General features: G+C 43.9%; 3 protein-coding genes across 3 annotated transcripts; 1 reads left to right on the forward strand and 2 right to left on the reverse strand.

Moving 5' to 3' along the window:
• Positions 1 to 31659: 31659 nt before the first annotated feature.
• LOC110538479 (transcription factor JunB) lies at positions 31660 to 33732 on the forward strand. The gene has a single exon (XM_021625329.3). The coding sequence runs from the start codon at positions 32240 to 32242 to the stop codon at positions 33218 to 33220; it is 981 nt and encodes a 326-aa protein (XP_021481004.1). The 5' UTR covers positions 31660 to 32239; the 3' UTR covers positions 33221 to 33732.
• A 3564-nt stretch (positions 33733 to 37296) lies between these two features.
• On the reverse strand, positions 37297 to 44044 carry LOC110539174 (peroxiredoxin-like). The gene is made up of 4 exons (XM_090193639.1): positions 43930 to 44044; positions 41811 to 41933; positions 38093 to 38249; positions 37297 to 37836 (listed from the first exon to the last, which is right to left on the reverse strand). Exons 3-4 carry the CDS (start codon positions 38238 to 38240, stop codon positions 37751 to 37753), a joined length of 234 nt encoding a protein of 77 aa, XP_090049765.1. The 5' UTR covers positions 38241 to 38249; positions 41811 to 41933; positions 43930 to 44044; the 3' UTR covers positions 37297 to 37750.
• An 8435-nt stretch (positions 44045 to 52479) lies between these two features.
• On the reverse strand, positions 52480 to 60663 carry LOC110538481 (riboflavin-binding protein). The gene is made up of 6 exons (XM_021625330.3): positions 60346 to 60663; positions 59375 to 59582; positions 59117 to 59210; positions 58783 to 58911; positions 58557 to 58653; positions 52480 to 54131 (listed from the first exon to the last, which is right to left on the reverse strand). Exons 2-6 carry the CDS (start codon positions 59535 to 59537, stop codon positions 53760 to 53762), a joined length of 855 nt encoding a protein of 284 aa, XP_021481005.3. The 5' UTR covers positions 59538 to 59582; positions 60346 to 60663; the 3' UTR covers positions 52480 to 53759.
• Positions 60664 to 70609: the final 9946 nt, after the last annotated feature.

Here is a 70609-nt window from a genome sequence, read left to right on the forward strand (position 1 = left end):
AAAGTGGTAGTCAAAGAAGACTACAAAGAGGTAGTCAAAGAAGACACAAAGAGGTAGTCAAAGAAGACTGCATAGAGGTAGTCAAAGAAGACTGCATAGAGGTAGTCAAAGAATAATACTGTACAAAGTGGTAGTCAAAGAAGACTACAAAGAGGTAGTCAAAGAAGACACAAAGAGGTAGTCAAAGAAGACTGCATAGAGGTAGTCAAAGAAGACTGCATAGAGGTAGTCAAAGAATAATACTGTACAAAGTGGTAGTCAAAGAAGACTACAAAGAGGTAGTCAAAGAAGACTGCATAGAGGTAGTCAAAGAAGACTACAAAGAGGTAGTCAAAGAAGACTGCATAGAGGTAGTCAAAGAAGACTACAAAGAGGTAGTCAAAGAAGACTGCATAGAGGTAGTCAAAGAAGACTACAAAGAGGTAGTCAAAGAAGACACAGAGGTAATCAAAGAAGACTGCATAGGGGTAGTCAAAGAAGACTGCATAGAGGTAGTCAAAGAAGAATACTGTACAAAGTGGTAGTCAAAGAAGACTACAAAGAGGTAGTCAAAGAAGACTGCATAGAGGTAGTCAAAGAAGACTACAAAGAGGTAGTCAAAGAAGACTGCATAGAGGTAGTCAAAGAAGACTACAAAGAGGTAGTCAAAGAAGACTACATAGAGGTAGTCAAAGAAGAATACTGTACGAAGTGGTAGTCAAAGAAGACTACAAAGAGGTAGTCAAAGAAGACTGCATAGAGGTAGTCAAAGAAGAATACTGTACAAAGTGGTAGTCAAAGAAGACTACAAAGAGGTAGTCAAAGAAGACTGCATAGAGGTAGTCAAAGAAGAATACAAAGAGGTAGTCAAGTAAAATAAGGATAGGAGAGTGCAGTACAGCTGAGTGAGCAGGTACACTCTGGAGGTGTTAGGTTGGTGTTAGGATTAGAGCTTTGTTGAAAGCATGACCCCTGTGAACTTTCAACCTTTAATTCTCTGCAGGGCAGAGAAAAGCACACCTAATCTCAGGCAGCTCAACCTCACTACTCCACCACTCCCTATCACAATGCATTGCTTTTGTTATCTGTGGGGTGGGCCCTGGCCTTCAGTGTTCACTGATAAACAATACTTTGGTGTGTAAACTGCAGCCTATAGTAGGCTACTGTACCTAGGCCCAATGTAATGGAATCTAATAACGCACAGATATCTCTTATGTGCATTTATTGGTTTAACATTGACTTGAAGAGTCAGCATGCCTATATACTGTATTAGTATCTCATAGGCATCCGTATACATTTCTGTGATAAATAAATGTGTTATAAATGCCCATTGTCATCCATTGACATATCCCATCCAGACTCTCTCACCACTCACACAATGGAGAGGAAAAGTCCCCCAAATTCACAGTAGCTCTGGAAATGCCTGTTTAATTATGCCTGTTTTAAGAAAAAAAAATGTAGGGCAACTGGACAGAATCGAATTAACCAAAAGCTAATTAACTTAAAACTTCTTATTAATGGTTATATGAACCAGTATAACCAGTATAATAACATAACCCTTTTTAAAAAGGTGGTAAATTAAGTTTTGGCAGTTGGTGAGCCCAGCTAAAGAAAAGCCAATGCTCTGGTTTTGGGTCCAAAACAAAAAGATATCTGTCTAACAAGCCTTCCTTCCCCCGCACTGTTAACAAACTTTCAAATGGCCACGTCCACAATCCACAATTCGCCTGAAGGAAAGATTAAACAGCCACACAGACAAACATTAACCCAGAGCCTGACCCCACAGCCTGTCAAAAAAAGATAAATGCCTGGGACTGGGAGAAAAAAAAGGAAACAACATTCCTGTTCCCGTAAATCGTGAAGGGGGAGGGGGATTTTGGGAAGTTCGGTGAGTCATCACTTTTTCTTTTCTATCGGCGGTCCCCTCGGCGTTGGTCCACAGACTCTGAATACCTCCACTACAGTTTTCCCTGTCATGCTTTGCAGCAGACCGTATCGAATTTTGACAAGCGACTCACACAGTGCTCGTCCTGCGTTTGCAGCTGCCTGGCCGGCTGTGACTGCTGGCGGGAGCTCTTTGAAGTGTAGAACAGAGCAAGTAGCCTAGCAATCAACACTGAAACTTGGTTGGATAACAAGAATGACCTCCAGCAGCTAGAGTGACCTGAAAAGGCCCCTAACTGCTACTGAACTATCATTTATTGTCACTCCAACCATTGAATGTGGTAAGTGTGTGCCAAGTGCTTGTCTAGACGGGGTCAAGAGGATATTTAAAACATGGTGGAGGTAAAACATGGTAGAGGTAAAACATGGTAGAGGTAAAACATGGTGGAGGTAAAACATGGTGGAGGTAAAACATGGTAGAGGTAAAAACATGGTAGAGTTAAAACATGGTAGAGGTAAATCATGGTAGAGGTAAAACATGGTAGAGGTAAAACATGGTAGAGGTAAAACATGGTGGAGGTCAAACATGGTAGAGGTAAATCATGGTAGAGGTAAAACATGGTAGAGGTAAAACATGGTAGAGGTAAAACATGGTGGAGGTAAAACATGGTAGAGGTAAAACATGGTGGAGGTAAAACATGGTAGAGGTAAAACATGGGAGAACCACACAATGGTAAGTATTTATATATCTCATGTAGAGAACCACATATTTTATTGCCATTATTTCCTCTATTTCTGGACAGCCTTTCTGTTTGACCATTCATCCACCCTCAAATTGGTTCATTTCACAAATGGCCTGACATCATTCTGCGGTTAGGTTTTTTTTCTCCCACGAGGACCCCTGGCCCCCTGCAACCACACAACACCCTCACCCTCCAATTAGAGAACGTTTAGCCTGCAAACCAAGCACCTCTCCCCCCTCTTCAATATATGGGATATTTATCACTCTTTAATGACAGACTCCGCAAGGGATGACGTCACCGCCCGCAACACACCAACATACAACAAAAGGGCCCCTTCTGCTTCACCACAGTGACCTCACATGATTGATCGGCTTCAGTCTCACTGGACTCTTTGTGCCACTGTAACCGCTGTGGTATGTGGCCCATGAGGCCACACTGCTGCTGCCACTGATGAGCAACACTGAGCAATAATAACAACTGGAAAGAAAAAGCCCCACTTCACAGCCACGGTTGTTAGGCTACCATGAAAGTGTCATCAGGTAGTTGATATAAAACAGAGATACTTCTAGGCTATGTTAAGTGCATTGTCTTCATTCGGCTGGCTGCGCTGTTTATTAGTGGTGGGAGTAAAGGCCTGTGTTTGTCAGTTGTGTTGTTGTGATGTGGGCCCATGCTCTCTCTGTGTCGCCTGCCTGTCAGGCTCCATTCGGAGGGTTGCCATTTGCTGTCGCGCGCCGTTTGTTCGTCATCAGTCACAAATGCACATTGTGTTCAAAACAATAGCTGTCATGTCCATGCAAACCCTCCCTCCCCCTCTGTTGCTTTCACTTAGGAAGACAGGCGTAAAGTCACTTCCACACACTAATGCATGAGCTGCTCTTGCAGCGCTATTTGTTATAACACTCACCCTTTTCTGATTAAGATTAAGATTAAAAACACACGCACACACATACACCATCATCAATATGTTTTCGTTAAACCACAATACACATCTCACAGCAATTACACACATAACTCCTTTTCAGTTTCCAGGGAGACTAAATCGTTTTTAGTAGCGTTTCTGTTAAAGTGGTCCCCGGTGTAAACACACTGACACATACAGTATTTCAGTCAAGCACACAACTACAAAGACCTTCCGTTTGAAACAGAAAAAAATAAACAACCTCAGCAGTGATTTATGAAAAACAAGCTGCTTTACTTCTCCAAACCCCTGGTGTGGTTTTCCTTCAAAAGCGGCCTAGCGGGCTGACTCATTGACTGAAGTGCAGCGGATTTCCACATCCATTTAGTCCCGTTCCACTGAAATAATGCAGAAAAACAGGGAGCATAACAGAGGGAGGAAGAGATTGGCTGGATCTGGAAGTCATTAGCAGCTGGCAGCTGTGGCCCGGTGCGGCTGAATCACGGAGAGAAAGAATGAGAGATAGAGGGAGGGATCGGCACATGATTGCCATTATGATTTTAATATCATTCTGTGTGTGTGGATCGTTAGATCGTTATTTGCAGACTGGTTATTTTGCAGCAAGGGGGGGAAGGACGGGAGGTGAAGAATGTAACTGTCTGGGACTAATCGCCTTTCTTTTTCAACTCTCGCTGTCTTGCCCACATTTCCACTGTCGAGTAATAAAGCCTTATCTGTCTGCATATCTGTTGTCTCGGTTCCGTTATCGCTCTCTTTCACGCTTCCTTCCTCTAAGCGTGCAGCTACTACCGCACCCCTCTCTGCCACCAGTACACTCTGATGGCACTTCTAGAATAATCTTCAAGAGAAACATAATTGCTTTGAGACACATTTGGGCACAGGTCCAACACTGAATTGTAGTTTTTTGTTAGGGCTTGCTCTGTAGTAAGTTTAGACTGAGTGAATGGATCTAACACTGGGCAGCCACAGACAGATTCCCCAGGAGCGAGTCCTGCTATCGTGGGTCTGGCCTCTGGTCTAGCCGTCACGCCCATGAAGAGGCACCCAGCACGAGGTGGTGGCTAGAGTGGGATGGGATTTTACTCATGACTCAGCCACACGAATCACAAGGGATGCTCAGTGTCCGACTCACCAAGAACCAAAAGCCACAGACAAACATCCACGCAAACCACACACACGTACATAGATATTAACGCACACACACACACACACACAGACACACACACACACACACACACACACACACACACACACACACACACACACACACACACACACACACACACACACACACACACACACACACACACACCCTGTGTGATGTGATTGACAGCAGCATTTGAAAACCATGCCAGTTATGTGGTGTGATTGACAGCCGTGCAAGGAGGACAGTATTCCTTCCCCTGGCGCTGCTGCTCTGTGTCAGACTCCATGGGGAAATGTTATGTTCTGCTCTTATTCACGCCCACACACCTACAGACAGAGAGACACTGTAGGAGCAGTCTAGTTTTGGGTGAGAATGTGAGATCTCGAAGCAGAAATAGGGACAACCCCATCCAATCAGGTATTTTTTTTTCTATCAGGTGGTTTACTCTCAGGAGAAGAACCATACTCTACAAGAGAGTGAGAATCAGTTACTTCATCAGTAATGTTCTACCAACACTTTCTGTACAAGTGCATTGATGGAAGTACATTGCATCATTCATCTAACAGTTTGAGGTGATTACAGATGTAGGATCTTAATTTGAGCCAGTTTGCTACCGCAGGAAAATAATCCTGCTGCAACAGGAAATGTGAATTGTAATTCTTAGTTTTTTTGTAAGGTTTGACACATTTTTCGTTAGGGCAAATCAAGTCTGAAATGTTAAAGTGGAGGTATTTTTAAACATGGAATACACTAGGACGTTAGGAAAAAGTCCTGGAACAACAGGTTGATCAAATTAAGATATGGAATCTGTATAAATGTTTTTCATCCACACTCTAATACAGCACACCTTGTAAACTGTTACGACTTGATTGCTAATATTTCCATTGTGCAACTGTGATGGCCTCTCAGTCTAGATGCAGTGTAATCAATAACTTGATACTGGTCTGATTCCAACCACCCACAGGATACTGGGCTTATTTTCCGATTGGTCTGGTCTGGTTCCTCATGTGAAAGAGATATGTGTTGGACTACAGCAGAGTTGTAGTGTGGGTGGTTTTGGCCCAGCGTCTCCTCTCCCTCGTCCCCTGTGGTCTGACACACCTGTAGTCCATCAGGTCAATAAGGAGAATATGGGCATCACAGAGGGATTTCACCTTGAGATGAGTAACTCTCTTCTGCCTGCGTGGAAAGATCCCATTTCCGTCTGCCTCTGTGTGAGGCCCTCCTAACTGTCACAATGGCATTAGTGGTTATTAATCACCAGCTTGGCTGTTTGTTAAGACAAAAAGGACGAGGTGGGTGGGTGGGGGGGAGATATCAAGCATGTATGATGGCCTGGCTTAGAGAGTGACCATGGAATATAAAAAAAGAAAAGGTTTTACACAACACTTCCTTTCAAAGTATTATCATTAGCCCCTTGGTCATGGAACGTAAGCAGAAATGTGTAGTGTTCCACCCGTGTAGGATAAGCTTTGAGGTGTAAGATGGGATGATTGGAGATGACTTTTTGAGTTCAAGATACTGATGCTCAACACTATAATACACACGCCACTGTTTTTTTTTATTTTTATCACAGATGAACTTCATATGTTATCACCCTGAGGTCAGAGAGATGTCATACACTTTAAACGGATACTGGTCATTTGCAACAGACTTGCTTTTTTCTCAAAGAAGATTTATTGTTGTCTGGTCACAGAGGGTGAGGACTGTGTTTGTTTTCTGAGTGACACAAGGAACACTACAAAGGGAAATACCCCAAGTTATTAACAGGAAGTTATAACACCTTTGCTTCCATGTTAAAGTTAAGCAATATTGGTATTTCCTGTAGATATCACATACCGTACCATAACCATAAAGTACAATATAAGCCTACTGGATTCGCTCAAGTACATCTAAATACAAACACATATGGTTTGAAGCCATAAAGCCCATTATTGAATGAATGGAATGACATGGCTGGCAAAGACACTGACCACTTCACATGACTAACACCATCTGGCTCTTCCCTCCTCTCAACTCCTTAATGGAAATTTTGTGTCTGAGTGGAATGTTTTTAGCCTCCTAATATGTATCGTTAAGCCATTTCCCCTTGCTAATTCAAACAAATCTGAATGGTGAGGTCACAGCTTCCTTGCCTTGTGGTTTGGGAGGCGATTGAGCAACGTTTCTCACTGACGTACAACTTGTACTTAATGACTCGATTTGCTCAAAACTCCTGGCCTCCTGTGTGTACGTGTCTGGCTGTAAGTCTCTTGTAGAAGCACATTCAAATTGCTAGTATCACAGGATGCATCACCTTTACACCCCAAACAGACAGAGACATGACAATATATTTGTGATTTAAATGAATTCACACAGTTTAGAAGACGCAGCAACAGGTTTGGGCTGAAAGCACTGCAAGCATGTAACCTCCTGGGCATCCTGCCACAGCTGCTGTTCCAGAACCTGTCTGGTAAATTCACTATGACTGGAAGAGGCTCTGACCAGGATAGGCTGAGAGAAAATGAGTCTGGATGGATGCCCTTTGACAGGTGGAGAAATACAATGACAGGAAGAGGAAAATACAATGACATTGTGTGGGAAAGTCCACACACTGTAGGCCAATGGGCACATTTCTCATTGGAGGCTTTGCATTCTGATTTCACCCCAAGGCAACAGACACAGATACACCCATGTGTTAGCCATCTATCTGACACTTTTTTAATACACAGTTATTATATTTCAATGCAATGATTGGAAGGTGATATCTGATATGGTTGTGTGATGGTTAGATGAACTATGATATGTATCAATTAATTGTATTTTCTGATTCCAAGCATTCCTTGTTCTCTCTTTCGCTCTGCGTGTGTGTGTGTGCGTGCGCGTGTGTGTGTGTGTGTGTGTGTTCAAACTAAGTGTGTGGGTGGGGCTGGATAGATTCACACATGTTTTTCCAGGCACAGGATCAAAGTCAGTCAGGTGACCTGACTCTAGCTAGCTTGGGGGTTTATATGTCATTTTTAAGGAAATAGAGAATGGAAAGAAGACCAGGCGAACACACAGGTCCCTTTCATGTTGGTCCACAAAACAGTTAACAGACTGCACACTCATGAATAACATTTGACCAACGAGTCATGTCAAAGCCTGAGACTCCAGTTTTCTCGACACTATAAATTATATACAGTAGACACACACTCAACAAAAATATAAAATGCAAGATGCAACCATTTCAAATATTTTACTGAGTTACAGTTCATATAATTCATTAGTCCCTAATCTATGGATTTCACATGACTGGGAATACAGATATGCGTGGATCAGAAAACAAGTCAGTATCTGGTGTGACCACCATGCAGTGCGACACATCTCCTTTGCATAGAGTTGATCAGGCTGTTGATTGTGTCCTGTGGAATGTTCTCCCACTCCTCTTCAATGGCTGTGTGAAGTTTCTGGATATTGACAGAAACTGTAACACTCAGTGAAATATGGCAATCCAGAGCATCCCAAACATGCTCAATGGGTGACATGTCTGGTATGCAGGCCATGGAAGAACTGAGACACGATGGCATTTTTATTTTTATTTTACCATTATTTAACTAGGCAAGTCAGTTAAGAACAAATTCTTATTTTCAATGGCGGCCTAGAAACAGTGGAGTTAACTGCCTTGTTCAGGGGCAGAACGACAGATTTGAACCTTGTCAGCTTGGGGATTCAATCTTGCAACCTTCGGTTACTAGTCCAACACTCTAACCACTAGGCTACCTGCTGCCATCTGCCTGGTACAGTTGAAACCGGGATTCCTCTCTAAAGAGCACACTTCTCCAGCATGCCAGTGGCCATCAAAGGTGAGCATTTTCCCACGGAGGTTGGTTACAACACCAAACTGCAGTCAGGTCAAGACCTTGATGAGGACGATGAGTACGCAGATGAGCATCCCTGAGACGGTTTCTGACAGTTTGTGCAGACATTCTTCAGTTGTGCCAACCCGCAGTTTCATCAGCTGTCCGGGTGACTGGTCTCAGACAGTCCCGCAGGTGAAGAAGCCAGATGTGGAGGTCCTGCGCTGGCATGGTTACAAGGGGTCTGTGATTGTGAGCCTGTTGGAAGTACTGCCAAATTCTCTAAAACGACGTTGGAGGTGGCTTATGGTATAGTATTTAACATTAAATTATCTGGCAACAGCTTTAATGAACATTCCTGTAGTCAGCATGACAATTGCATGCTCCCTCACAACTTGAGACATCTGTGGCATTGTGTTATGTGACAAAGCTGCACATTTTAGAGTGGCCTTTTATTGTCCCCGGCGCAAGGTGCACCTGTGTAATGATAATGCCATTTAATCAGCTTCTTGATATGCCACACCTGTCAGTTGGATGGATTATCTTGGCAAAGGAGAAATGCTCACTAACAGGGATGAAATACACATTTGAGAACAACATTTGAAAGAAATCTTTTTTTTATATTTGGAACATTTCTGGGACCTTTTATTTCAGCCCATGAAACGTAGGAACAACACTTTACATGTTGTGTTTATGATTTTGCTCAGTGTACATACATATATTATGCAGTCCAATCTGTCAATGTACATAGATAACACTTTTGATAAAACCCAGTATTTAAGACTGCTATTCTCAGTGACAGAATCTGATTATATGATGTTCCATATGCAACCATTTCATGCCAAGAGAGCAAGAGAAGTGAAAGGGATGGTGGGAGAGAGTGAGAGGAGGACTGGGGGGTGTAAGAGGAGGAGCAGGAGGAGAGAGAGCAGGGTTGCCAGGTCTCTAAAGCCGGTCTGTAATGGCTTGCGTCAGTCAAGCTATTCTCAGGCACAGATGCACGCAGGTACATGCGCACATGGGTATGAACACACACACACGCGCACACACACACACACACACACACACACACACACACACACACACACACACACACACACACACACACACACACACACACACACACACACACACACACACACACACACACACACACACACACATACACAGCTGTGCATGGGGGAAATATCCCTCTATATCCCTATCAAAATCAAATTAGATTCCACCACCACTGTGGTCTTTTTTCCTCCCTCCATTTTAACAGTCTTTTTTCCCTCCTTCCTTACCTAACATCTCTCCCACGCCACTCTACAGACCCTTGGGGTGTTGCCCTGGCAACAGCTGCTTCCTGTTTGTCTGTCTGTCTGTCTTTCCACAGGGGAGGGAGTGGACATTGATCATTAATGACCATGGGTGGGGAAAAGGCCTGGGGTATACCATTAACCCCTCCAACCTGTGATGTAACATGTCCACTATCTCCTTTTAGGGTTTTAAACTTAGTCTGTTATTCCTTAAGCTACCCTGGGTCACATATTTCATTACCATAGTGGGCATTAGCTGCTGTTTTTTTTTGTGGCCATCTGATGAAGCCAGTTAATGAGGGCTGTGATCCCTGACCTCTGTAAATACTGTTAATGTGAGTTCTACTGACCTGTGATCACTGCTGCTCTCTTTGCCTGATTACTGTGAAGAAGGTCAATCAAGCCAGCCATGCATAATGAGGCCTCAGAGCTAAGAGCAAAGGCAATTTATCTAATTGCCTCCACTGGTTCCCTTTACGTTATGTTAAAAAACACTAGGAGATTGATAATAAAGCCATACTTTATGAAGCTTGATGTACGCTCTACTCAAGAGACAGTATTTCAGTCAGGGTCGTAGTCCATTCCATATAAATCCTAACCAATTAATATTAATTAATTCCCTTCATTAAAATATAAGGGAATACATCTAATAAATCCTCATGGTGCATTATGGGCAATTTTTCACTCATGAATTGACTGGAGCTGAAGTGGAATTGACTTTAACTCCTCTTGTCTCTGCAATTTAAAACAGACTTGAACAGGAACTAACTACAGCAAATTGTTGCACCACCATCAAAGCAGTGTTGCTGACAAGACTGTGCTTTAGAACAAGGCAAGTTTCTATGGGTTTGCATCTTCCTGACAGCTGGTGAGCTCTTAAAGTGGCAGCACACGGCGAAGGCTCCGTGCAGGATTTTCTCCACACTACAATGAGATGCTTTGTGAGTGGAGGATGTCAAGTCAAAAAGATAAATGTACTTTAGCGGCAGATGAAAGAGCTTTGAAGTAATTGTCTCTGCAGTGAAAAATCCTAAAATGACACCCGCTGTATTTGATTAAGCTTACCAGGCGTAGTTCAAGACTTCGACCCTCATAACAGTGTTTGATAAATGCTTGGAATGACATCAAAACACTTCTCCCAAGGCTTTCGTATCAAAAGAAGCCAGTCAGTTAAAATCCCAGTGTTTGGTGACAGGAGGTGTGTAACCATTCCTTGACCAAACAATAGTTTCTTCTTGAGAAATGTCTCAAATTCATAACACGAGGGGAACAGCGTATGTAGGACAAGTATCCAATTTCATCCCTGTTTGTTTTTTTCTCCCTCACAAACTACCAGAAGATATAAAAGTAGAAAAATAGAGATAAAGAGAGCGAAAAGAGGGAGACTTCAAAGTGGGAGAAGAATTTCTTTAAACAGAGTTCTCCAAAGACCACATCAAACAAGGGAAGCCGAATGGGGGGAGGGAAAGTGTGTGTGAGGGGGCTGGCATCATAACATTGCACAACCTTGCAGAGCTGCATCTAGGCTACGCTAGTCCCTGCCGAGCAAGCAGACAAATAGAGCTCGTCAATTCTGATAAAGCGTTTAGTGTGTGTCTTTTCTTTCTTGTTCTGGGAGGCCTCTCAAACACCCAGAGTGCACTTCACCACAGCGGCTGCCAAGGAGACGATCAGAGGGTGGCCTTGCAGCCCACACACACACTCACGCACACTCACCTACCCCATTAGGGCTCCATTGTACGCACATGCACACACACTCACACACACAAGCAGCACACACTCACTTCAAACCAATGCTCTCTTATCTTGTTTAAAACAGTGATGGTATTGATCGTTGCACACAGATATTTACAACACATTCTATTCCAAGGGTTCAGTACACGCCCACACACTCTGTCCCACTGAAGTACACACATACACACCACCCCTCAAACCAAACACACACACACTACCCCTCACACCAAACACACATACACACCACCCCTCAAACCAAACACACACACACACCACCCCTCACACCGAACACAAACACACACCACCCTTCACACCCTTACACACACACACACCACACACCACACACCACCCCTCACACCAAACACACACACACACACACACACCACCCCTCACACCAAACACACACACACCACCCCTCAGACCAAACACACACACACACCACCCCTCACACCAAACACATACACACCACTCCTCACACCAAACACACACACACCAAACACACACACCCCCCCCCTCACACCAAACACACACAACACACACACACACACACCACTCCTCACACACACCACTCCTCACACACAACACACACACACACACCACCCCTCAAACCAAGCACACACACACACCACCCCTCACACCAAACACACACACACCAAACACACACACCCCCCCTCACACCAAACACACACAACACACACACACACACCACTCCTCACACACACCACTCCTCACACACAACACACACACACACCACCCCTCACACCAAACACAAACACACACCACCCTTCACACCCTTACACACACACACCACCCCTCACACCAAACACACACACACACACACCACACACCACCCCTCACACCAAACACACACACACCACCCATCAGACCAAACACACACACACACCACCCCTCACACCAAACACATACACACCACTCCTCACACCAAACACACACACACCAAACACACACACCCCCCCTCACACCAAACACACACAACACACACACACACACCACTCCTCACACACACCACTCCTCACACACAACACACACACACACACACACACCACTCCTCACACCAAACACATACACTATGTAAAAACAACATTATTTTTTTTCTCTTCCCCCCCAATATTTTCTACTGCTACTTACATCTATTTAGCTCACATGTACGCTACATGTAGTTAGATAATTATACGTACAGTATATTCCTAATTTCCTCTTTCTCCAAGAGCTAGATTTTCACCTGCAGCAGCAAATCTTGACATTTCATGGGAACCCACTAATATCGTCCATGGCCAATACCCTAGAATCAGCTCTAATACGAAGACCCATTGTTGAACAGGACCAAGCCTACCAGGGAGATTCAGCATGGGATTTTCAGTCTGGTTCTGTGAAAATGGCAATGGAAAAAGGCCATTCAAATTAAACTGGTCTGAATAGAATACCATGTCAACCCACGGTCTGTCTGTCAGCCTGTCTGACCCTGTGTCTGCTGTCCTTCCTCCTGGTTTGGTGTCTCCTTGCCCTCTGGCAGAAAACCCATTGTGTGTGTGTGTGTCCCCCCCCTCCTCTCTCTCTCTCTCTCTCTCTGTGTCTGACTATCTGTCTGCCCCTGGGGCTTTTCAGACTTCCTGGTTTCTGGTTATTGTGATGCCTCTCTTCCTTTCTAAGCTATCACAGCATCCGCTGGTGGGAATCACAACCAGAAGCAGGCTAAAGCCCTCCCACAAACTCTGGGTAAAAACCTGGTTAAATACCTTCCAGGAAAATCTGCTTTGTATTTTGTTGATTGCGTTTCCTATATTACCCACACATTCACAGATACACAATATACATTTCCGTGTGTCGCTGTTGGCCACATTTACCCCCCCCCCCCCCCACGCACACACACACACACACACACACACACACACACAAACAGGATATGATTAAATGTGCGCATCCTATTTGACCTCTCCACATCCTGTGTGAGTGCGGCAACACTGCTGCGGCACAGGAAGTGTCCTCTGTAGAGAGTAGGACATGGGGGCTTGCAGGGATATGGTGGGGAATAAGACATTGAGCTGAGTGTACAATACCTGAGAGAGAGTAGTCAGTGATAATGTGATAATGTTTGATAGAGCAGATGACTTGCCGCAGGACATGGCCCCTCTCTGTGATCCTGATTGGATGTGCGGCGGTGTGAGTGGCTTCGGGGGGCTTCATGTTTGCAGGAGGGAGGGCACCTGCGGAGTCCACATGGTTTCCAAGGGCCTGTCTAATTAGCTCCATGCACGCACCAGCTTCATGTGCTGTGAGGCATTGTGGATGTGGTCAGTCTGGGCACACTGTGCCTCTGATGGCTGGACCAGGGCTGTTTCTGGGATGGCAGGGCCAACTGGACCCAGATCAGTGTTTCAAGGAGCCTCATAGGGAGGCCAAGTGCAGGTGCAGGTTGTAAAAGAGAGAGAGGGCGAGAAGGAGAGAGAGTAGAAGAAAGAAATGGGCAGAGAGGGATAGAGAATAAGAGAGAGAATGGAAGAAAGAAAGAAAGAAAGAAAGAAAGAAAGAAAGAAAGAAAGAAAGAAAGAAAGAAAGAAAGAGGGAGGGAGGGAGGGAGGACAGACAGACAGAGAGAGAGAGGGGGAGAAGAGAGTGAGGCCTGTCATTAGAGTGAACTCTGAGTGGGCCGATTACACTCAGGTGCTCTTTAGGGCTCGTTAAGAGGGAGCTATCTGATGTGGCCTGACAGGACAGATGCTCTACGCAATCTGAGCCTCGCGTCTGGAACACAGAAAGACAGGCACGACAGCACACTGTCCTACAGGGACAGAACTCACCTATGAGCTGATGAGCTGATTGGGGGCGGCAGGTAGCCTAGTGGTTGGAGCGTTGGGCCAGTAACCAAAAGGTTGGTGGCTCGAATCCCGGAGCTGGCAAGGTAAAAATCTGTTGTTCTGGCCCTGAACAAGGCAATTTACCACACACACAAACAGGATGTGATTAGAATGTGTGCAACCTATTTGCCCTCTCCACATCCTGTGTGACTGTCCAGGGGTAGAATGACAGATTTTTACCTTGTCAGCTCGGGGATTCGAGCCACCAACCTTTTGGTTACTGGCCCAACGCTCCAACCACTAAGCTACCTGCCGCCCCCAATCAGCTCATCAAGCTCATAAGGGAGTTCTGTCCCTGTAGGACAGTGTGCTGTCGTGTCTGTCTTTCTGTGTTCCAGACGTGAGGCTCAGATTGCGTAGAGCATCTGTCCTGTTCCTAGGCTGTCATTGTAAATAAGAATTAGTTTTTAACTGACTTGCCTAGTTAAGTTAAATAAATACCCTCAAAGCAACACTTCATACTCTCATGTAGGTGCTTAATAACACTCTCACCGGAATACTTGAAGATTTCTTAAATGGCATGTATAAATTAATAAAGAGCACTTCTTGATATTTAGTTTGAGGTCTGAATTCTTCCGTAATTTCTGTCTCTTATGCTATGACCAATACTTAGGTGTAAACATATGTATAGTTTATAGCCTCATAAGATCATTATTTTCTCAAATAAGTGCATAAAGTGCAGCAGTGAGTGAACAGCAGCGTGAGAGTCATCTGAAGAACACCTGTGTGGCTCAATGGAGGCTGCTGAGTATAATGGCTGGAATGGGAAAAAAATGGAATGGTATCAAACACATGAAATCCCCCCCCAAAAAACGTGCCTGATTCCATTCCATTGACTCCCTTCCAGCCATTATTATTAGCCATTGTCCCCTCAGCAGCCTCCACTGGTGAGGAGCCACCTGCATGCAATCATCTACAACATCTGTGCTTGGAACTGAGTCAGCATAAAAAGACTAATCTAATTATCTACTGAAAAGAACTGAATGAGAAAACAGCTTTCCCCATACCGATATACCAGATATATTCACATCAAAGAGATAGATTTAGTATTAGGTATCATACATGGGAATGAGTCACATGTTTTGAATACCATGATTTTGGCAGAAGCTGTAACCAGATAACATCAAATAAACTAAGACTTGGACTGTCATCACACGGGGCATCTGTAAGGCAGTCTGTTACATGAGTAACTGCAATTGTGAGCAGTCAGGTTTTTGGGTGGTGGTGGAAGAAAATGAATGTAACTGTTTAAATGCTGGTTGGAACTAAGCAGAATGTGGTCTCCTTGTCTGAAACTTTCTCTATCCTCCCGTCACTGTTTCGGGGCGTAGCTGTATGTCAGTTGGTGTTATTGAGGTTCTCACTGACAATCCTATCATAACCACACCACCATTTAGTAGACAGTCAATGGACTGGTGCATCACAAAGACGATGTGATGAGAGTACAACTCTCACTATTAGTCATTATTACAGTGGGAAAGTACAAGGATTTAATTAAACTAGTGCTGCTTTGTAAATACTTTAATTGCGTTTTTATTAATGGGCCTGCAGTACAATATTTATTAGCAAATAATTCAGTGCTACTTCTGGTATTTTTATTTATTTATTTTATTTCACCTTTATTTAACCAGGTAGGCCAGTTGAGAACAAGTTCTCATTTAAAACTGCGACCTGGCCAAGATAAAGCAAAGCAGTGTGACAAAAACAACAACACAGAGTTACACATAAACAAACCTACAGTCAATAACACAATAGAAGAAAGAAAAAAGGATTTCAGTATTACTGTACTGAAAGAAATATAAACGCAACATGCAACAATTTCAACATTGTCACAGTTCATATAAGGAAATCAGTGAATTGAAATACATTAATTAGGGCCTAATCTATGGATTTCATATGACTGGGCAGGTGCACAGCCATGGGTGGGCCTGGGAGGGCACAGGCCCACTCATTGGGGAGCCAGGCACAGCCAATCCGAATGAGTTTTTCGACACAGAGGGGCTTTATTACAGACGGAAATACTCCTCAGTTTCATCAAATGTCCGGGTGGCTGGTCTCAGATTATTCCCACAGGTGAAGAAGCCAGATGTGGATGTGGCGTGGTTACACCTGGGCTGGTGTGGATACCTGGTCTGCGGTTGTGAGGTCGGTTGAACGTACTGCCAAATTCTTTAAAAAGGCATTGGAGGCAGATTATGGTAGAGAAAAATTAACATTAAATTTTGGTGTACTTTCCTGCAGTCAGCATGACAATTGCATGCTCCCTCACAACTTGAGACATCTGTGGCATTGTGTTGTGTGACAAAGCTGCACATTTTAGAGTTGCCTTTTATTGTCCTCAACACAAGGTGCACCTCAGCACAAGGTGCACCTGTGTAATGGTAATGTTGTTTAATCAGCTTCTTGATATGCCACACCTGTTGGATGCATTATCTTGGCAAAGGAGAAATGCTCTCTAACAGGGATGTAAACCAATTTCTGCAAAAAAAAATATGAAAAATAAGCTTTTTGTGTTTATGGAACATTTCTGGGATCTTTTCTCTCAGCTCATGAAACATAGGACCAACACTTTACATGTTGCGTTTATATTTTTGTTCAGTATATAAAGAAAAGTTATCGATCTTCAAAGGAATTAAATGTAGAGTCCATGCATCCGGCTCTACAGAAAGCAGAACTCTGGATGTGTGACGCAAGTAACAGTTGTAATTATTATCATCAGTCCCTGAAGTAGGCTATTTTCTCCAACCGGAATCAGAAGAGTACAAACACAGTACAAACATGAATATACACACGGTTCCATAGAGAGACAAAAAAATAGAGCTCATCAAATGCTTTTGGGTAAAAGGATGCAAGAACGATAGTGGTTGATTTATTTCCATATGAGAACAGCAGGAATATAATTTCAGTCACCTTTAAATATGGGGTCATCATTCACTTTCAGCAGAGAGAGAGTGAGAGGAGGAAGACATCTTAGAGAAGGAATCTGAGATGGATTAGAGTTGTATTTTTGTGCTTGTGCTTGCGTGAGAGCGAGAGAACCAATCAGTATTGTGTGTCTTTTAGAGACAGAAAACAAAGAACATGTTGTGGGGCAGCTGTGTGTGCGTATGCAGGAGGATGCTGAGGGAGTTTGGAGACCACCTACACTCCCACCTGCTCAGCCTTTTAGAGGGGCCTCTTCAAACAACATAAGGGTCATTATAGATGTGAGCCTCTAGCCGCCAGGCATTGTTTAGCTATTTCTGTCTGCTCGCCTTACACTGAAAGATCCACCAGAGCCCCATTAAAACTGAGGATAAAAATGAACAGCTAGAGAGACAGCATTACTGTACCAGTACATCTTGTAGGGAAAATGTGAGCTGGCAGTGTTGTACATTACTGAAAGAAAACTGGTTTGCTTTTAGTGTAAACTATTTTGGATCATTCAAATCAGATGTACATCTTATTTGGGTTGAATATAATGACAACCTTAGATACATCAAATATGTCCAGAGGTAAAAAAATAATAATAATGCTTTGATGAATTAGCATGTTATTTTCTATATGTTCCTTAGATGTTTGGAAACCTCTTTATGCAGAATACAGTAGAGAGGGACACACAACAAATAAATTAATGATTAATTGCCAATCACAGCTCACTACCCATGATGACACATAAACACTGTCTGTTTGACAGGCACTGAGAAGATGACTAACTTAACTTTCAGACTGAGGGATGAGTGGAAGTTCTGTCTCTTCTTCAGGGAAACCAAGTTGAGGAGGCTTTTGATGTCGCAGAGACCTTAACAAGCTTTTCCTGTGTGGTAGTTTTTCCTGTGGTGGGAGTTTTTATATTGTGGTAGTTATTCCTGTGGTGATAGTTGTTTGTATGTTACGGTCTGCTCTGGTCTATTTAGTTTATAACATTTATGAGGGCAGTTGGGAGAGGAATAAGGCTACAGGTACCTGCCAAAATAAAGGAAACACCAATAAGTGTCTTAATAGGATGTTGGGCCTCCACAAGCCACCAGAAAAGCTTCAATGTGCCTTGGCATAGATTCTAGAAGTGTCTGGAGGGATGCAATGCCATTCTTCAACGAGAAATTCCATAATTTACTGGAAAAAGCCTTCTCAGAATCTCCTATAAGTGTTCAATTGGGTTGAGATCTGGTGAATAAGACACACACACGTTTGGTATTACTATCCTTGTGGAGACCTAGAATGTATTTCCATTTAAAATCCTATCCCTAAACCTTCAACCCTAACCCTACCTCCTAACCCTAATTGGAACCCTAAACTGAACCCTATGCCTAAAATCTTTGTCCTGTGGGGACCTGGGAAATGTCTCCACGAGGGAGAATTGTCCTTGTTTTATTATCCTTGTGGGGACTTGATTTCAGGTCCCCACGAGGATAGTAATACAAGCACACACAGACACACTTTAAACCCCACATGCTCCTTTGAAACCCCTCTTTTAAAGTCACTGATATCTCTTCTTCTAGCCATGGTAACCAAAATAATGGGTAAGTGGCCGTTTTTATACATGAGCATGGGATGTTAAGAGACGTTAATTGCTTAATTAACTCAGGAACCAAACCTGTGTGGAAGCACCTGCTTTCAATATACTTTGTATCCCTCATTTAATCAAGTATTTCCTTTATTTTGGCAGTTACCTGACAAACGTGATTGTACATTATATATGTTATGTAATACTGTGGCCTATATATAGTGCATACAGTATATGCTGTATGTAAAGGACTTGTACTGACTGGCCTCCAAATGTCCAAAACCAAAATATTTGCCACAAGTAAACAACGCACAAACACTTCAATTGGGATTTGTGCCAAAACGAGACCATGAAATTGACAGAGAGAGTCTATATTTGGAGCGGAGCTTCCTAAATGCACTACTTAAGGTAAAATGTGAGGTAATTACCGTGCCACACACAGACCGCAGACTGCTAATTGAGCTGCATGTGGTAGTCCCAGTCCGTCTCCACCCTACAGAACCTCCACCGCTGTAAACACCAACCTTGGAGGGTAACCTTCACAACATCCCCTCACTGAACCAAAGGCTCTGCCAGGAACTATCGTCTGACGTGAAATTTGAAAAAATTGAACATTGTGATGGCACAGAGTGGAGATGAGAGCAATAATTCTGAGCTTTAGTTTTTATGTGTGTTTGTGCTTGCGAAGCAACGTATGGGTATATGTGTGTGTGGGTGTGGGAGGGGAATGGATCGTTTTTTACATGTACTACTTTACTTGAGGACAACCATGTCTGGGCTTGTTTAAGACATGCTCAATTCAAGGCCTTGGGAATGACACTCGGTTACAAAATCACACACGGCTCCCTTGGGCTTTACAGGAGTTGCAGACGTGGCCAAAGTCAGATCTTTTTGGTTTTGTGTGTTGGCAAAAAAAACATGAGTGCTTTTGCCCCCAGAAACTGCTGGCACTGTGGTTCCTTTTATAGACCTACTGTTTCTAAACTATGAAATTTTGTGAGACATTTCATTGCACATTATGTTTGTGGAATAATAAACTGAGTAATATGCCAGTCTTTAGATGTATGATGTGTTTACATTTGTTTTGAGTTTCCGGTTACAATGGGTGTGTGAGTTGTAACTTACTCACTGCAACGTCATCCCCTCTCACTCTTTATCGCTCCCTCTCCCCAGCCAATGACGTCTTCCCTTTGAAGGTCATGACCTCAAACTCTCTATTACCCATGAAGGGATTCCCTGGCCAGCAGGTCAATGCTATGATGATGAGTTAACACTGCCAACTTTCCACAGCAGCTCAGCCAGTTCAGATGGCCAAGGTGAGATATCAGGAAACAGACCAGACTCTGGGAGTGGATGTGACTCCACTAAACATCAACAACTGCTGACTGAGAACGAAGCCTCTCCACAGCGTGCCACAGATTGATCGTCAGGTCACACATACATTTTTGATTTGTCTAAGGGGCTCTTTGAGTTTTTTTAAATTTATGAGATTTGGTTTGTAATGAAAGCCGTAAATCAGTAGGCTGCTGCTTTGAAAAGTGCCTGGGTCAGCAGAACCTCCTGAGGGAGAAATAACTCCCAGAGTGCTGTATAAATTATGTTATTATAAAACCCCACTTTATGAGCACCGTATGACCTGACATGGCAATAACCTTGTGGCATTCACTTTTAATAAAAAACAAAGGCTCATTTCAGCCATGTGGAAGATAGAGAACTAGCTAAAACAAACAGATGACATTCGTGCCGGGCCAAACCGTAACTAACTGGACCAACTCAAAGGAAATCATAAAGAACCCAGAAAGAGTCAGCAGAAGACGAAGACAGAGATCAAACATGCGATTGGATTTGGAGGGAAGAGAAAAATCGTCTTATCTTTGATTTGTCTTTTCTAAGTCATGGGAACAAAATCTCGGCGCTCTCTCTCTCTCTCTCTCTCTCTCGCTCTCTCACTCACACACACACCTCTATCTCTCTCACATGCATGCACACACACAGAAAAATCAGGATACAATTGTTTTATCATGCCATGCTCGCTCACCCCCTCATTCCCGTGTTACAGTAAATGTTCCCTTGCGCTACAGGCTCTTTGCCTTTTAACTTGTAGTTCTGTATAGGCCAAGCTCATTAAGAGCACATTCAGCCTTCATTATAATGATTATACACCACTTCACTAACAGAATAATGAACGGAGAGAGCGCTACATGATAGAGCAGAGGAGGAGGGGGTTGACAGAGCCATGAGGTAAAGAGAATGTGTTGACCTCTGGCGCTGACATCACTGACCCCCACCTATAGCTGACTAACAGGACCTCTCCGTCCTGGTTGGCCGAGCAGAGGGACGGTTACCCTGGGGCATGCCCCCAATACCCTGGCCAACTACCTGACTCACTTCTCCTACAGGCTCCTTTAGGTTGAGAGAGCTTGGCGAGTGTGGTACTATGCAAAGGAGAAAGGCTGGCTAGATTTAGCTTTGCCCCATTAGCTGCTTTAGCCAGTGCTAAAGCATGGGGTCGCGTTTCTGCCCAACAGGCTTTTCCCCTTTTATCAAAAAGATGTGAGCAAAAGGTTGTGACAGGCCTAGAATGGGCTGCAGAGGCTGCTGGTCTCCAGGGGTAAAGCCTGTCTTGTCCTTTCCTGACTTAAACAAGACTTGACTTTGCAGTAGCTGAACCTGAGAATTACAGAATCATGGAACCACCCATCAGTTAGTAAGCACGGTGAACTGCGGGTGAGCAGATGAAACCGGGATTCTCTCTGTGCCGTCCATTGGCCAACCATGACATCAATAGATGCCAATCGATCGACAAGAGTTCAAGCTGTTTGGGTCAACAGTTTGGACTTGAGAAAAACACCATTCTAACCATCATGTGATGTTGTTGATGATGATAATGATGATGGATGGTTCTATTTATAGCCTCACAACACTGACCACAGAAGACAACAACAGCATGAGAGGCCCCATTGTGTCCTAATAGGAGAATCACCCACTCAGTCAAGAGTCAGCAGAGAGGGCATTCACAACCCCCATCCAACCAAGCATGTCTCTCTTCCCTCTCTCTTCCCTCTCTCTCCCCTCTTTCCCTCACCACTCTCTTTTTACTGACTGGGTGTTCTGCAGAGTATGAAGGACAGTGAAAAGACTTTGAAGACTTGTTAGTATCGGGGCTTTGACCTCTGATTGGCAGACTCCTCCAGCCAGGGTGAGTCAGAGAGCGGGAGCTTCCAGCCAATCAGAGCCCAGGACCGTGGCTGAGGCTGTTGTGAGCCGGGACTGACAATAGCAGGGTTGTGAGGAGGTGGAGAGGGACAATGGGATGGTTGTGAAGAGGTGGTGTGGAGGGCTGAAGACTCAGATCAGTGCCTTATTGTGAGAGCCTGCGTTGTCCGGGGTGCCTTTGGAAAAGTCCCAAATTCACAATTTTCCAGGGATTTCTTCCCCTGGAGGTAATATTGCATAACATGGAGAATGGAAAAACTGAGGAAAAGAGTTATGCACGTCTACCTACTGGTTAGTAGGCTAGAGGTTATATCCAACCGTGATATTATCACGGTATATGGGTCAATGACTATTAGGCTGATCCTAGTTCATGTTTTTCTCACAACCATTGTAAAGAAGAAAACACATATTGTAATAGTTTGAAGTATAGATAACTTTTGAGGTGAATGCTAACATGGACAACATCACACAGTCTCTCCATATGGTGGCAGTGAGCAAAAGCCCCGTTGCTTAGTTCATCATAGATAATTACACTCCTTGTAATAAAGCTCTTGAAAATGTCAACACAATAAAACAAGCAGTTGTTATCATGTGCAGGAGTCATTTTCGATACTGAAAAACAATATATGCAGAAAGGAAATAATGATCACGTTATTCTCCTCTTTCCCTGCAGATGTTCACACAGCTGCATGGGCATCTGTTGTAACACATACTGTTGTACACACACTCCAGCCAATCAGTGTGTGACACTGCAACACTGCACCACACACACACACACACACACACACACACACACACACACACACACACACACACACACACACACACACACACACACACACAGTTTGAACTCTTACCGTAAATGACTTACACCCCACCCCTTAAGGCTTGCCTTTCCCAAACTCACCCAGGAGAAACAGCAGGTAACATTGAGTTGGCCTTCATCCATGGGATCCCAACCGTGTAAATCATGTCTCTTCCCAAGAGGCCTGCCACTCCTACCTCAGAGAGTTTACAGAAAAACACAATTGCACATTGGCACAAGACAAGTACAAACACTGATAAAATAGAATAGAGATCTTCAGAAAGACACATTATAAAAAGGGTTGTTGAATCCAATCTCTATTGTAAACAGAGGTGGGGCTGATGAAGCACATCGTTCTGTTATAATGGTTTTATTACATGGGAGGGTGGTACAGCACATACAACTGGAAGTGTGCATTCAATAACCATGTTTTCTGTGTCCCTCTTGCACACGTTCATCCATCTTCCCTCTTGGATAACCTGTGAGTGTTTTAGAGTAATGTGTGGCAGTGGCATCATGTACTCTCATGGGTGTTACGAGAAACACTCACTACGCGGAACCCCACTGGGCTGCAGTCAATGCCAAATGCCACAGGAGCTGAGGTCCAAACTCTACCACAATGATGCATTAAACCAAAACCAACCTGACCAGAGCTAGCAGAGACAGAATAGAATGTATGAGGGAGGTGGCAGTTTGGGAGTGTTAACGTTGCCAGTAACGGTTTTCCTCTGTTAAGGTCTGTTCCCATGGATACTTACAAAAAGGCAGACTCAATAATAGTATTTAAATACTTTAAAGTTACCAGAAAGACAGCCATTGTATGGGCATCATTCAGGATACGAAGTAAAGCAGTGGCAAGCCACAGCCTCAAGTTTCAGTATGGGATCTGGATAATTCGATTTCAAGTGTCACGTAAAATCATGACAATAATGTGCAGTTTTTGAGTTTGTGTGCTGACATAACACAGTGATCAGTTATCCTCTAGCCTCGTGAGAAGTTGTACCACAGGCTTAAACATGACAACAGTATTTTCTTAACAAATATATGTGCTGACTGTGCCATTCACATTAAATACATGTTGACGCAGGTTTCCTGTTTCTGGTTTGTTCCAAGACGGTAAATGTGTTGAAAGCTTAACCCAGCCCCTTTCGCTCCAGCACAGCTCTACTAACCCATGTGAATGAGGGTGTCAAGAATTGGGATATCAACACAACACAGAAATTCTAGGTTTGAATATGCTTAAGATGAGGGATATGGATTGTTCAAGTAAGCTCCTGATGCATGTATGTGTTAGTGAGACAAAGCGGTTACATTTCACTGTCAAGTTCTTTGAACCACAATGTGATCTGCAGGTTTGAGCCGTGTTTGTGTGGGTGATGGAAAGATTACACACAAGACACAAAGGCACCCTTCTCATCAACCAAAGCTGGTGCACTGTGGGGGAATCACATTTCCCTCCTCTCAAAATCCACTGAGTTGGGATGGGGAGTAAACAGAAACTGATCTGCAGAAACACAAATCAAATGTGGTTTATTGGGACAAACTAAGGGTCAAATTCAACCTGAGCACTGGAGCAATTTATGGAACAAGATTCTGCTTGTAGCCTGGCTTATCTTCCCATTGTTTGACATTGCCTTTAAATCCAATCTATGATGAAAGGAATAGAACTCGTGGCAAGATTCCAAATGAAACCCATCTGCAGGACAAAAAGTTTTAACACAGCAGGCTAGATGGAGTTGTTCATTATATTAGTTACAGGTAGAAGGTGTCTTTTAGGTGATGGAGAGTGGCAAAAAACCTCTCCCATTCTCACACAGTCAATCAGCTCACACAGATACAATGACTCTGCTCTGTGTGACACTGACCGGTGGCGAAACCAATTAAACCACAACAGTTGAGAGAAAGGTTGACTCCCTATGATCCTCGACTCCTGTGACAAATTGTATCCCTCTCTGAGCAGTCATGAAAGACATACAGGGTATTCGGAAAGTATTCATACCCCTTCCTTTTTCCACATTTTGTTACGTTACAGTCTTATTCTAAAATGGATCAAATAAAACATTTTCCACATCAATCTACACACAATACCCCATAATGACAAGCGAAAACAGGTTTTTAGACATTTTTGAAAACAGAAATACCTTATTTGCATAAGTATTCAGACCCTTTGCTATGAGATTCGAAATTGAGCTCAGGTGCATCCTGTTTCCATTGATCATCCTTGAGATATTTCTACAACTTGATTGGAATTCCTCTGTGGTAAATTGATTGGACATGATTTGGAAAGGCATACACCTGTCTATATAGGTTCCCACAGTTGACAGTGCATGTCAAAGCAAAATCCATGCCCTGAGGTTGAAGGAGTTGTCCGTAGAGCTCCGAGATAGGATTGTGTTGAGGCACAAATCTGGGGAAGGGTATAAAAAATATCTGCAGCATTGAAGGTCCCCAAGAACACAGTGGCCTCTATCATTCTTAAATAGAAGAAGTTTGGAACCACCAAGACTTCCTAGAACTGGCCGCCCGGCCAAACTGAGCAATCGGGGGAGAAGGGCCTAGGTCAAGCAGGTGACCAAGAACCCGAGTTCCTCTGTGGAGATGGGAGAACCTTTCAGAAGGACAACCATCTCTGCAGGACTCCACCAATGAGGACTTTTTAGTAGAGTGGCCAGACGGAAGCCACTCCTTAGTAAAATGCACGACAGCCCGCTTGGAGTTTGGCCTGAATGCCAAGCTCCATGTCTGAAGGAAACCTGGCACCATCCCTACGGTGGCAGCATCATGCTGTTGGGATGTTTTTCAGCGGCAGGGACTGGGAGACTAGTCAGGATCGAGGGAAAGATCAACGGAGCAAAGTACAGAGAGATCCTTGATGAAAACCTGCTCCAGAGTGCTCAGGACCTCAGACTGTGGTGAAGGTTCACCTTCAAAAAGGACAATGACCCTAAGCACACAGCCAAGACAACGCTGGAGTGGCTTTGGGACAAGCCTCTGAATGTCCTTGGGTGGCCCAGCCAGAGCCTGGACTTGAACCAGATCGAACATCTCTGGAGAGAAAATAACTGTGCAGCAACGCTCCCCATCCAACCTGACAGAGCTTGAGAAGATATACTGCTATACCCAAGATGGCGTAGTAGTAGGACATGTGTGTTTGTCTTTGTCTTATCCCGTGTAAATAGCCAGTCTTTTTCGTATATATCTTAATCTCACTTTCTATCTGCGAACTAAATATACTTTCCTGCAACCCGCCTCACCCAATGTGGCACGCATCTGCTATTTTTATTCCTTATAACTCGAACTTCCATCAGGAGCTAGCTAGCTAACTAGCTACTAGTCTTTGTTAGCCACGGCTAGCGTTCTTCACCTTTTTCCCGGTCACCAGCCAGCCAGCCTTAGCTCGAACAACACCTGCCTGTCTGCACAGCGTGATATCAACCCAGAGCATATTGGACTGCTTCTCTCTACCACATCACCGGATTCCTGCTGCTCTGGATCATTACACCAGATCCTTGTAGCTAACTAGCTGCAAACGAGTGGCTACTGTTAGCTAACGCCGCTGTCCCTAAGCAAGCACCAGCTAGCCTTGAGCTAGGCCCATATACCAGCTAATTCTAGGGCTTCAATACCTCCTTTGCCAATTGGCCTGGACCCATTATTGTCAACACGAAGCCCCGCCGATCCAGCACGACTGGACTGCCGACGTGAACGGCCGATGTGGTCTCATCAGGGTATTCTGTTACAATGTCGCCGAAGAACCATGCACTAGCCCCGGCCCACTAGTTTTTCTGAACGCTGTGTTCCGTGCTCGCCTAGCGTAGTAGTGACTACCGAACGGCACCCTGACTCGCCTATTGCTGCTCTTTTGACCCCCTGATCACTCGGCTGCACAGCTGATGCCCCCTGGACTGTTTCAATAACACGGTACCTCATTTTGTTTACCTGTCGGCCCCAGCCTCAAACTCAGGTCCTGTATGTACTTAACTGACCCGCTCTGCCCATTCATCGCCATTTACCTGTTGTTGTCTTAGCACTCCTGATCAACACCTGTGTTTGCTTTATGCCTCTCTCTAATGTAAATATGCCTTGTCTAATGCTGTGTTGGCTAGTTCTTATTGTTTTATTTCACTGCAGAGGCCTCAGTCCCACTCAAAATGCCTTAGATAGCTCAGTCCCACCCCACACACCTGGAGACCTCACCTGGCTTAATTGGTGCCCCGAGAGACGAAACCTCTCTCATCATCACTCAACACCTAGGTTGACCTCCACTTTACTCACATCCTACCATACCATTGTCTATACATTATGCCCTGAATCTATCCTATCCACGCCCATAGATCTGCTCATATTATTCTCTGTCCCCAGCACACTAGACGATCAGTGCTTTTTCCGTTAGCCGTACCCTCATCCTACTCCTCCTCTGTTCCTCTGGTGATGTAGAGGTTAACCTAGGCCCTGTAGCCCCAAGGGCTAGGACCCTGATGTCCTAGCCATGTCTGAATCCTGAATTAGGAAGGCTAACAAAAATTCTGAAATATTCATCCCCAACTACAACATTTTCCGCCAAGATAGAACTGCCAAAGGGGGTGTAGTTGCAATCTACTGCAGAGATAGCCTGCAGAGTTCTGTCATGTTATCCAGGTCTGTGACCAAACAGTTTGAGCTTCTACTTTTAAAAATCCACCATTCCAGAAATAAGTCTCTCACTGTTGCCGCTTGTTATAGACCCCCTCAGCCCCCAGCTGTGACCTGGACACCATATGTGAATTAATTGGCCCCCATTTATCTTCAGAGTTTGTACTCTTAGGTGACCTAAACTGGGATATGCTTAACACCCCGGCCGTCCTACAATCTAAGCTAGATGCCCTCAATCTCACACAAATTATCAAGGAACCTCCTAAATACAACCCTAAATCCGTAAACACGGGCACCCTCATAGATATCATCCTGACCAACCTGCCCTTTAAATACACCTCTGCTGTCTTCAAACAGGATCTCAGTGATCACTGCCTCATTGCCTGCGTCCGTAATGGGTCCGTGGTCAAACGACCACCCATCATCACTGTCAAAAGCTCCCTAAAACACTTCAGCGAGCAGGCCTTTCTAATTGACCTGGCCCGGGTATCCTGGAAGGATATTGACCTCATTCCATCAGTAGAGGATGCCTGGTCATTCTTTAAAAGTGCTTTCCTCACCATCTTAAATAAGCATGCCACATTCAAAAAATGTAGAACTAAGAATAGATATAGCCCTTGGTTCACTCCAGACTTGACTGCCCATGACCAGAACAAAAACATCCTGTGGCATTCTGCATTAGCATTGAATAGCCCCCGCGATACACAACTTTTCAGAGAAGTTAGGAACCAATATACACAGACTGTTAGGAGAGCAAAGGCTAGCTTTTTCAAACATAAATTTGCATCCTGTAGCAAACTCCAAAAAGTTCTGGGACACTGTAAAGTCCATGGAGAATAAGAGCACCTCCTCCCAGCTGCCCACTGCACTGAGGCTAGGAAACACTGTCACCGCCGATAAATCTATGATAATCGAGAATTTCAATAAGGATTTTTCTACGGCTGGATATGCTTTCCATCTGGCTACCCCTACCCCGGTCAACAGCTCTGCATCCCCCACAACAACTTGCCCAAGCCTCCCCCATTTCTCTTTCACCCAAATCCAGATAGCTGATGTTCTGAAAGAGCTGTGAAATCTGGACCCCTACAAATCAGCTGGGTTAGACAATCTGGACCCTCTCTTTCTAAAATTATCTGCCGCAATTGTTGCAACCCCTTTTACTAGCCAATTCAACCTCTCTTTCTTATCGTCTGAGATCCCTAAACATAGGAAAGCTGCCACGGTCATCCCCCTCTTCAAAGGGGGAGACACTCGAGACGCAAACTGTTACAGACTTATATCCATCCTACCCTGCCTTTCTAAAGTCCTCGAATGCCATGTTACCAAACAGATCACCGACCATTTTGAATCCCACCGTACATTCCCGTTATGCAATCTTGTTTCTGAGCGGGTCATGGGTGCACCTCAGCCACGCTCAAGGTCCTAAATGATACCATAACCACCATCGATAAAAGACAATACTGTGCAACTGTCTTCATCGACCTGGCCAAGGCTTTCAACTCTGTCAATCACCGCATTCTTATTGGCAGACTCAACAGCCTTGGTTTCTCAAATTGTCGGTAGCTCTGTTTGTCTCTATGGGGGTTCCACAGGGTTCAATTCTCGGGCCGACTCTTTCTCTGTATACATCAATGATGTCGCTCTTGCTACTGGTGATTCTCTGATCCACCTCTACGCAGACGACACCATTCGGTATACTTCTGGCCCTTCTTTGGACACTATGTTAACAAACCTCCAGACGAGCTTAATGCCATACAACACTCCTTCCGTGGCCTCCAACTGCTCTTAAATGCAAGTAAAACTAAATGCATGCTCTTCAACCGATCACTGCCCGCACCCGCCTGCCTGTCTAGCATCACTACTCTGGACGGTTCTGACTTAGAATATGTGGACAACTACAAATACCTAGGTGTCTGGTTAGACTGTAAACTCTCCTTCCAGACTCACATTAAGCATCTCCAATCCAAAATTAAATCTAGAATCTGCTTCTTATTTCGCAACAAAGAATCCTTCACTCATGCTGCCAAACATACCCTCGTAAAACTGACTATTCTACCGATCCTTGACTTCGGCGATGTCATTTACAAAATAGCCTTCAACACTCTACTCAGCCATTTGGATGCAGTCTATCACAGTGCCATCCGTTTTGTCACCAAAGCCCCATGTACTACCCAACACTGCGACCTGTACGCTCTCGTTGGCTGGCCCTCGCTTCATATTTGTTGCCAAAGCCACTGGCTCTAGGTCACCTAAAAGTCTTTGCTAGGTAAAGCCTGCCTTATCTCAGCTCACTGGTCACCATAGCAGCCCCCACCCGCAGCACGTGCTCCAGCAGGTATATTTCACTGGTCATCGCCAAAGCCAACTGCTCGTTTGGCCGTCTTTCCTTCCAGCTCTCTGCTGCCAATGACTGGAACGAATTGCAAAAATTACTGAAGCTGGAGTCTTATATCTCCCTCACTAACTTTAAGCATCAGCTGTTAGAGCAGCTTACCGAACATTGCACCTGTACACAGCCCATCTGTAAATAGCCCACCCAACTACCTCATCCCCATATTGTTATTTATTTTTTTGCTCTTTTTTTATTTCCTTACCTCCCTAATCTTACTACATTTGCACACACTGTATAAAGATTTTTCTATTGTGTTATTGACTGTACGTTTGTTTATCCCATGTGTAACTCTCTGTTGTTTGTGTCGCACTGCTTTGCTTTATCTTGGCCAGGTCGCAGTTGTAAATGAGAACTTGTTCTCAAATGGCTTACCTGGTTAAAAAAAGGTGAAATAAAAAAATGTTTTTTAAAAAGATCTGCAGAGAAGAATGGGAGAAACTCCCCAAATACAGGTGTGCAAAGCATGTAGCGTCATTCCCAAGGCTGTAATCACTGCCAAAAGTGCTTCAACAAAGTACTTAGTAAAGTGTCTGAATACTTATGTAAATGTGATATTTCTGTTGTTTTTTTAATACATTTGCAAACATTTCTAAAAACCTTTTTTATGCTTTGTCCTTATTGTGTGTTAATTGATGAGAAAAACAACAACAATTTAATACATTTTAGAATAAGGCTGTAACGTAACAAAATGTGGAAAAATTCAAGGGGTCTGAATACTTTCCGAATGCACTGTACATAAAATGAGAAAGGGCAATATCGCTGCTACAATTGGTAAACATTGAATTATTCATTTTAACTGATTAATTACAATTAAACAAGACTCATGGGGTACATTAAATCAATTGATAACCATGAACTCAGTAAAGGAGTTGCCTTCCAACAATACAAAATGTAGCTGAGAGATTTTCGCTTTCATCTAAAATTATTCAAACAAAAAGTCCCTAGCTCTCAGACGGATGAGCTTTATACAACAGGAATGCTGCTGGAATGAGGCTGAGGTGGGCAGCTTCCCCGTTCTCTCAGAGGAACTAACGCGTCGGCATGCCCAAATATGGAACGCGGATTTTCTCTTCAGAACTAAATACTCGATCCCACATTAGTATATCAATATATATATATACATATATATATAGTTAATACATGGTAAACATTATGTGGTCTCCACGGTTACGCTAACCCCATCGCGGCATTGTTCATCACATTTGGACACGGAACAATCAAATATAATTTCAGCAGAAAATTAGGCTAATAGCTATCCATGCTACATGCAATTCATCAAACAAACTTGCTTTAAAATTAACAAGTGAATTGCAACTCATCTTATACGCCTACAAAATATGGCGTCCACATAATATGAAGGCCTAGGCAGCGCAGTTCAGCGTCTGATGGGACAATGCCTATCAATTTGTAACCATGTAACAATGTGGACCGTGCAACATCACAGTAACGTAGTCTACTGTAGTTACAATATAACAGTCAGATCACAAATCAACGTATATCAACAGCCTACAAACATGTTGACAAATTAGTCTACACGTCGGTGTGTATTAGTCTGCACAGGGATTTCAATAAATTACGTGAAGAATGTATAGAAGTATATTCTTAATCCAGCCCTGCTTCACTGTTCACTTTTCTTGCCTACATGAGCGTGTTAATAAACAATCGGTTTACAATCAAAGTAGTTCCTGGCAAACGCGTCATAATCATGACGTTACGTTGTTGGGCGTGCACAAATAGTTTCTATCCAATCAATTCCCTTTGCCAATCTTGACAGCATGCGTGTGGGCTGATTCGTTTTGCATGGCCAGTGCACCGGGTGGGTGGAGATTTTATTAATGGACCAATGGAATAGTCTAAAATACACAGACTACGCTCACCCGTGGCACCGGGCCATGCAACACGAACTAGCCCAATGTTTGGTGTGTATATAAAACGGCATGTTACTAGCTGCTCACTCAGAGTGAATTTATCACATAGAACAACATACCCTGAACGCAACCTTATGTGTGGGTATAAAGGTTTTTCTTATACAAGGTTGAAAAAGATAGCTCAAGACATTGGATCACGACAATACTGCGGTCATTCATCTGTTGACAGCCTTCGTGGACCACTGCTCTGTTCTACATCTTGGATTTTCCCTCACTTTTAGAAGTTACATTATTTTTAGTTTTGAACTTGGGTCATTGCTGAAAAAGAGGGGTGCTTGCGTTGATGCGTAGGCCTACTTTTTGCTGACACCGTCATTTGTTGACCAATATCCTGAGACTGTTTAAACAACTGGTAAGCTCACTTTCCTACGACTTTATGTCTACAAAAATGGAGCAGCCTTTTTATCATGACGACTCGTTTATCTCGGCTTATGGCCACTCTGATGCTGCATTGCACGACTACAAACTCCTAAAGCAGAATATGAATTTGAACATGACAGAGCCATATCGCAACCTCAAGTCTGACTTGTACCAAGCAGCGCACCAGGACGTCGGGTCACTGAAGCTTGCTTCCCCTGAACTCGAAAGGCTTATCATCCAAAACAGTAACGGTATAATTACTACTCCCACCCCAGGCCAGTACTTCTACAACCGGAGCATCACCGATGAGCAGGAGGGCTTTGCGGAGGGCTTCGTGAAAGCCCTGGACGAGCTCCACAAGATAAACCATATGCCCATGGCCCCGCCCAACGTGTCTATTGGAGCGGGTGGTGTGACGACCTGTTCGGCGGCGGCCTCTAGTGTCTTCGGCTCCTCCCTGCAGCCCGAGCCTCCAATCTACACAACACTGAACGCTTATTGCCCAAACACTAACCTCTCTTCTACATCCAGTTACCCCAGTACCACCATCAACTACTTACCGCCGCACCACCAGCAGAGCCATCACCAACAGACGTCGACGCACGCGTCACACCCCTTTCAGTACTCTCTACCTGGCGCTGGGGTCCATCCACAGCGCCTTGTGGCTTTCAAAGAAGAACCACAAACCGTCCCTGATCTACACAGCAGCGACGGTTCCCCGCCAATGTCCCCAATCGACATGGAAAACCAAGAGATAATCAAGGCCGAGCGGAAGAGGCTTAGAAACCGATTAGCAGCAACCAAATGCCGGCGCCGCAAACTGGAGCGCATCTCCCGGCTGGAGGACAAGGTGAAAGTTCTGAAGTCGGACAATGCTGGGCTCTCCAACACAGCGAATGTGCTTCGTGAACAAGTCGCCCAGCTCAAACAGAAAGTCCTGACACATGTTAGCAGCGGCTGTCAGCTGATGTTGACGAGCAAAATGGAAGCATTTTAAATGGAGAGGCGAGGGCATTACGCAGAGTAATTCATAATTTAGAAGCGACAACACTGGAGGAATGTTCTACATGAACAGCACTGGAAGAGGCCATATACCGGCAGGCTATTGTTAGTAATGACAATACGGTCGCAGGCTGTGTGTTGGCTGCTCTCATTTCGGGTAAAAGACTGACAAATGGTACTTCCGGATGCTGGACACCGCACAAGGGACCATATATCCATATACATGACAACAGGAACAGCATCCAGACTGAACATAGACACTGACACTGAGTGACTAGAAAAACAAACCAGAGACCACTTGATAGGCTGGTTTTTGATACCTAATCAATGGAAATGTTATTGTATTGTTTGTAATTTTGCATATCGTCATGCAATGCTGCATTCATTAAATGTTTAAGTTATTGTTTGCCAGGTTGATCCTGACAAATTAATATTTTTGTCATGTTTACAATGTATTTTTTTTATTTGTGCGATGTATATTTAAGTAAAGTCTCATGTTCAAAACGATTTTGGCTTCATGTTTGTCTATTGGTGTCATTATGCCATTCATGGTGTTTGATAAAAATGCGACTTTGAAATTATATTGGTCGTTGAAGTATGATGGCTATATGCGCAGAGGATTTACTGAAGTCTAGTGTTATGCATAAACAACCACCTTACGCGTGTGAATCAAATGGCTAGTTTTCATTGAAGATGGGTTTAGGTCATGCTCCTTTACAATGAGAGCTTCGATGCTAATAGACTACATTCAGGCCTTCATGTCCAGAACGTCAGCGCGTTACCTTTTACGCACAGCGTGTCCATATAAGGACTCTTCTGGTAGAGATTACGTCACTGTGAGCGAAGTATGGGAACTCCCGCCTTCCTCGCAAATTGCTTTCATTACACTTCATCTAACACTTTGTATCATTAAGATGGTTTGGCACAACGGAATTTCCAATATTATTATTGAAACTAAGCTGGCGCATAGGGTAATAATTAAGAACTGAGCTAAGGAGCATAACAAGGGGAAACTAACTTTGACCAGATATGGACTTGGCACAGTCATAATTTCGCAAGGGTGATCAAATAACTACGGACAAAGTTCAGCCACTAACTTGACTATTTTAAATTACAGTATGTTGTATATACATTTTTCATATGGCATGAAGTGGTCAACCACTAGACAAAAATATTCAAAGTCCTCCCATATTCAAGGTGTCTGTCCTCAGTCCATCAATTCTCTAGTTGAATCATCTATTTGCATAAAGACTTATGGCCACCAGCTCATTCTGGGCACATTGTTTCCCATGATGCCTAGCCAGGGTAACTTAACATGGTGGTTGCGTACACACCACAGTTAAGACAGATTCGGGTTTTATATTTGAATGAGTGCACATGGAAGTGACAGTGGCCTTTGGAATGCCGGGGGTGTTTAAAGATGCCACACCGCTTGGCAGAGCAGTAGAAGCGAGTGGGCATCTGGTGTGTTAGCGCATCTGTGTGTATGGATGGGTTGGGTTGGCATTGCCAAGGACAAGAACATTGTGGGGACATCAGAAAAATATGTGAGGCCCTGTTCTCTTTGAATTGAGCCAGGGATATGGGAAAAGTCCCATTAAAGTCTAGTTAATTGAAGATTAGTCATCATACATTATCTTCTTATCCAAACAGTTTTTTAAATTCAAGCCCTTCAAAGTTGGCAACAGTTGCAACTCCTGTTGTTTTGCGGTCTTTGGCAGACAGAGGAGTTATTGAGTATGCACAAGCTGCTCTCAGAAAAACAGGAGGGGAATTCTGTCCTGTTAAGCAGTTAATGATGTAGGCTACAGCAGCCAGCTAGGCAACCAACCCAGACAGCCTGCTCTCCACAACCTTCAGCACACTTGAGAAGAAAATAAAAGAAAACCACTTGAAAAGAATCGCTGAACGCTGGGGTTTTGACACACTTTCTCACCTCAGCTGTTTTGGAGAGAGATTTTTTATGCCCCAATATGGAAAATATCAGCTACGACACCTACGTGTATTCCATTTGTGTATCTTTCAGTTGAAATAGTCCAACTAGTATTCATAAAAACAAGTGCAGTTTCCACCGTTTCAATGTTTTAGTACAAAAAAACTTGTGTAAGATTTATTTGTTTTGATTTTGTTATAACACATACCTAATTCAAATGTGACAGTCAAGAGCAAAGGTGTCCTATTTGAACCCTTCTCTATCCTATACCAATTTCTTGTACTCTTCTATTGTTTTCACTTCTCGACACATTGGTGGGAACGTAAATGTTCCATTGCCAGATGGAACAATGTTTTTTGGATACTTGATTTCTCAGATCCCACCAAGGGGGAAATACATAAAAACATGGTGTTAACATGGTTATTTATGTGTAGGCCTACACAACATGTATAAATACACACGCACAACCTGCCCATTTCAGCTTCTCGCTACCACAGCCCACAACCAACAATGTCTGTGGGAATATCTGTGATGCAAGTGATGACGTATGAAGATCTGGGGTGGGTTTATTTTCCTCCCCTCTAGCCCCCGTTCACTCCTACAGGCCTCACTCTCTCGCTTCATCTCCCACATTTCTCTCGCATCATACATATTCCTCCCACCTCACCATGGCCATCTGAGCTTCTTTCAATAATTACATAACTCATTTCCGAGACATTTAGACCTACGTAGGACAATGCAGATTGAATGGGATTTTGCATGATGAATGTCTATCTAAAAGAAGACATGGGTCTTCAATAGGAATCATCTAAAACACTACTACAAACTTTTTCCATCTATCTCAAACCGAGGGAGGTAATCCCATAATCTTTTAAAGACAGTCAATTTGTGATAAGTAGGAGTCTACATAATGTCTGGTTTCTCAGTCCCATGTGTCACCAGAGGAGTAAGTTAAGTTGTAATAGAATGGAGGTGATATGCAGTGTACACTGTGCAGCTCAAAATGAATGACCTCTGGAACACAGGGAACAGATTATGTCTCTTCTGAGACATGCAGGGTTCACTATTACCCTGGGAGATACAAGAAGCAGTTTGGTCATAACAAGTGGGGTCATTCAAAAATAGAGAATGTTTATAATCTATTACAATATAAAATCTTTAAAAGGGCAACTACACTTCCTGATCTGGCCTCGTTTTTAGATTACCGTAGGTTAATTAAGAAATGCTAGCGGCCATGACTGAATTCAAAACATGAGTTGATATCAGGGTGTGATTTGATGTGGGTGTCTTGTGTGTGTGTGTGTTCGCAGGTGGGAAGAGTTAACCAAACTATTTTGCCAATTAGCGGACTGTCAATAAATTACGCAATGTAAATGCGAATATTTTCATGTTGTACACCTGTTAGTTCTCATTGTGTTTTACATTTTTGTATTATCATTTCTACAATTTATAGTTGGTTTGAGGTATTTAAGTCATTGACATTTGCAGCTATTCGATTTTTTTTACATATTGTCCCATGTACATTGTGTAATTTAGCAATGGTCCCTAACTAGCCCCATTGGTACAGCATATCCAAAGGCAACCCAAGCACAGGCATTACAATCTGGTAACTTGCAGCTACACTCCGAATTAATGATTACTTGTGTACTGCCAGCTGTGGGGAGGATTGAAACAAACCCAACCTTAATTTACATTGTGATGCAGTCACGACCACAAGTCCCACAAAACTCAGTTTTAGATGAGACTATGACCAAAATGATCCTATATACACATTATACTAAATTTAGACAGCATAATGAATGTTTATGACTCGATGCCACATAGGCTGTTTTCTAAATGAGAAGTTGTTTTTTAGGGGCAGTTGCTCTTTAAAACTAATTTGTTTGTATTGTATCAATTAACAAAACCTATACAAAACCAATGCGTTCCAGAAAAACAGGCACATTGCTTGTTGAATATGTGCATAGCACCATCTAGTGGTTAGTAACTAAAGCTTACTATTAACTCTATACCAGTATTTATGTCATATTCCAATATAAATGTACTGAGTAAAACACTTGGTTTTAAACTATATTTTCTTTAAAAAGGCAAAAGCAACTTCCAAATGCCTCATCACTACAAACAAAACTAGAGAACAATTTAGCTAGAAATTCTGCTTTTTTATTAACATTCCAGTTCATACTCACATGGCACTGTTTGAATTGTAATCAAAACAAATCAAATGTTATTTGTCACATGCACCGAATACAACATGTTTACCTTACAGTGAAATGCTTAATTACAAGCCCTTAACTAACAATGCAGTTTTCATAAAAATATGTGTTTAGTAGAAGTTAGATAAGTTAAAAATAAAAAATCATTAGAGAACAGCAGTAAAATAAGCCCCGTGATGGAATCAACATCAAGCCTAATGCACAAATTATATATAATTTTCAAGAACTCTCACAAAACACATCCCCACTGACAGTGTAGTTGACACAGAATCAATGCGATCAGCAGACTCAGTCAGTCAGCGATCTAAATAACAACAGTAAGTGCTCAGTTAGTACCCTGTATAGACAGACATAGCACATCTAAGGAGGTGTGGATGGATCACTTCTGTTTGGAGAAAAACTCCTTGCTCTTCTGGATGTCCGGAACGATGGTGTCTCTCCCTGGTCTCCTTCCTGCTGGGCACACTGTAAAGAGAAACAAGTCACACATCTGCCCTGTGACCATACAGTGTATATCAAACACATTTGCTCACTAAATGTACTGTATATTCTAATAAGAATAGGAACTGAGGTGAAGAGGGGCTAGAGGTCAAGTAGCACTAGAGTGCATACAATGGAGGTCTATTGGTGCCTAACAATATGAGTCTCCTGCCATGTCCTGAGATGTCAGCACATGCTACTCTAAATCCCCTACCTGCTCTCTTTCCCCTCCTCCTCTTACCCTCTCCAAACTTGTCAGTGTGCTGGAAGGCCTGCACCAGGCACAGTGTCTCATCCACAGAGCACGCTTCTGGCAGGTCATTGATGGGGATCTGCCTCAGGATGTCCTTGTCACCAATCACAAACAGACCTCTGGACAGTAGTGTCATGACGTTGGCCTGGGGGTAGGTTTATGACAGTCATAAATACCTCTTCCCCACTTTTTCCTCTCTCTACCCTACTGATGTTACATTTGCAAAACCCTTGGTTAACATAGAGATTCTGGGAACATCAGAAGGTGGGGGGAAATGAACTATATTCTGGTAATCCGACCAATTGAACATATGCAGTGGTACTTAATGAATATGATGTCAGTTCGGTTGTCATCTGAGACATTCTCATCAATGATAAGATGACATACAGTGCCTTGCGAAAGTATTCGGTCCCCTTGAACTTTGCGACCTTTTGCCACATTTCAGGCATCAAACATAAAGATATAAAACTGTATTTTTTTTCCTCAGATTTCTGCCTCGACATAATCCTGTCTCGGGGCTCTACGGACAATTCCTTCGACCTCATGGCGTGGTTTTTGCGTTGACATGCACGGTAATCTGTGGGACCTTATATAGACAGGTGTGTGCCTTTCCAAATCATGTCCAATCAATTGATTTTACAACAGGTGAATTCCAATCAAGTTGTAGAAATGTCTCAAGGATGATCAATGGAAACAGGATGCACCTACAGTGCCTTGCGAAAGTATTCGGCCCCCTTGAACTTTGCGACCTTTTGCCACATTTCAGGCTTCAAACATAAAGATATAAAACTGTATTTTTTTGTGAAGAATCAACAACAAGTGGGACACAATCATGAAGTGGAACGACATTTATTGGATATTTCAAACTTTTTTAACAAATCAAAAACTGAAAAATTGGGCGTGCAAAATTATTCAGCCCCCTTAAGTTAATACTTTGAAGCGCCACCTTTTGCTGTGATTACAGCTGTAAGTCGCTTGGGGTATGTCTCTATCAGTTTTGCACATCGAGAGACTGAAATTTTTGCCCATTCCTCCTTGCAAAACAGCTCGAGCTCAGTGAGGTTGGATGGAGAGCATTTGTGAACAGCAGTTTTCAGTTCTTTCCACAGATTCTCGATTGGATTCAGGTCTGGACTTTGACTTGGCCATTCTAAACACCTGGATATGTTTATTTTTGAACCATTCCATTGTAGATTTTGCTTTATGTTTTGGATCATTGTCTTGTTGGAAGACAAATCTCCGTCCCAGTCTCAGGTCTTTTGCAGACTCCATCAGGTTTTCTTCCAGAATGGTCCTGTATTTGGCTCCATCCATCTTCCCATCAATTTTAACCATCTTCCCTGTCCCTGCTGAAGAAAAGCAGGCCCAAACCATGATGCTGCCACCACCATGTTTGACAGTGGGGATGGTGTGTTCAGGGTGATGAGCTGTGTTGCTTTCACGCCAAACATAACGTCTTGCATTGTTGCCAAAAAGTTCAATTTTGGTTTCATCTGACCAGAGCACCTTCTTCCACATGTTTGGTGTGTCTCCCAGGTGGCTTGTGGCAAACTTTAAACAACACTTTTTATGGATATCTTTAAGAAATGGCTTTCTTCTTGCCACTCTTCCATAAAGGCCAGATTTGTGCAATATACGACTGATTGTTGTCCTATGGACAGAGTCTCCCACCTCAGCTGTAGATCTCTGCGGTTCATCCAGAGTGATCATGGGCCTCTAGGCTGCATCTCTGATCAGTCTTCTCCTTGTATGAGCTGAAAGTTTAGAGGGAAGGCCAGGTCTTGGTAGATTTGCAGTGGTCTGATACTCCTTCCATTTCAATATTATCGCTTGCACAGTGCTCCTTGGGATGTTTAAAGCTTGGGAAATCTTTTTGTATCCAAATCCGGCTTTAAACTTCTTCACAACAGTATCTCGGACCTGCCTGGTGTGTTCCTTGTTTTTCTTGATGCTCTCTGCGCTTTTAACGGACCTCTGAGACTATCACAGTGCAGGTGCATTTATACGGAGACTTGATTACACACAGGTGGATTGTATTTATCATCATTAGTCATTTAGGTCAACATTGGATCATTCAGAGATCCTCACTGAACTTCTGGAGAGAGTTTGCTGCACTGAAAGTAAAGGGGCTGAATAATTTTGCACGCCCAATTTTTCAGTTTTTGATTTGTTAAAAAAGTTTGAAATATCCAATAAATGTTGTTCCACTTCATGATTGTGTCCCACTTGTTGTTGATTCTTCACAAAAAAATACAGTTTTATATCTTTATGTTTGAAGCCTGAAATGTGGCAAAGGGTCGCAAAGTTCAAGGGGGCCGAATACTTTCGCAAGGCACTGTAAACTCTACAGTGGAAAATCTACACATCAGAGTTATCAGATTAACATGGAATTGTTGTTCAATTTAAATGTTTGAATATTAAATTATTTGTGATGGGATGAAATGTGATTTTAGCTTCTAAAATGTGAGATTTGGGTTTTCATAAGGGCTCTGCTCAATCAGTGGTCCGCCCCTGTGAAGGGACATGGGCTATAAAACCTTTCAGACACACCCTCCTCTTCCTTCCTATATAAAGCCTTGACGACAATATAACCTCCTGTTCCGAGGATGTGAGGACGACGGTCCGATGTCGGAATGGTTAAGATAATAACTACAGAACGAAGCCAACATCAGCGTGAGCTTTGGTTGCGAATGGTATGAACTTTACACTCTTATTCACTACAGAAGTGATACCTCCTAGCCGTTGAGTTAGCAACAGCCGCTGCAAACGAGGGTTAGGAAGAAACAGACAGAGTATCCCGTCTACCCCACAACAACGTTACTACAACGGATTCAATTTAACAGCAGAGACATTCTTCAAAGGACAAAGGACTCGGTTGGGCAACACGGCCTTCCATCTACCGAAGCCCAGCTCAGAGTAAATATTTATTGCATTTTCCTTTTCCAAATGGGCGGTCATTTAGAATGCATTTAGATGCTGTATTTACGATAGCACAGCTTCGCCCTTTGTTCCTCAGTCTTCCCGCTCTTTCACTCAAACCAAGCCCCTTTTCTTTTGTGTAACAAGCTGTCATATCTGTTCCGCCCGCTAGGGACGTTTTCCTTTATGGCGTAATTTGTAATCAAGTTATGATTTAATTATGTGTAATTCTGTGTGATTAGTTAGGTATATAGGAAATAAATAATTAAACCCAATTTTGTATTGCTGGTTCAACTTGTTAGCCAGGGTTCGTGCAGAAAACCAAGAATTTACAACTTTCAGATGAGACTGAATTAAGATGACGATTAATATTGACTGCTATTGCTGTAAAATATTACTAGGTCTTTAAGAGTTTATTTGGAAGATAACAGCTCTATAAATATTATTTAGTGGAGCCCGACTCTCTAGTTAATTACATTTACATGATTAGCTCAATCAGGTAATATTCATTACGGAGAAATTATTTTATAGAATAGCATGTCATATCACTTAATCCGGCATAGCCAAAGACACAACAGTAGGGAGGAAGGTTAGAACAGGTAAAGGGTTGAGCACTGTATAAAGGTCAGGAAATGGACAGCTCTGAGTGAGAGTGAGTGAGAGTGAGAGTGAGAGTGAGAGTGAGTGAGAGAGAGAGAGAGAGAGAGAGAGAGAGAGAGAGAGAGAGAGAGAGAGAGAGAGAGAGAGAATAGGATTATAAGACTTGTCCCAGAGCTTGGTAACAGACCTGTAGGCTATGCCCTCATCCTCCTTCAGTACTCCGTAGTCCCTGGAGATGGCCTGGGTGGGGTCAGCCAGCAGAGGGATCTTCATAGGGCCCAGACCTCCCTGTTTATTTTCTGTGTTGATCCTGCACAGGAGGGGGAGAGAAAGAATCACTATTACACACACAATAAATACAGGACTGTAGGCAAATGCACTGCACGCCTGCATGATTATTGATGACTTGAACAGTGGCCGCTACACATCTGCTGTGTATCTGGAGCTGAAAACCGACTCAGTCAGTCTTCCAGGGTCTTATCACAGCTACACAGGCTGACAGGAGAAGCTTAACTCTGGGCAGGGTGGGGCTTCAGGACCCTATGCAGCCTAGTGCATTTATTTTCTGGATTCCTCTTCACAAACATGAAAATGATTACCTAACAATAGCCACAAGTTGGGGTATTAAGTTAGATATATGCAGCAATATGCAAAATAATTAAATAAAAACATAGATTATACAGAAGGACAGTAGAGGATAAGATTCTGGTTTGTTTTCCTATATCAGTATTTTCCATATATGACCCTAGTATAGGTCTCACCAGGCCAGGTGAATGAAGTGGGAGTCTGTAGAGGCTGCCAGGACCTCACAGTCACTCTTCCTGAACTCCTCAGCACGTTCACTGAAGGCCACAATCACCTGACGTGAATCAGAGTGGAAAACCTTGGTTAACGGCATTACAGGCCAATAGACTTAATATTTAGAGAAGGGCATTAATTGAGCTTAAAGTAAAATTAATGTTTGAGTACTATAAGCCTAGCCTTGCCACAAAATGAAAGTGTGTCTCGACTAAGAAAGCTGACATTTGGATTTCTTGAGACATGAAAACCTGTTGTTGAGAGTCAGGAATCTTTGACAACACTATTGTCTGCCTCAAAACACTCGAGCACATGCCCGAAGCACATGACACACTGCACAGTCATGCTTGAGGTTGAGGAATTGGTTTCTTTGTAAAGTCCTCATGCAGCAACCTCTCAATGAAGGACACCATAATATTTGCACACAAGTTTGTTTTCAAGTACCCATTGCTGCGACGATAGGACAGTTCACTGAACTCACTGCTCCAAAGGGGAACTCTAAGCTGCAGATAATGACCTTGAGAAAAATGTACTTAAAACATGATATAACAGAGGGATATTATAATCATATCCTATTGTATTATTTTTTAACTCACATCAAATTTTTATAATTGTTACTTTAGGCTTTGAATAGATCATCTCAGACCTGTGAGCAGATGATTTTCCCCCACATGACACAGCAAGAAAGTAGCAGAGGAGAATCAAACACAGAATACTAATTGTTCTGATTACCAAATAAAACCAGAAATCTGTCTCAGAAATCTTTATCATGAAACATGAACTTCAGATAAGAGTTTGGTAGAGTTAAAGCTGGTATTAAACATGAAAGGAAACAGTCACATTTGGTTAAACTGTTCTTCTATCAATCTACTGCATTCCAAACACTGTAAGATAAAATGTGTAGTCTACAATAGCCTAATAAAAGAACACTGCAGTTCACACACAGCCAACAACCAAACTAACCTAGGCTGTCTGATCTATTTCCCTCTCTACAGTGTAGCCTACTCTAGCTAGTCTGTCAGCAGTTTAATAGTGTCAGTTTGACTGTCAGTAGAGTGTAGGTTTATGTTATTGCTACTTTCTCAGGTCACTGCCACACAAGTAAGAAGAGATAGTACCAGTGTCTGAGTTTGTGTCAAAGAAAGTGCACAATTAAGTGGCAACATATAGACTAGGCCATTACTGCTGTCAGAACACGGACATAGTAACTAACTGACCAGTAACTAAAAGCTGAGGAGATGCAAATCCCGCGAGAATAGGCTGTCTCAGCTTTCTGTAAGTGAAGAATTTGATTGACGTTATCAATCGCGGAAAATGAATATCACAGAGTTTCTAAACCCAGACACACAACATCGCGAGACTCCCGAGAAAATGACCAAGCAGACTAGGCCGGAGTTTGAGAAGTCAATGAGAGAACTGAAACGTTCTTCCTTAGTTGTTAATTTTCTAAATCTAAAGGCACAACCTAGATTCGAGTCAATGTCTTAAGTAGTTTAACATATTATTACCTGAACTTCGTGAAAGTGTCGAACTGACACATTTACATTTTCGTCAAAAACCGCTTTATATCCAAGGTATGCCTTTGAATTTACGGCATGCACATGCGCAGTTTGGCGCGAGAAGAGCGTTAGACCCGATTTTGCGCATGAGTTCAGCTAGCAAATGTCGCCATGACATCGCCTACTAGCGTGATCGGTATTTCTGTTGTAGAAGTAGTTTCTGCCAATCTTCCAACTGTAGGTTACTGTCTTTTGGGGGGATATGCCACACTCATCCTAATCGGTACTAGGAAACTCGGAAATGTCCGACTTGCTGATTTGTTAAACGCAACACGTCTATAACTACAACTACATTGAACAAAAATATGAATGCAACATTTAAAGTGTTAGTCCCATTAGCTGAAATAAAAAAATACCAGAAAACGTCAAGGCCGCACAAACAAGTCAAGCCGAAATCAAGGATCGGTAGGATAGTCAGTTTTACGAGGGTATGTTTAGCAGCATGAGTGAAGGATGCTTTGTTGCGAAATAGGAAGCTGATTCTAGATTTAATTTTGGTTTGGAGATGCTTAATGTGAGTATGGAAAGAGCGTTTACAGTCTAACCAGACACCTAGGTATTTGTAGTTGTCCACGTATTCTAAGTCAGAACCGTCCAGAGTAGTGATGCTAGATGGGCAGGCAGGTGCGGGTAGCGATCGGTTGAGGAGCATGCATTTAGTTTTACTTGCATTTAAGAGCAGTTGGAGGCCATGGAAGGAGTGTTGTATGGCATTGAAGCTCGTCTGGAGGTTTGTTAACACAGTGTCCAAAGAAGGGCCAGAAGTATACCGAATGGTGTCGTCTGCGTATAGGTGGATGAGAGAATCACCAGCAGCAAGAGCGACATCATTGATGTATACAGAGAAAAGAGTTGGCCTAAGAATTGAACCCTGTGGCACCCCCATAGAGACTGCCAGAGGTCCGGACAACAGGCCCTCCGATTTGACACACTGAACTCTATCTGAGAAGTAGTTGGTGAACCAGGCGAGGCAGTCATTTGAGAAACCAAGGCTGTTGAGTCTGCCGATAAGAATGCTGTGATTGACAGAGTCGAAGGCCGTGGCCATGTCGATGAAGACGGCTGCACAGTATTGTCTGTGTCTTTAGTTAAGATGATTTATTTTAAAAAGCCTATGTGATCTATAGGCTTAGAGAGCTTCATAAGCCATTTATTCAATTGTGTTGTTTGAATAGTGTGAGAAGACCACAACATTGGTGAGAATCACAACATAGGGTACAACATCAATTCTAGCTCTTAAATGCATATTTCGGTATTTTGGAAGAGTCAAATGAATTCGTGGATACCATTTTTATGCCTCTGTGTTCAGAATATAGGAAGTTAAGAGGTAGTTTCGCACGCCAATGCTAACTAGCGTAACTAGTGTAAGTCTATGGGTATCTGCTATATTGGATGTACAATTTTCAATTGCAGTACTATTTAGTCTGCAGTTATTATTCTGTTACCAATAATATTTAGATGTTAATAGTGTCTTCTGTTACAATTATTGTGTCTCATCTTTGAACTTTTAGGACAGAGACTTCAAAACCTTATTCCATATGATTTATTTTTTGACTGTCTTTTTTTGTTGCCATTTATGAATGTGTAATTCAATTTGTTTCTATGGACAAAAGTAGTAAAGGCCAAATTCAATATCAAATTCTTAATAAAATAGCAAAATGATCCATGGTATCAGCGGCTTAGACTTTAAGAAATAAAGCATAGACAGGCCTAATGATTTTGAACAATGATTTTACGAGCAATGTATTCTACTGCTGGAGTTCAATGACACTGCCCCCTAAAACAGGCCTGTCAGAGCCTGAAGACCCACTGTGTAAAATGATGTAGAGCTACAGATAACTGCCAAAATAAAGGAAACACCGCCAACATAAAGTGTCTTAATAGGGCTTTGGGTCACCACGAGCCAGAACAGCGTCAATGCACCTTGACATAGATTCTACAAGTGTCTGGAACTCTATTGGAGTGATGCAACCCATTCTTCCACGAGAAAGTCCATAATTTGGAGTTTTGTTGATGATGGTAGAAAATGCTGTCTCAGGCGTCACTCCATAATCTCCCATAAGTGTTCAATTGGTTTGAGCTCTATTGACTGTGACGGCCATGGCATATGGTTTACATAGTTTTCATGCTCATCAAACCGTTCAGTGACCACTCGTGCCCTGTGGATAGGGGCATTGTCATCCTGTGGGGTCATAGCTATGGTAGACAAAATAAGGACGTGCCCAACAATTTTATTCATGACCCTAAGCAGGTGGAAAGTGTTACGTTCCTCTGCGTACACATCACAGACAAACTGAAATGGTCCACCCACACAGACAGTGTGGTGAAGAAGGCACAACAGCACCTCTTCAACCTCAGGAGGCTGAAGAAATTTGACTTGTCACCTAAAACCCTGACAAACCTTTACAGGTGCACAATCGAGAGCATCCTGTCAGGCTGTATCACCGCCTGGTACGGCAACTGCACCGCCCTCAACCGCAAGGCTCTCCAGAGGGTGGTGCGGTCTGCACAACGCATCACCGAGGGCAAACTACCTGCCCTCCAAGACATCTACAGTGCCCAATGTCACAGGAAGGCCAAAACGATAATCTAGGACAACAACCACCCAAGCCACTACGGTTTCTGGTTAAGGAATGTTTAAATCGTTACTATGGGAACGACATCTTCAACGCACGTTCTAATGAACTCGCTCACCGAATCATCGTATTCGTCAATATTGTTGTTTGACGCAATACGAAACATATCCCAGTCCACGTGATGGAAGCAGTCTTGGAGTGTGGAATCAGATTGGTCGGACCAGCGTTGAACAGACCTCAGCACGGGAGCTTCTTGTTTTAGTTTCTGTCTGTAGGCAGGGATCACTTTAATAAATGGATCACTAGTCACTTTAAACGATGCCACTTTAATAATATTTACTTATCTTACATTACTCATCTCACATGTACATTCTGTACCTTATACCATCTACTGCACCATGCCTGTGCCGCTCATCCATATGTTTATATGTACATATTCTTATTCCTCTCTTTAGATTTGTGTGTATTAGGTAGTTGTTGGGGAATTGTTAGATATTACTGCACTGTCAGAACCAGAAGCACAAGCATTTCACTACACTCGCATTAACATCTGCTAACCATGTGTATGGGCGGCAGGGTAGCCTAGTGGTTAGAGCGTTGGACTAGTAACCGGAAGGTTGTGAGTTCAAACCCCCGAGCTGACAAGGTACAAATCTGTCGTTCTGCCCCTGAACAGGCAGTTCCCAGGCCGTCATTGAAAATAAGAATTTGTTCTTAACTGACTTGCCTGGTTAAATAAAGGTAAAATAAAAATAAAAAATAAAATATGATTTGATTTGATGGTGCAATGTTAAATGCTTAATTAACTCCGGTACAACACCTATGTGGAAGTACCTGCTTTCAATACACTTTAAATCCTTCATTTACTCAAATATTTCCATTATTTTGGCAGTTGCCTGTACATTCTGTTTATAATCTCTATATAATGTACTGTACATGGGCAGAAACATGATCTATCAATCCTAGGAATTATACAGAAGAAGGAAAGGATGAGAGTCTGCCTTTCGGCAGCAGAATTGGAGAGGGTGGAGCAGGCTGTGTTTTGCTGTCTATCCTTTCGGCAGCAGAATTGGAGAGGATGGAGCAGGCTGTGTTTTGCTGTCTATCCTTTAGGCAGCAGAATTGGAGAGGGTTGAGCAGGCTGTGTTTTGCTGTCTATCCTTTAGGCAGCAGAATTGGAGAGGGTGGAGTAGGCTGTGTTTTGCTGTCTATCCTTTAGGCAGCAGAATTGGAGAGGGTGGCGCAGGCTGTGTTTTGCTGTCTATCCTTTAGGCAGCAGAATTGGAGAGGGTGGAGCAGGCTGTGTTTTGCTGTCTACCCTTTCGGCAGCAGAATTGGAGAGGGTGGAGCAGGCTGTGTTTTGCTGTCTATCCTTTCGGCAGCAGAATTGGAGAGGGTGGAGCAGGCTGTGTTTTGCTGTCTATCCTTTAGGCAGCAGAATTGGAGAGGGTGGAGCAGGCTGTGTTTTGCTGTCTATCCTTTAGGCAGCAGAATTGGAGAGGGTGGAGCAGGCTGTGTTTTGCTGTCTATCCTTTAGGCAGCAGAATTGGAGAGGGTGGAGCAGGCTGTGTTTTGCTGTCTATCCGTTCGGCAGCAGAATTGGAGAGGGTGGAGCAGGCTGTGTTTTGCTGTCTATTCTTTCGGCAGCAGAATTGGAGAGGGTGGAGCAGGCTGTGTTTTGCTGTCTATCCTTTAGGCAGCAGAATTGGAGAGGGTGGAGCAGGCTGTGTTTTGCTGTCTATCCTTTAGGCAGCAGAATTAGAGAGGGTGGAGCAGGCTGTGTTTTGCTGTCTACCCTTTAGGCAGCAGAATTGGAGAGGGTGGAGCAGGCTGTGTTTTGTTGTCTATCCTTTAGGCAGCAGAATTGGAGAGGGTGGAGCAGGCTGTGTTTTGCTGTCTATCCGTTCGGCAGCAGAATTGGAGAGGGTGGAGCAGGCTGTGTTTTGCTGTCTATCCTTTCGGCAGCAGAATTGGAGAGGATGGAGCAGGCTGTGTTTTTCTGTCTATCCTTTAGGCAGCAGAATTGGAGAGGGTTGAGCAGGCTGTGTTTTGCTGTCTATCCTTTAGGCAGCAGAATTGGAGAGGGTGGAGTAGGCTGTGTTTTGCTGTCTATCCTTTAGGCAGCAGAATTGGAGAGGGTGGCGCAGGCTGTGTTTTGCTGTCTATCCTTTAGGCAGCAGAATTGGAGAGGGTGGAGCAGGCTGTGTTTTGCTGTCTACCCTTTCGGCAGCAGAATTGGAGAGGGTGGAGCAGGCTGTGTTTTGCTGTCTATCCTTTCGGCAGCAGAATTGGAGAGGGTGGAGCAGGCTGTGTTTTGCTGTCTATCCTTTAGGCAGCAGAATTGGAGAGGGTGGAGCAGGCTGTGTTTTGCTGTCTATCCTTTAGGCAGCAGAATTGGAGAGGGTGGAGCAGGCTGTGTTTTGCTGTCTATCCTTTAGGCAGCAGAATTGGAGAGGGTGGAGCAGGCTGTGTTTTGCTGTCTATCCGTTCGGCAGCAGAATTGGAGAGGGTGGAGCAGGCTGTGTTTTGCTGTCTATTCTTTCGGCAGCAGAATTGGAGAGGGTGGAGCAGGCTGTGTTTTGCTGTCTATCCTTTAGGCAGCAGAATTGGAGAGGGTGGAGCAGGCTGTGTTTTGCTGTCTATCATTTAGGCAGCAGAATTAGAGAGGGTGGAGCAGGCTGTGTTTTGCTGTCTATCCTTTAGGCAGCAGAATTGGAGAGGGTGGAGCAGGCTGTGTTTTGTTGTCTATCCTTTAGGCAGCAGAATTGGAGAGGGTGGAGCAGGCTGTGTTTTGCTGTCTATCCTTTAGGCAGCAGAATTGGAGAGGGTGGAGCAGGCTGTGTTTTGCTGTCTATCCTTTAGGCAGCAGAATTGGAGAGGGTGGAGCAGGCTGTGTTTTGCTGTCTATCCTTTAGGCAGCAGAATTGGAGAGGGTGGAGCAGGCTGTGTTTTGCTGTCTATCCGTTCGGCAGCAGAATTGGAGAGGGTGGAGCAGGCTGTGTTTTGCTGTCTATTCTTTCGGCAGCAGAATTGGAGAGGGTGGAGCAGGCTGTGTTTTGCTGTCTATCCTTTAGGCAGCAGAATTGGAGAGGGTGGAGCAGGCTGTGTTTTGCTGTCTATCATTTAGGCAGCAGAATTAGAGAGGGTGGAGCAGGCTGTGTTTTGCTGTCTATCCTTTAGGCAGCAGAATTGGAGAGGGTGGAGCAGGCTGTGTTTTGTTGTCTATCCTTTAGGCAGCAGAATTGGAGAGGGTGGAGCAGGCTGTGTTTTGCTGTCTATCCGTTCGGCAGCAGAATTGGAGAGGGTGGAGCAGGCTGTGTTTTGCTGTCTATCCTTTCGGCAGCAGAATTTGAGAGGGTGGAGCAGGCTGTGTTTAGCTGTCTATCCTTTAGGCAGCAGAATTGGAGAGGGTGGAGCAGGCTGTGTTTTGCTGTCTATCCTTTAGGCAGCAGAATTGGAGAGGGTGGAGCAGGCTGTGTTTTGCTGTCTATCCTTTAGGCAGCAGAATTGGAGAGGGTGGAGCAGGCTGTGTTTTGCTGTCTACCCTTTCGGCAGCAGATTTGGAGAGGGTGGAGCAGGCTGTGTTTTGCTGTCTATCCTTTAGGCAGCAGAATTGGAGAGGGTGGAGCAGGCTGTGTTTTGCTGTCTATCCTTTAGGCAGCAGAATTGGAGAGGGTGGAGCAGGCTGTGTTTTGCTGTCTATCCTTTAGGCAGCAGAATTGGAGAGGGTGGAGCAGGCTGTGTTTTGCTGTCTATCCTTTAGGCAGCAGAATTGGAGAGGGTGGAGCAGGCTGTGTTTTGCTGTCTACCCTTTCGGCAGCAGAATTGGAGAGGGTGGAGCAGGCTGTGTTTTGCTGTCTATCCTTTCGGCAGCAGAATTGGAGAGGGTGGAGCAGGCTGTGTTTTGCTGTCTATCCGTTATGCAGCAGAATTGGACAGGGTGGAGCAGGCTGTGTTTTGCTGTCTATCCTTTCGGCAGCAGAATTGGAGAGGGTGGAGCAGGCTGTGTTTTGCTGTCTATCCTTTAGGCAGCAGAATTGGAGAGGGTGGAGCAGGCTGTGTTTTGCTGTCTATCCTTTCGGCAGCAGAATTGGAGAGGGTGGAGCAGGCTGTGTTTTGCTGTCTATCCTTTCGGCAGCAGAATTGGAGAGGATGGAGCAGGCTGTGTTTTGCTGTCTATCCTTTAGGCAGCAGAATTGGAGAGGGTTGAGCAGGCTGTGTTTTGCTGTCTATCCTTTAGGCAGCAGAATTGGAGAGGGTGGAGTAGGCTGTGTTTTGCTGTCTATCCTTTAGGCAGCAGAATTGGAGAGGGTGGCGCAGGCTGTGTTTTGCTGTCTATCCTTTAGGCAGCAGAATTGGAGAGGGTGGAGCAGGCTGTGTTTTGCTGTCTACCCTTTCGGCAGCAGAATTGGAGAGGGTGGAGCAGGCTGTGTTTTGCTGTCTATCCTTTCGGCAGCAGAATTGGAGAGGGTGGAGCAGGCTGTGTTTTGCTGTCTATCCTTTAGGCAGCAGAATTGGAGAGGGTGGAGCAGGCTGTGTTTTGCTGTCTATCCTTTAGGCAGCAGAATTGGAGAGGGTGGAGCAGGCTGTGTTTTGCTGTCTATCCTTTAGGCAGCAGAATTGGAGAGGGTGGAGCAGGCTGTGTTTTGCTGTCTATCCGTTCGGCAGCAGAATTGGAGAGGGTGGAGCAGACTGTGTTTTGCTGTCTATCCTTTCGGCAGCAGAATTGGAGAGGGTGGAGCAGGCTGTGTTTTGCTGTCTATCCTTTAGGCAGCAGAATTGGAGAGGGTGGAGCAGGCTGTGTTTTGCTGTCTATCCTTTAGGCAGCAGAATTGGAGAGGGTGGAGCAGGCTGTGTTTTGTTGTCTATCCTTTAGGCAGCAGAATTGGAGAGGGTGGAGCAGGCTGTGTTTTGCTGTCTATCCGTTCGGCAGCAGAATTGGAGAGGGTGGAGCAGGCTGTGTTTTGCTGTCTATCCTTTCGGCAGCAGAATTTGAGAGGGTGGAGCAGGCTGTGTTTTGCTGTCTATCCTTTAGGCAGCAGAATTAGAGAGGGTGGAGCAGGCTGTGTTTTGCTGTCTATCCTTTAGGCAGCAGAATTGGAGAGGGTGGAGCAGGCTGTGTTTTGCTGTCTATCCTTTAGGCAGCAGAATTGGAGAGGGTGGAGCAGGCTGTGTTTTGCTGTCTATCCTTTCGGCAGCAGAATTGGAGAGGGTGGAGCAGGCTGTGTTTTGCTGTCTATCCTTTAGGCAGCAGAATTGGAGAGGGTGGAGCAGGCTGTGTTTTGCTGTCTATCCGTTATGCAGCAGAATTGGAGAGGGTGGAGCAGGCTGTGTTTTGCTGTCTATCCTTTCGGCAGCAGAATTGGAGAGGGTGGAGCAGGCTGTGTTTTGCTGTCTATCCTTTAGGCAGAAGAATTGGAGAGGGTGGAGCAGGCTGTGTTTTGCTGTCTATCCTTTCGGCAGCAGAATTGGAGAGGGTGGAGCAGGCTGTGTTTTGCTGTCTATCCTTTAGGCAGCAGAATTGGAGAGGGTTGAGCAGGCTGTGTTTTGAAAATGTCAAGTAGTACATTGTGGTATTATTGATGACTATTACATTATTATTTTAAAACAACCATATTGAAGGCTGGTGGTGTGGTGCCTTTGTAATTTGAACAATACATATACTATATTTATTCACTCCCATAATCAAACTGTCAAGCTGTCTGCCTGCTTGAGCTGGACTGGTGAGAACATCAGAGATGGACTGACCCTGCGGCCATGTTTGGTGATGACATCATCCTTGTAATACACAGTGTTCTTATCCTGAGGTGACAGGTCAAACGGTTGGACAGTGCTGCATATGGAGAACACAGAACACATATTTGCTATGTGTTTTGATCTGGCAATTGCTCTAATAACAACACAATAGAACATACTAATGGAATGATTTTGAAATCCAGTGTTTATTGAGGATGTCAAGAAACAAAAGAACACCAAATAGGAATTCATGTCACACTCAGATAAACAGGTTCCCTTTTGGTCAACCATTCTATAGACATTCTATAGAGTTTGGCTCTAATTCTACTTCACAGCATCTTGAATGGCATTGCCTGAATAGAGTTCTGATGCATTATCATACTAACACAAAAGCCTTACTGGCATGAGTCATGTTTCTACATCAGCAGTCTAAGTCTGTCCTTTGCGCGGATTCTCTTTCTGAAATTCAAGACTTCCTCCAGCTATATAAAATACTTCATCATTTTTAACAGCTGACTGACTCCTATGGTTGCAGGATGGCAACCACTCTAATGATGTGGCTGTGCACCACCATCACAAACACCCTACCTCTCTCCTCCACTATCAAACATTTCATGACAAGAAAACAGATTACGTTATATCACGATAGTAAAATATGCCAAGCATGTTGACAATTGTACAGGTATGTCTAAAAAAAGGTGTTTAGGATTGAGGAATAGAGGAATTTTGGACGCTTCTGTATGGATATGTATATCTCCTGTATGCCTAGTCTGATGGTAAAGTTACACAACTGCAGTTTAGAAACTACTGCAGTTCACTGATGGGTAAACACAACTCTACAGTATGATATTCACCGAGGCAGTCCCAGGCGCCTCACAAGATGATAGATATTTTCATTTGTAGGCCTACTAATGTAGCTGCAAGACTACATATGTTTATAATCAGCTTACATGACTGACAATTACATGCCAAACATTGATGGCGATCATGAATGGTGTCACCTGTTTTAGCAACTACTTTACTTTATTACATTTACTTTTACAGGGACAGTGGACATTAATCAACATTACTACTGTATAAATGTGCGAGTTTTAGCCAGCCGGCTAATTTTCAACTGCAGTCCCTGGGCCAAGTACCATGTAACAACAGACTGTAATACAACATGATGTCATACACTTTGATTGTAGCTGTTGATTGTTTAACCTTTCAGAATAATGTTACGGTCAATGTCACTATTCGTACATCATTTACACAGTGTTAAGGGCATGTCATGTCATAATGGTTTATATGTTTGGTATTACTTCAAAATATGGTGCGTCTCTAAGCAACATTTGATTGATGGGTTATAATGGTGCGTAATGACGAGAGGTACAGTATGTGAGGTAAGGTTAGTTATAGTAGCAAGATATGACAACCCCAGCTTGGGGACAGAGCTACAGATTCAGAGATCAGATTCTGTCAGTTCATCTACAGCCCACTCCCACTACCCTCCACATCATCCACCACGACCGAGCGTTTTCGCATCACAATGTTGCCGTTGCTCCTCCGCGCCTGCAGGGGCAGTGTGGCAGACTTGGTCTTGGGCTGCTTGTGGCAGGGGGCACGGTACTGAGGCAAGCCACTCTTTGTGGTGTCCAGCTCCTCTGGGTCTTCCTCCAGGGCCCTGAGGGCAGAGATCACCTCCCTGTCCGAGGGGCTGAGGGTCAGGCATCCACAGGGACGTCCACCATTACCATTGCTAATACCCTCACCCCCCTCCCGTTCCTCCTCCTCATCCTCCACCGTCATGAAGGCGTCCCCCCACAGGCTCTCACACAGGTCCCGGCCATGCTGGTACATCTGTGGTAGCAAAGAGGAAATCATTGGAGGTGTAGTTTGACATTAGATTCAATATGACCCTTATCTTCTCTGTGTGTTGCAAATTATACCTCTGATTAAGGCACTCATTTTAATTGGGACTATTGATTACACAAAGGTGTACCTTTTCTGAAAAAACAAAGTATTTGCCAGGCAGCAGCTGCCACTCCCACCTCTCTCTCACCCATCCATTAGTGCCCTCATCATACAGAGAAAGGCTTTTGGAGACATGGGGGACAGGCACACAAGGTCATGCTTCATCTGTCATCTAAAAGCCAGCTGATTGAGGGAAATAAATATGTTTTCCCCTTCACTTTAATCCAAATTCAGGTTTTAGGGCCAAAAAAACGAAGTCTAATGAAGTCTAAGCCTACATTTCTCAGAAAAGCTTGATATTGGAAAAGCTTATTAGTAGAATGGTAGACACCGTGGGTCTACACATTTACAGATGTAGGATCTTAATTTGATCACTCTTTTTTTACTGAGAATTTTCCTGCACTGCAAGCGGTGGGGGCTGTGCTTTGGCAAGGTGGGTGGGGTTTTTTCATTCCTGTTTGGCCCTGTCTGAGGGTATCATCGGATGGGGCCACAGTGTCTCCTGAACCCTCCTGTCTCAGCCTCCAGTATTTATGCTGCATTAGTTTATGTGTCGGGGGGCTAGGGTCAGTTTGTTATATCTGGAGTACTTCTCCTGTCTTATCCGGTGTCCTGTGTGAATTTAAGTATGCTCTCTCTAATTCTCTCTCTCGGAGGACCTGAGCCCTAGGACCATGCCTCAGGACTACCTGGCATGTTGACTCCTTGCTGTCCCCTGTCCACCTGGCCGTGCTGCTGCTCCAGTTTCAACTGTTCTGCCTGCGGCTATGGAACCCTGACCTGTTCACAGGATGTGCTACCTGTCCCAGTCCTGCTGTTTTCAACTCGGTAGAGATACTCTTAATGATCGGCTATGAAAAGCAAACTGACATTTACTCCTGAGGTGCTAACTTGCTGCACCCTCGACAACTACTGTGATTATAGACCTGCTGTTTTCAACTCTCTAGAGACAGCAGGAGCGGAAGAGATACTCTTTAATGATCGGCTATGAAAAGCAAACTGACATTTACTCCTGAGGTGCTGACTTGCTGCACCCTCGACAACTACTGTGAACATTTGAACATCTTGGCCATGTTCTATTATAACCTCCACCCTGCACAGCCAGAAGAGGACTGGCCACCCCTCATAGCCTGGTTCTTCTCTAAGTTTCTTCCTAGGTTTTGGCCTTTCTAGGGAGTTTTTCCTAGCCACCGTGCTTCTACACCTGCATTGCTTGCTTTTTGGGGTTTTAGGCTGGGTTTCTGTACAGCACTTTGAGACATCAGCTGATGTATGAAGGGCTATATAAATACATTTGATTTGATTTGAATGCAGATGAGCTTTCTTATTTCAATGAACTGATAACCCAATCTAGCACACAATTATATTAACAGTATTACACTTTTCATGTAGCCTACTTTTGGCCAGATAATAGCTTAACCACAGCTCCAGCTACATTATGGACTAAGCATTTAAATCCTGTTGCTGAATGATTATTTTGCTGTGACATTATAGGTCAAATTAAGATCCTATATCTGTAAGCTCTGATTCTCTGGGGAGTGAGTCATCACCACTTTGTAAGAAGTGCTACCGTTACAACTCTCCTCTCTCCTCCCTCCCCTCTCTCCTCCCTCCCCCTCTCCTCCCTCCTCTCTCCTCCCTCCCCCTCTCCTCGCTCCCACCTCTCCTCTCCCCCTCTCTCCTCCTTCCCCCCTCTTCTCTCTCCTCTCTCCTCCCTCCCCCTCTCCTCTCTCCTCTCCCCCTCTCTCCTCTCTCCCCCTCTCCTCCCTCCCCCATCTCCTCTCCCCCTCTCTCCTCCCTCCCCCTATCCTATCTCCTCTCCTCTCCCCCTCTCTCCTCCCTCCCCTCTCTCCTCTCCCCCTCTCTCATCCTGTCTGTCTGAGGGATAAGGAGTGAATGAGTCACTCAGAACATTTAGGAAGCACTGCTATATTGACTGTGTTAAAAGGACAGTGCTGTTGCTGTGCAGCAGATAGCTACTAGCTGGTCTTATTACTAGCCTCCTCTCCTGGGGCGGCCATGGTCATGTGCCTAACCCTAGTGCCTAACCCTAACCTTACATTTGTTTTCATTAAGTTTTATAATATATACAATATTTTTACTTTGCTGTTGGCTGGATCTAGAGGAAATCGCTTAGTTCTGCCTTAAGGAGAAGATTCATCCCAATAAACGTCAACCTGCTGTTATCGCAACACAGGCTTGCCAGTCTGTGTGCATGTTAGTGCACAGTCACTGCCCACTTCAGAACCAGTGTTTGAGTGGAGAGCGTGAAGAGAGTGTTGGATTCCTTGTTGATGATGTTAAGAAGCCACAGAACATTGCTGTGGCCAGTGAGGCGATGGAGAGGAGCCAGCAGAGCTTACAGACGTTGAGGGAGAAAGCCAGAGAGGATCCTGGGAGAAGAGCCAGGGGGACGTTTTGATGGTTTGTACGTGTGTGTGCAGTATTGTGTGTGCATGTACAAATGCTTTTGTGTGTGTCTAGCTTATTTGTGAATGCAGTATGTGCATGTGTTTGTGTGTGTGTGTGTAGCCTATATGTGAGTACAGAATGTGCATGTGTTTGTTTGTGTGTGTGTGTAGCCTATATGTGAGTGCAGTAGCCAACATGCAAGTGTGTGTGTTTCCGTGTATTTATTTGCATCCTGCCTGTGCTGTGTACAGTGGCCCTGAGGCAGACTGAAGCATTGTCAGCTCGATTAGAGAGGACATGTGAATGGGTGAGGTGCAGTTAGATTCCCAATTCCTTTGTCTGATGAGGAATCAAACTGAACATTCCAGTCTAACCTACAAACTGTTTACCTCAAACCTGTTTACTATCTACTGATAAAATAATTGTTTTTTAACAGCTGAAGGTCATTAAAAGAGCCGTCATTAAAATGCCTGGACACAAATTGTTTCCAACCTCATTTGAGTTCCATTGAGTCAGTTGCTCTTAAGCAAAGGGTCAAACTAATGAATAGCATAAATCTGTGAAAATATTGTTATTGTGTAAACAATATATCTATTAGATAGTTGTTTTGTTCAAACATTCTGACTCCTCCTTTTGGGGTCTTTTGGAGGTCTCTGTATAGCAGGACCCTCATATTCAGAACAGATGAACTTTAATTGAATGGCCTCACAATAATTACGTTTTTATTTGGTATATTTGTGGTTCCCTGACCTGCCTCTTCCACATAAACATACACACACTCCTGTCACCTCTCATCATCACATCCAACCACTGATTATGTGTGTGTGTGTGTGTGTGTGTGTGTGTGTGTGTGTGTGTGTGTGTGTGTGTGTGTGTGTGTGTGTGTGTGTGTGTGTGTGTGTGTGTGTGTGTGTGTGTGTGTGTGTGTGTGTGTGTGTGTGTGTGTGTGTCAGAGGGGGATGGTGTGGGGAGCTATAGGAGGACGGGCTCAGTGTAATGGCTGGAATAGAATCAATGAAACCATTCTTTTTTCATGTGTTTGATGTGTTTGGTACCATTCCATTCATTCCAATACAGCCATTACAATGAGCACGTCCCCTTACATCTCCTCCCATCAGCCTCCTCTGGTGTGCGTGCATGTTTGTGTGTGACTGAGGGGTTCACAGTTGGTCCCAGCTGTGCACAAGCCCTGGGTCACTCTGCCTCTTTTTATATCCTCCTCTGTCCAGTGGAGCAGTACAGAGCAGAGCCCAGGGGCGGACTGGCCATCTGGCATTCTGAACAAATGCCAGATAGGCTGGACCATTTTTTATCACATTGGGCCTGTCTAACTTGGATTTTTTGGGGCAAAATAATCATTATCTGGCTAATAATGGGGGCCTTGAGGAAAGAAATGGGCCGGTGTGGGGGCCTCAAATAAAAAAAATGGGCCAGTGTGTGGCCCTCAAGGAAAGAAATTGGCAGGTTTGTTAGAAATGCCAGGGCCAATTTCTGGTCCCAGTCCGCCCCTGGCAGAGCCCCTCCTTTATTCCACTGAGCCAGGCTTTGTGTCCTTAACCCCTCACTGACCACTGAGACCAGCAGTACCAGTACAACTAACACTGACTCAGCTATACTACCATGATTCTTTGCTATGCCAGGTGTCCTTGCATGCCAGGTTTCTCTATCTTCCTACAGCTCTATCATAAGAGACACAGCTGGAGAAAGAGAATAGGACGGTTCTTAACTTCCTCAAAGAAACGAATCGTTGAGTCTAAATATCTCTTTTTGAAAAAAAAAATATATATATATATATATATTTATAGCAAGGTTAAAACACAGCTCAACACAGCATTACAGCCAACTCAACATGGCTCCTTCCCATGAGACTGGCTGCTGCCCATCCAATCAACAGCCTACCTGCTGATACGGCACACAGTTCCCAGTGCAGTTCTGTCCTCTGGGGTCTCTGGCCCAGTTACGAGCACATGTCATGTCCATCCTGCAGGCCTCATACCTGAAGAAAAATGTTATGTTGCAATGACCAGATGACAGATCAACATTTGATACTGCTGGATGATGTGATTAGCGCAGAGCCTTCAGTACAGTTTACATTGGGGACCCTAGATTATTGTAGTGAGCTCACCAGTCACGGCAGAAGCTGTGGCACAGTGGCACGGCCTGCATGGAGGACTGGAGGTGAGAGTGTGGCCAGCGGGCTGCATCAGGGGAACAACGGTAGAAACAGGTCACACGCTTCAGGAAGTCCTCACACCTGGTCATAGAGATGGATGAGAGAGAGAGAGAGAGAGAGAGAGAGAGAGGTGGGGGGGGGGGGGGGGGGGGGGGTGGGGGTAGACCACAGCATGTAACTCTCTCTTTGCTCCAGCAGTGCAATGGTGTTGTCTTTGTTGACAGATTGAAAATATTGGTTATATCAGCTAGTCATGATCAAAGGCCGCTGTAAATTGCAGACTTACTTCGGGCTCAGTTTCCCACACTTGTCCCAGGGGCTGTTCTTCTCACTGGTCATGGGATTAAGATCCTGGATGTCATCCTCTGAACAACATGCATCTGATTAGAAAACAGATATGGATAGATTATGACCATGGGGAGACACCTCATCTCATAGGAGGATTGAGGATTTTGATAGCAAACTTCCAACAGCAGTTTTCTCTCTTTATCATGGTTTGATGATGCATGTTGTTGTCTTTAAAAAGCACAGCGCTCTCACTCACTCTCAGCATAGAGTGTGCACTCTTTCAGGTGAGGTTCCTGGCTGGGCGTGGTCTTCTGTCTACCGTCCTGTAGACACGCCCCCTCCAAACACAAAATGCGACCAATCAGGGTAGCCGCTAAATATGCACAGACCAATGGCAGGGAGTTTGACGTGATAGCCATTTCTTCAACCTGCGATACGTTCAGCTAGCCGGCTATAATCAGGACCTTGGACAGCGGAGCGGGAGACAAGCGGGTTCAGTGAACCATATAACATGAAGACCAGTTTTTAAAATAATGTGACATTTGAATGTTTCCCTATTGCCTATAGCACTAAAGATAATTTTTCCCTCAAAAAGGAGTAAGATCAACCACCACTGATCAAAGAATGTCTAGTCTGTCCATAACATAGTTTGAATTCAATGACGTGCCGTGGAGCATCTAGCCTAATTAAGGATGTTCAAGGATTGGTGTGATGTATGACACAGCCTGTGAAATATTAAGCTATAGCCTATCTAGCCATTGGATAACGCTAGGCATGCATAACAAAACCTGATTAAATCCTAAATATGGTATTTTCTTATGAACTTCCATTTAACTATTTTATAGAACATGAGTTACAGACATGTTTATCACATTTCAGAGTTTACAAATCGCGTTGTTAGATGTATAACAATGTAGGCTACTTATTGTAGGTCGTCTGTATGTAGGCTATCAGCTACAAACCTACAAATGACTGACTTTCTTTCAGTAAAACGATGACCATACCTGACAAACTCAACTATCAACTAATAATTTCACAACAAAATAATTAAGATTTGAACAAATGCAAAGATAGGCTACTGTAAAACCATGTTTGATTAGCTTTAAACAAAAATAACGGCAATGGCAAGATTTAACACCACAACATCCCAACTGCGTAGTTTGCAATCTGTGTCCATATGTTTATTTTCCACTATCGACAAAAATACTTTACTCCTCGCCTGCCTACCTGTCGGTGGGAGAAACCGTTTTCCTTTTGATTCTGCTTGGTCTTGTGCGACGTGTCTCCTCAGCTTTGGAATCGTCGTCGAATCAGCACCACTCTACGCAGCTCTTCCTCCGGGCTGACTGCTTGTTATGATCACTTCTTCCCAGGGGCAGCACGACAGTTTCTCACTGGTTTAACTGAAGGACATCTAAGCCCCTGGCCACCTCCCCCACCTCCTCCTCCGACCTCCCGCTTGCTGGTAATCCATATCACACACACACACACACACACACACACACACACACACACACACACACACACACACACACACACACACACTAATTTCTATCATATACATTAGAAAGATATGTGTGGAGGTATTCCCATCCAGTATTGTACCATGTAATATGATTTGGCCTGAGCATATTATGTCCAGGTAGTGTCATTCTGTATCAAACGTACTGTCATTCTGTATCAAACACCAGTTACTGAAAAACACCAGGATGTGGTTGTCATTGGATTCATCAAATTGATTGGGTCCTATATGAACATGTTGGCGCTGCGTTGTCCTTGGTATAAGTGCATCCTCCACAAGTGCTGAGTCACCTGTCCTCCCCTCCTCCCACAAACCCAGAGGTCAGGGCTTTGTGTGAAGGGGAGGTGAAGGATGAGATTTGATACTGTATGATATGCTGAGCGCATTGGAATATATCTCCCTTCTGACAACCATTGCCCCACAAATAACTTCAATTTGCCACTTGCAGCAAAATCCGCACTCCATTTATTTTTGCAATGAGGCATACATTTGTTTCAATGTTTTGATGTTTGGGCCTGTGTGACCTACTGTATGTTGGTGAAAATAGAGATCCGAACAGACACTTTGCCCAGTGCTCATCCTGTCCTGTAGTCTTGTCCTGTAATCTGTCACCCCCCCCCCAGACCCGGGGTGCCAACTAATCCCTGCCCCAGACTCCCTGTGTCGTCACTAGCCTTTTGGCCTCTTCACAGCAGATGGAGTTCCTTGTGGCCTAGATACGATTGCCTAAAACCAAGAACCTGGAATTATATAACAATAAGATATGACAATGAGATATGGCATTAAGATAATGACATTCGGATCCATTGACATTATTGGGTTTTGTAGCATTGGTGTGCAATACCTTGAGTCTTATATAAGTCCATTGTACGGTAGTTCCAGTGTATTCATAGAAGAAAAGGATGGAGCTTAATGGAGCAATAACATATAGTAGACCTATAGAATGCCTAGATTCATATCTTCCTATAGTAGGAGGATTCTACACATTTGCCTCACATGGGCTCAAATTCACCAGACAGTTTCACAATCAGGGGATGAGGTGGCGAGAGGCAGACAGAAACAATTTCCATTTGGCTATTAGAAGGTGAATAATGATATCCTTTGTGTGGGAGCTATTCAGGGACCAATGAAATGGGGGACAGAGATTTGCATTGCTGTGAACTGTTGTTTTTAATTAACCGCGAGGTTGCCGGGAACCAGTCCTAGAGTTGGCAAACAGTGTAGCGATCCTTGTTGTCTCGCTAATTGCAAGACATTCTTTGCTTTGATCCACTGACCCATTTCTTAGGCTTTTGTTTTCTGATCGGTTTAAGAGTGGTGGACAACTAAAGGGGAAGACAACTCAAAATACTAATCTCATAGTCCCCCTTTTGAATTTCCAAACAAATAAAAAATATTAGTGTAGTCTGTGTTGCTTTGCAGAGGCTGTGTAGTGTGATTATGTAAGCTAAGAGAGGCTACACACAACCTGATCTCTCACGCAATGACAAGTGAAATACAGACGGATTGGAATTCCAGGCCAACAGAATGTGGCCTGAGTATAACTTCCTCAAGACTGGACCCTAGAAATAATCTGAAAAATATTCTGTGAAATTACAGAATATTGATAGTGTTACATACTTTATATGATAAAAAAAAGAAACTCTTTATATACAGTGCCTTCGGAAAGTATTCAGACTCCTTGACTTTTTACACATTTTTGTAGGTTACAGCCTTATTAAAAAAAATATGTAGTTGTTTTTTTTACTCATCAATCTACACACAATACCCCATAATGACAAGACAACAACAGGTATAAAATGGAAATCTCAAATTTACATAAGTATTCAGACCCTTCACTCAGTCTTCTTGGGTATGACGCTACAAGCTTGGCACACCTGTATTTGGGGGGTTTCTCCCATTCTCCTCTGCAGATTCTCTCAAGCTCTGTCAGGTTGGATTGGGAGCGTTGCTGCACAGCTATTTTCAGTTCTCTCCAGAGATGTTCAATCGGGTTCAAGTCCGGGCTCTGGCTGGGCCACTCAAGGACATTCAGAGACTTGTCCCGAAGCAACTCTTGGCTGTGTGCTTAGGGTCAATGTCCTGTTGAAAGTTGAAGCTTTGCCCCAGTCTGTGGTCTTGAGTGCTCTGGTGCAGGTTTTCATCAAGGATCTCTCTGTACTTTGCTCCGTTCATCTTTGCCTCGATACTGACTAGTCTCCCAGTCCCTGCCGCTGAAAAACATCCCCACAGCATGATGCAGCCACCATCATGCTTCACCGTAAGGATGGTGCCAGGTTTCCTCCAGAAGTGACACTTGGCATTCAGGCCAAAAAGTTAAATCTTGGTTTTGCCAAACTCCAAGTGGGCTGTCATGTGTCTTTTACTGAGGAGTGGCTTCCATATGGCCATTCTACCACAAAGGCCTGATTGGTGGAGTGCTGCAGAGATGGTTGTCCTTCTGAAAGGTTCTCCCATCTCCACAGAGGAACTCTAGAGCTCTATCAGAGTGACCATCGGGTTCTTAGTCACCTTCCTGACTAAGTCTATTTTCCCACGATTACTCAGTTTGGCCAGGCAGCCAGCTCTAGGATGAGTCTTGGTGTTTCCAAACTTCTTCCATTTAAGAATGATGGAGGCCACTGTGTTCTTGGGGACCTTCAATACTGCAGAAATGTTCTGGAACCCTTCCTCAGATTTCTGCCTCGACATAATCCTGTCTCGGGGCTCTACGGACAATTCCTTCGACCTCATGGCGTGGTTTTTGCGTTGACATGCACGGTAATCTGTGGGACCTTATATAGACAGGTGTGTGCCTTTCCAAATCATGTCCAATCAATTGATTTTACAACAGGTGAATTCCAATCAAGTTGTAGAAATGTCTCAAGGATGATCAATGGAAACAGGATGCACCTACAGTGCCTTGCGAAAGTATTCGGCCCCCTTGAACTTTGCGACCTTTTGCCACATTTCAGGCTTCAAACATAAAGATATAAAACTGTATTTTTTTGTGAAGAATCAACAACAAGTGGGACACAATCATGAAGTGGAACGACATTTATTGGATATTTCAAACTTTTTTAACAAATCAAAAACTGAAAAATTGGGCGTGCAAAATTATTCAGCCCCCTTAAGTTAATACTTTGAAGCGCCACCTTTTGCTGTGATTACAGCTGTAAGTCGCTTGGGGTATGTCTCTATCAGTTTTGCACATCGAGAGACTGACATTTTTGCCCATTCCTCCTTGCAAAACAGCTCGAGCTCAGTGAGGTTGGATGGAGAGCATTTGTGAACAGCAGTTTTCAGTTCTTTCCACAGATTCTCGATTGGATTCAGGTCTGGACTTTGACTTGGCCATTCTAAACACCTGGATATGTTTATTTTTGAACCATTCCATTGTAGATTTTGCTTTATGTTTTGGATCATTGTCTTGTTGGAAGACACATCTCCGTCCCAGTCTCAGGTCTTTTGCAGACTCCATCAGGTTTTCTTCCAGAATGGTCCTGTATTTGGCTCCATCCATCTTCCCATCAATTTTAACCATCTTCCCTGTCCCTGCTGAAGAAAAGCAGGCCCAAACCATGATGCTGCCACCACCATGTTTGACAGTGGGGATGGTGTGTTCAGGGTGATGAGCTGTGTTGCTTTCACGCCAAACATAACGTCTTGCATTGTTGCCAAAAAGTTCAATTTTGGTTTCATCTGACCAGAGCACCTTCTTCCACATGTTTGGTGTGTCTCCCAGGTGGCTTGTGGCAAACTTTAAACAACACTTTTTATGGATATCTTTAAGAAATGGCTTTCTTCTTGCCACTCTTCCATAAAGGCCAGATTTGTGCAATATACGACTGATTGTTGTCCTATGGACAGAGTCTCCCACCTCAGCTGTAGATCTCTGCAGTTCATCCAGAGTGATCATGGGCCTCTTGGCTGCATCTCTGATCAGTCTTCTCCTTGTATGAGCTGAAAGTTTAGAGGGACGGCCAGGTCTTGGTAGATTTGCAGTGGTCTGATACTCCTTCCATTTCATTATCATCGCTTGCACAGTGCTCCTTGGGATGTTTAAAGCTTGGGAAATCTTTTTGTATCCAAATCCGGCTTTAAACTTCTTCACAACAGTATCTCGGACCTGCCTGGTGTGTTCCTTGTTCTTCATGATGCTCTCTGCGCTTTTAACGGAGCTCTGAGACTATCACAGTGCAGGTGCATTTATACGGAGACCTGATTACACACAGGTGGATTGTATTTATCATCATTAGTCATTTAGGTCAACATTGGATCATTCAGAGATCCTCACTGAACTTCTGGAGAGAGTTTGCTGCACTGAAAGTAAAGGGGCTGAATAATTTTGCACACCCAATTTTTCAGTTTTTGATTTGTTAAAAAAGTTTGAAATATCCAATAAATGTCGTTCCACTTCATGATTGTGTCCCACTTGTTGTTGATTCTTCACAAAAAAATACAGTTTTATATCTTTATGTTTGAAGCCTGAAATGTGGCAAAATGTCTCGCTCCATCCACCAACGGCACATTGCACCACAGACTGTCCAGGAGTTGGCGGCTGCTTTAGTCCAGGTCTGGGAGGAGATCCCTCAGGAGACCATCCGCCACCTCATCAGGAGCATACCCAGGCGTTGTAGGGAGGTCACACAGGCACGTGGAGGCCACACACACTACTGAGCCTCATTTTGACTTGTTTTAAGGACATTACATCAAAGTTGGATCAGCCTGTAGTGTGGTTTTCCACTTTAATTTTGAGTGTGACTCCAAATCCAGACCTCCATGAGTTGATCAATTTGATTTCCATTGATAATTTTTGTGTGATTTTGTTGTCAGCACATTCAACTATGTAAAGAAAAAAGTATTTAATAAGAATATTTCATTCATTCAGATCTAGGATGTGTTATTTTAGTGTTCCCTTTATTTTTTGGGGCAGTGTATAATTTAGGCTGTAAATTAAGGTCACAACAACCTGGGTGCTTTAATGTCACCATGTTTCATTAAGGTGTGTTGGGTGTGATGAAAATAAAGAGTGTGTGTGTGTCCGTTTGTAGAGCATGGCGCATTGGTTTGAAGCCCAACTGAAGCATAATCTAATGGCAAGACTCCCACCCTGTGGTTGTACTATGTTATTACACTTTGTAGGGATATTCTCAGCCCGATGATCTCAAAAACACCCGAGGTCCATCAGGCCTACATGAAGAACATAAAAAAACAAACCATAAAATAGTACGTTAACATGTCAAGCTCAATAGTAAAAAACAGTATTATTATTCATCCATGTAGGTTATTGGGGGGGAGTTAGGAGAGACACTTTTTAAATGGTTCAGTATAACGTTGAAATGCATTGCTGTGTTAGTGCTCCCCACGAATTGGGAAGAGGCGCCTCGGGGTGCAATGCTCCATCCCCGCCTCTGGAAGTGGGTGTCGGAGGCAACGACGGATTGTGAGATGTGATCAATGTCTGCTCTCGGTGGTGGCTGAAGGTTTGTGGAGTGTCTGGACTGAAACGTTTCTTTCTTAGAGGCCTACCGGATTAGTAGCTCACCTGGCTAACTTGTAGACAGACACCACCTGTTCAGGACGGATGTGCTTCTAATGCTGCGTTAATGTCATGTCGGACTGATCGGAGAAATTACTTGTCAAATTCGGAGGAACGACTTGGCGCGTTGACGTGCTCGGGGCTCCGAAGGTACGCAAGAACCATTCTCACGATTGACATCAGAAATCGTGTTGACAGCAGAAACCATGTTTGTTGCCATTTTCAGTGGTGCATGATGTTGGAAAGATCGCAGTCCAGACATCATACCATCATATACGTGCATTTGTCCCAGTAGGAGGATATATTTAGAGTCCCCGACATGATTTGAACGCGGCATAACTAACCCATTGTTTTATGTCAGAGGGCGTCACTCCTATGCAACGCTTGCCCCTCAACCGATATCCTGCTGCGTTCAAGACAACTCAGAACTCGGAAACTTAGAAATGTCAGACTTGGAAACACGTGGAAAGATGAGCTCAGAGTTTACCAATTGGAAAGTATCCGAAAAAAATCAACCAATATCAAGCTCTGCGCAAAAAAACAGACCCACATTTTAATTCAGAAGTTCAGAGTTTCCGAGTTGTCTTGAAAGCCATTTGTGCAGGTGAACTCAACACTCTATCTGATGTAAGACTATGCTTCTAACCTTCTTGTCGTATTCAAGACAAGTTGCCTCGGAACTCGGAAACTCCCTACATTTCTGACTTGGAAACTCGTAGAAAGGTGAGGTTCGAGTTTCCCAATTGGAAAGTGTCCGAATCAACCAATAGGAAGTGCAACACATAAAAATGTACTCATATTGTAACTATGAGTTTCTGAGTTGTCTTGAACTTGGCATCTGTTTCAGTGCTCTAATATATGCAGTGTTTTGTTTACATGTCATGATATGTAAAATCTTCCAAATTAGCTAAGCACCCTGGCCTGCTGCGTTGACAGGATTGGTGACAGGTAAGCCCGTGTCTGGACATGTACAATTGCCAGCGGCTCCTTAGCAAAGGATCGAAAGGTTGTAACTGCATTAGAGAGTCTTGCCATGCCAAAGAGGTGCTATCCATTCATCTATTTTCTGAAGAAAAGTCCCACCCAACATTATGCTGCCTCTACTCCAGTACCTAAATCAGGAACCGTAGACAGCACCACAGCCTTCCGAAAGAGCCTGTGACCTAACAACAGCAGGTCAGGCCAACCTAGCTCTGTTTACCCCCCCCCCCCACTCTATGGGGCCAAGGCCTATAGTAACTTACCTCCCATTCTTTTCTTAATGGGATTGCCTATATACTGTGTCTCTAAACAACCAACAGGGATATTATTGGACTCTGTCTACAACAGAGCATATCATATGGTTACATGGATGAAGTTTGTTTTCAATAAAACAATGTATCTGTATAAATGAGAGTGGGGGAGCAAGGCTTTTTCATTGTCTTTTTCATCTTCTTTTGGCATCCATCCAGCCTATGACTTAGCTGGAGGAGGCGGTAGACATTTTACACTTTCCAAGAGTATCTTTTTTAATTTCCTTCCCGTGACAGACAGGCTCAGAGAAAGATGGAGTGATGAACAGAGAGAAATAATCAATGAGTAATAATAATCAGATCTGATTTCGACAGAGGTGCACTGACACACGAGTTTCCCAATTGGAGTTTCCCACACACACACACACACACACACACACACACACACACACACACACACACACACACACACACACACACTCACTCTCTCTCTCTCTCTCTCTCTCTCTTTATTTTCATCACTCCCAACACACCTTAATGCCTACAGAAACTTGGTAACATTTATGCACTCACGGGGTTGTGACCGTTATTGGAGAGTATAGCTCCAGAGTGTCTGTCTGTGTGTACACACAGGGAAGATACACTGAGTGTACAAAACATTAGGAACACCTGCTCTTTCCATGATATAGACTGACCAGGTGAATCCAAGTGAAAGCTATGATCACTTATTTATGTCACCACTTCAATCAGTGTAGATGAAGGGGAGGAGACAGGTTAAATAATATTTTTTTGAGCCAATTGAGACATGGATTGTGTATGTGTGCTATTCAGACGGTAAAGAGTCAACACAAAATATTTAAGTGGCTTTGAACGGGTATGGTAGTAGGTGCCAGGCGCAACGGTTTGAGTGTGTCAAGAACTGCAAAGCTGCTGGGTTTTCACGCTCAACAGTTTGACGTGTGTATCAAGAATGGTCCACCACCCAAAGGACATCCAGCCATCTTGTCACAATTGTGGGAAGCATTGGAGTCAGCATTGGAGCCAGCATCCCTGTGTAATGTTTTCGACACCTTGTAGAGTCCATGCCCCAACAAATTGAGGCTGTGGGGGTGTAACTCAACATTTGGAAGGTGTTCCTAATGTTTTGTACACTCAACGTAGCTTGCATGAGACACCACGCGGACAGATTCATGTTTGTATTACGAGCAGTCTCTGCACTCAATCTCGTCTCCTGTAGATGGATTGGATGGGAGCGTCCTCTCGTAAGGCCCTGTTTGTCCCATAACTCTACCTTTACATTGACACCTCAGAGGGAACAGATCAATACACCACACTGACCTCCCACTCTTCCTTCTCTGCAGCGCTGCCTTCTCCGCAGTGCGACCAGCCGTATGCATGCTGATCACACTTTGTTTTGGCATTCATCGTCATTCGTTGTAGACGAGGGGCAGGCTGTAACCACTGTTAATGAAATGAGTGGAACCGGAAAAAACCTGAGAAAGACTTGTTTCTGATGGAACACCCCTGTGACCTATGTTCAGTGGGTCAGTGGGGCGTTACCCCTTCTAAGCCTGTTACTGCAGCAGGGTACAGTTTTTCTCACGCCGTCACACGCTCTCAAACGGATTCACACACTGACCCTCTGCTTCTATTTAATAGGCTTAGTTGGACAGGAACAGAGTGTGAGTGTAAAGCCTGCATGTATGTGTGTGAGTGTGTCAGGAGGTGTCCAGGGAGACCATAACTCCAGCTGTCTCTGTGGTCATCAAATCAACAGGGAAGTAGTACATCCTATATACATGCTGTGTATGACATCTATTCTGATCGCCATGTTTCACTCACAGTGCCTGCAGAGCCACTTGGCAACATTGCTAAACATTGTTTTCTACTCCAAAGTGACACACACACACGCACACACAAAGACTGCACTAAGACTTTAATCTATCTCAATTTGCTCTCTGAAAACACTTTCTTCTAATGACGTTTGCTGTGTCTGTCTTTGTTGTTGCCTGTTATCTCTGGTATATTGTGTACTGCCTTCTGCCTGAGCTAAGTAACTATGAATTATACATCAAAAGGAGTTTCTCTTCAGAAGTTGGCTTAAAAGAGTGACAGAAAAACCTCTCTCATAAGTAAAGTTGTTTCACTTTCTTCTTTTTTTTACCAGAATGTCCCATTGAGTAAAAAAAAATAAAGATTGTAAGACCCCAACGTGACCAGGGCAAATCCTACCTTGAAATCCCCTGTCAATCAGGAACAAGGATTAATTTACCTGGATCTCAATACAGTTATCTGGCACATATGGGTTTACGGTTACTGTCTGCTGTTCTCTCAGTTACAGTAAAAAGAGTCTGATCCAGGAGAATATCTAGCTACCCAAAAGAAAGGATCATTAGGCCAGGCTGTTCCCTCAGTCCCTGGCTTGTTGGTTGTGAGCCATTTGAGATGTGTGTGTGTGTGTGTGTGCGCCTGTGTCTGTGTGTGTGTGTTTGACCAATCATCTTAGAGTGGCTGTCCCTAACAGTGGGTGATGACTGTGGTGCTGATCAGAGCTTACAGTAATGGCATCCTGCTGGGCTCATCCATTGGTTTAGCAGAGGGGACTCACCTCCTGACTCAGACACAGACACGCTGACCACACGGATTACCCACCATGCCTTCTGGGTGGGGGATCTTCTTAATGCTTGGGTGGGGGGGGGGGGGGGGGGGGCATGTGCGTGAGAGAGAGAGAAAGACAGACAGACAGACAGACAGACAGACAGGCAGGCAGGCAGACAGAGAATAGATAGGATACTGTTTACTGTGACTGATTTGTTAGTGACTCTATGATGGGGCAGTGTATCATCTGCAATTGCATAATACAAAGCAGGCCAATCCAGATCTGACTGTACCACCATGAACAATAACTGAAAGACTGCCTGAAGACTGGTTTACATTAAACTGCTTGATCCTTTTATTGCCTCATGGATTTCCTTTGTAAAATATATTGTCAGTCACTTCTCACTGGGAGAAGACCAGCATGGGTCCACTCAGTGCTGTTAAAATAGGTGCGGCAACTTTGCTGCACTGTCACATATCACCACTTGGTGGCAGTGGCACAGTTGGGTTTTATTACAGTGAAGCTGGTCTTGTTTACCAGACTCATGTCCCTCCACAGTGGCTGTGGTATGAAACTAAAGTTCACCACCTCTTCAAAATGAAATAAAATGAAACTAC

Source organism: Oncorhynchus mykiss, chromosome 12, assembly GCF_057628025.1.
Source record: "Oncorhynchus mykiss isolate SJ-2025 chromosome 12, ASM5762802v1, whole genome shotgun sequence".
NCBI lineage: Eukaryota > Metazoa > Chordata > Actinopteri > Salmoniformes > Salmonidae > Oncorhynchus > Oncorhynchus mykiss.

Excerpts from the sequence above, each read along its gene's own strand:
- LOC110538479 (XM_021625329.3), top strand. The coding sequence starts at position 32,240 with ATGTCTACAAAAATGGAGCAGCCTTTTTATCATGACGACTCGTTTATC.
- LOC110539174 (XM_090193639.1), bottom strand. The coding sequence starts at position 38,240 with ATGACACTACTGTCCAGAGGTCTGTTTGTGATTGGTGACAAGGACATC. Across the intron at positions 37,837-38,092 it reads CACTGACAAGTTTGGAGAGG|TGTGCCCAGCAGGAAGGAGA; the intron begins GTAAGAGGAGGA and ends TTCTCTTTACAG.
- LOC110538481 (XM_021625330.3), bottom strand. The coding sequence starts at position 59,537 with ATGGCTATCACGTCAAACTCCCTGCCATTGGTCTGTGCATATTTAGCG. Across the intron at positions 58,912-59,116 it reads TGTGGGAAACTGAGCCCGAA|GTGTGAGGACTTCCTGAAGC; the intron begins GTAAGTCTGCAA and ends CTCTATGACCAG. Across the intron at positions 58,654-58,782 it reads CACAGCTTCTGCCGTGACTG|GTATGAGGCCTGCAGGATGG; the intron begins GTGAGCTCACTA and ends ATTTTTCTTCAG.